General features: G+C 35.2%; 5 protein-coding genes across 9 annotated transcripts; 3 read left to right on the top strand and 2 right to left on the bottom strand.

Moving 5' to 3' along the window:
* The first annotated feature begins 24252 nt into the window (after window positions 1-24252).
* On the top strand, window positions 24253-26556 carry LOC25492573 (extensin-2). Its single transcript, XM_013600736.3, has one exon. It carries the CDS (start codon window positions 24313-24315, stop codon window positions 26338-26340), a length of 2028 nt encoding a protein of 675 aa, XP_013456190.2. The 5' UTR covers window positions 24253-24312; the 3' UTR covers window positions 26341-26556.
* An 8792-nt stretch (window positions 26557-35348) lies between these two features.
* On the top strand, window positions 35349-37700 carry LOC25492571 (uncharacterized). 2 transcript variants are annotated; one of them, XM_024781272.2, is made up of 5 exons: window positions 35349-35477; window positions 36581-36636; window positions 36730-36765; window positions 36845-37239; window positions 37320-37700. In XM_024781272.2, exons 2-5 carry the CDS (start codon window positions 36610-36612, stop codon window positions 37360-37362), a joined length of 501 nt encoding a protein of 166 aa, XP_024637040.1. In that variant the 5' UTR covers window positions 35349-35477; window positions 36581-36609; the 3' UTR covers window positions 37363-37700. The 2 variants fall into 2 exon arrangements, with proteins under 2 accessions (XP_024637040.1, XP_013456188.1); XM_013600734.3 differs by lacking the exon at window positions 36730-36765 and having other exon boundaries at window positions 37320-37567.
* Window positions 37701-39889: 2189 nt separating this feature from the next.
* Window positions 39890-40192, top strand: LOC25492570 (extensin). The gene has a single exon (XM_013600732.2). The coding sequence runs from the start codon at window positions 39890-39892 to the stop codon at window positions 40190-40192; it is 303 nt and encodes a 100-aa protein (XP_013456186.2).
* A 4463-nt stretch (window positions 40193-44655) lies between these two features.
* On the bottom strand, window positions 44656-50112 carry LOC25492569 (aldehyde dehydrogenase family 3 member F1). Its single transcript, XM_013600731.3, has 10 exons — window positions 49863-50112; window positions 47561-47629; window positions 47338-47434; window positions 46884-47090; window positions 46509-46633; window positions 45978-46082; window positions 45703-45875; window positions 45513-45603; window positions 45152-45301; window positions 44656-45062 (listed from the first exon to the last, which is right to left on the bottom strand). Exons 1-10 carry the CDS (start codon window positions 50052-50054, stop codon window positions 44799-44801), a joined length of 1473 nt encoding a protein of 490 aa, XP_013456185.1. The 5' UTR covers window positions 50055-50112; the 3' UTR covers window positions 44656-44798.
* Window positions 50113-59897: 9785 nt separating this feature from the next.
* LOC25492568 (GTPase Der) lies at window positions 59898-67494 on the bottom strand. 4 transcript variants are annotated; one of them, XR_003011025.2, is made up of 13 exons: window positions 67032-67494; window positions 66892-66959; window positions 66305-66388; window positions 65876-66169; window positions 65339-65478; window positions 64100-64187; window positions 63673-63855; window positions 62695-62856; window positions 62341-62534; window positions 60977-61127; window positions 60677-60842; window positions 60210-60524; window positions 59898-60122 (listed from the first exon to the last, which is right to left on the bottom strand). XR_003011025.2 is itself a non-coding variant. In XM_013600730.3 (12 exons), exons 1-12 carry the CDS (start codon window positions 67357-67359, stop codon window positions 60442-60444), a joined length of 1941 nt encoding a protein of 646 aa, XP_013456184.1. In that variant the 5' UTR covers window positions 67360-67494; the 3' UTR covers window positions 59901-60441. The 4 variants fall into 4 exon arrangements, 2 of the variants coding, with proteins under 2 accessions (XP_013456184.1, XP_024636905.1); XR_003011026.2 differs by having other exon boundaries at window positions 60329-60524; XM_013600730.3 differs by having other exon boundaries at window positions 59901-60524.
* Between the last annotated feature and the right edge of the window lie 4595 nt (window positions 67495-72089).

Here is a 72089-nt window from a genome sequence, read left to right as displayed (position 1 = left end):
ATATTGTGTTCAAAACTCAAAAGGCAATCAAAGGTAGCATTCTTGCCGATCATCTTGCTTACCAACCTCTTGATGATTATCAACCAATTGAGTTCGACTTCCCCGATGAAGAGATCATGTATTTGAAATCCAAAGACTGCGACGAACCGTTGATTGAGGAAGGTCCAGATCCCAATAGCAAGTGGGGTTTAGTCTTTGATGGTGCTGTCAATGCTTATGGAAAAGGAATTGGGGCAGTCATTGTATCCCCGCAGGGGCATCACATTCCTTTTACCGCCAGAATTCTGTTCGAATGTACCAACAACATGGCTGAGTATGAAGCATGTATTTTTGGGATCGAGGAAGCAATTGACATGAGAATCAAACACCTCGACATCTATGGAGATTCTGCGCTCGTCATCAATCAGATAAAGGGTGAGTGGGAGACCCACCATGCTAAGTTGATTCCTTATCGTGATTATGCGAGACGTTTGCTGACATATTTTACAAAGGTTGAGCTGCACCATATTCCTCGTGATGAGAACCAAATGGCTGATGCTCTTGCTACTCTATCTTCCATGTTTCGAGTAAACCATTGGAATGATGTGCCTTTAATCAAAGTGCAACGCCTTGAAAGACCGTCACATGTGTTTGCTATTGGAGATGTGATCGATCAGGCTAGCGAAAATATGGTTGACTATAAACCCTGGTATTACGACATTAAACAGTTCTTGCTGAGCCGTGAGTATCCGCCGGGTGCTTCCAAACAAGACAAGAAGACCCTGAGAAGATTGGCCAGCAGATTTCTGTTAGATGGAGATATTATGTACAAGAGAAACTATGACATGGTGTTGTTAAGATGTGTTGATGAGCATGAAGCGGAGCAGTTAATGCATGATGTACATGACGGTACCTTCGGGACCCATGCTACAGGGCATACTATGTCAAGGAAGTTGTTACGAGCAGGTTACTACTGGATGGCCATGGAGCATGATTGCTACCAGTACGCCAGAAAGTGCCACAAATGTCAAATCTATGCTGATAAGATTCATGTGCCTCCGCACGCTCTCAATGTTATCTCCTCCCCATGGCCGTTTTCAATGTGGGGCATCGACATGATTGGGAGAATTGAACCGAAGGCTTCAAATGGTCATCGTTTCATCTTAGTGGCAATTGACTACTTCACCAAGTGGGTTGAAGCAGCATCTTATACCAATGTGACCAAGCAAGTGGTAGCTAAGTTCATCAAGAACAACATCATCTGTCGATATGGTGTTCCCAGCAAGATTATTACCGACAATGGTACCAACCTGAACAACAATGTGGTGCAAGCTCTTTGTGAAGAATTCAAAATTGAGCATCATAACTCTTCTCCCTATAGACCTCAGATGAATGGTGCAGTTGAGGCCGCCAACAAGAATATCAAGAGAATTGTCCAGAAGATGGTAACCACTTACAAGGACTGGCATGAGATGTTACCCTATGCTCTGCATGGCTACCGTACTACCGTGCGCAGTTCAACCGGGGCAACCCCTTTCTCTCTTGTATATGGTATGGAAGCAGTTCTTCCTTTGGAAGTGGAGATCCCGTCTCTCCGTGTGATCATGGAAGCAAAGTTATCTGAGGCTGAATGGTGCCAAAGCCGGTATGATCAGTTAAATTTGATTGAAGAAAAACGCATGGATGCCATGGCTCGTGGACAGTCGTATCAAGCAAGAATGAAGACTGCTTTTGACAAGAAAGTCCATCCTCGAGAATTCAAGGTAGGGGAACTTGTATTGAAAAGGAGGATAGGCCAGCAACCCGACCCAAGGGGCAAGTGGACGCCTAACTATGAAGGTCCTTATGTTGTCAAGAAGGCCTTCTCCGGTGGTGCTTTAATCCTTACACACATGGATGGTGTAGAACTTCCAAATCCAGTGAATGCCGATATAGTCAAGAAATACTTTGCCTAGAAATGTGAAAAGAACAGCGTGGTAGGTCGAAAACCCGAAAGGGCGGCCTAGGCAAAAATGCGCTTCCCGGTGGATCGAAAACCCGAAAGGGCGGTCCAGGCAAAAATAAGGGACAAAAAGAAACAAATATGAAAAGCTCGCTGAGATTGTACACAACTCAGGCAAGAATGAGCGTCTCGATGAGCCGAAAACCCGGAAGGGCGGTTCATGCAAAAATGAGATTGAAACAAAAGGCAAGTAACTATATCTAGTCAACCACCGTCTCCCTTGGGGCATCTGCAGCTGTTAATGACCATCTTCATCTGAAGTTTCTGTACTTATGAATTCAAAGTTTTTTGGGAAATGTAATGATTACTGTGTTCAATGTACCACCAACCAATAAAATTACCATTTTCCAAGCTTTGTGAATCCATGAAGTCACGCCTTCGGCTGACCACCACTCTTATACATCAAATTGAGCCTGTGCTTTTGTTTAAAACTCTATTTTCTTCTATTTTCAAAGCTATATACAAAACATTTTCCTTCTATTTTGATAATGACAATGTTTGAAACAAACATTTTTGAAAATTGAAAACTTTTTGTCTATTTTGAAAAAGCAAACCTGAGCAACAGGGTACATTCAAATGAAACATGTATGAGCGAGAGTATGTTGATGTCTATTTCAATATATGTTACAAGCAGGTTCTCCTTCAGGATAGTCTGTGGTCAATGGCAAGAATGAAAAAAAACAGAATGAAAATGCATGAAAATAAATGAGCTCGCTAAGTTGAAAACCCGGAAGGGCGGCTTAGGCAAAAATGAGCACCCCGCTGGATTGACAACCCGAAAGGGCAGTTCAGGCAAAAATGGGGCATTGAAGAGAATTTATTTCCCCGGTGGATCGAAAACCCGAAAGGACGATCCAGGCAAAAATGGGATGCAAAAAATGAATGAATGAAATTAAGAATATAACATGCAAAAAGCATTGACCACAGATGCAATGTCTACAACATACCCAGCGCTGAAATGCCCAGCACAACGGCATTTTCCCCAGTCAGGTCTTCCAAGATTCTATCTCCAGCAAGTTGCATATCTACCTGCCCTCAGCTATGGTTCCGATACGTCTCCCAACGACGTCATCTCCAAAGAGGATTTCCAAGAATGTGTAATATAGCACGAGCCACTACGTGCCCAATACTCTAATGTCTTGTCTTCCCCGTGAAGTCGTGCTTACAAACTGCCAACAGTCATGCATTACAAGCATTCATACATGCATAATCATGCATATTACGTGCCCATGCATTTAATAAAACTGTTATATCATCCATGCATATCGCATTTCCAATAACAATATCAGTCTCAATTCAAAACTCATGTCAGGTTCTCTGTCAAAACCTTGTGAGCCAATAATATCGGTCAATTTCTACCTTTCAATTCAAATCGACGTCAAGTCAATCTCAATCTATATTTTGTCAAAACCAATCCCCAGTGAATATGTTTCTGTTTGGTCAAGTGGCTAGTTCAAGTCCAAGAACAGCTTGTACCTATCAATTTGCTTATGTTATCGGTCGAGTGCCCAGCTCAATCCAAGAGCAGCTTGTACCTGTCAATATGTTTCCGTTTGGTCAAGTGGCTAGCTCAATCCAAGAGCAGCTTGTACCTGTCTATCTGTTTCTGTCCGGTGGAGTAACTAGTTCGCATCCAAGAACACGCTCGCACCTGTCTATTTGCCTTGCTTTCAGTCGAGTAACCAGTTCGAATCCTTAAGAACAACTCGTACTTGCCAATTTTCTCTTTTTCCCAGTCGGGTCACCAGTTCGAATCCATAAGAACAACTCGCACTTTCCAATATCCCCAAATGAGTTACCAGTTCGAATCCATAAGAACAACTCATGTTTGTCCAGTAACCTCTATCCCCTGTGAAGTGACCAGTTCGAATCCATAAGAACAACTCGCAGTTGTCTGTTTGTTTCGTCCCCGGTCAAGTGGCTAGTTCGAATCCAAGAACAGCTTGTACCTGTCCAACTTGTTTCTAGTTTCCCGTTACTCTGCTATTCACTATCTTTGTCAATGTCTACCAATCCCGCAATGGATACGACACATTTTGTTAATTCCAATCTCCATGAGGTCTTGCATTCATAATCCAAATGATGCATAGCATGCATATTATTTGAAAATGGGTAGGCGTATTTTTACGTCCAAACACAGTGCAAATGTTAATATTTAAGTAATCTTCGTCCTGTCAAGCCAAAGACTCCGTCTCTTGACTCTCCAGACAAAGAAACTTAAATAGGGGCAGCTGTTATACCCTGTTTTTGGACCTAAAAATACTGGGCCCAATTTCATTTCAAACTTTGTCAATTGTCAAAATTCAACTGCACAGTTCAAATTGTCTCTGCCTCGCAGTATCTTCAATCGCAATTTTACCTATGTTTTTCTTGCATAAAATCTTTTGAAATGTCTTTACTTGTCTTGTAAGTCATTTAAAAGTGTCTCTGAATCATTACATTGCTTTTTCTACAGTTTATTTCAAAATTTGCAAAAAGTCATACGGAAGGGTATTTTGGTCATTTCCTGCAGTGGGACCCATTTTCATCCTTGTGACTGTCTCTGAGTCTTTTCAAATTCATTTTTTTACTTTCCAGTAAACCTTGCTAATTTCATTTCAAACTTGCATCTGAGTCAGTGTCGAGTCAATTTGGCTCTGTTTAGGTCATTTTTAGCCCTAGGGGCATTTTGGTCATTTCACATAAAATTTTGGCATGGGGAGGTTACTTTGAAGTACCTCATTTAGGCCATTGGTTCGTTTTAGTCCGTTTTGTCAATTTTATTTTTGTTTCGCTTTACGTTTGGTCAGATTACCAATTTTATTCCAATTTTATTTTTTTTATTATTATTTTATTTTTTGCATTTTGGTCCCCAGAGAAGTCCAAATTTGCTTTTTAACCCAGAACTTTTTTTTATTTCGCATTTCAGTCCTTTTGGTCATTTGCAGTTTAGTCCTTGAGTTTTTGTTTTTGCAGAAAAGTCCAATGCCACATGGCAGCTCCTCATTGGTCCAAAACTACACATGGCAGTCTATAAATAGCTTTATTCTGCACAGATCCAGAGGATAGTGACACATCACAAACAGATTTTTTTCTTCTCTCTCTATTCAGTTACAAATCAAAACAGAAAATCATCAAGAACACACACATAAACCCTAACCGAAAATCATCACAGATTCATCAAATTCATCCTTTTTTTGGGTGATTCTCAGAGATTCTTTGCGAATCTTCATCATCGAATCGCCTCTGCTCCACAATTCAAGTGCGAATCCGCCACCGGAAGCGGCGAATTCAAGCACGATCACAGAGAGAGGGGAAGAAGAAAAATCAACAAAGCAACAAACTCGTACCAAAATCCAGCAACAAATTCGTACCAAAAAGCAACAAATCCGTACCAAAAAGCCACAAAACCGAATCTGAACCAAATCCGTACCAAGAATCACAAAAATCCACAAATCCGCGCCAAGAACATCACCAAACAACAAGCACAAATTCGGTCAAAGAGCCACGTGAAAGAGAAGAGAAGGAAGGAAGGAATATTCCGGATTCGGAAGAAAGCAAAGCTCTCTCCCTTGCTCTACAACACACCACAAATAGGTAACAATTCCTCTTCCTCTTTCTTCCTCTTTAAAATTCAAATTTCCGAATCTTTGAAGTTAGATCTACTCCGATTGGGACTTTTTCTCAAAAAACTAAGTTTGGATTCATGAATAGCACGAAAAAGGATATCTAAAAATGTAAAAATTTTCAAAATCGGAGGAGTTTGCTCAACTCCGGCGGCGGCGCCGCCACCCTTGGGTGGCCGGCCACCACGCCGGAGGAACAAACTCCGCCGGAGAAGATGAAGATCATCTCCTGTTTTTCCAGAATCCGGCGCGGTGAGGAAGAGAGAAGTGAGAACTTCTCTCACTAGAATGAGAGAAGAGAGAGAAGGAGAAGAAGAATTATAAAAAAAACCGGTTTCCCCCCCTTATAAAGCCAGTGAACCGGACCGGTTCAGGACCGGTCCAACCCCCCTTGGTTCCTGGCCGTTTGATCTAGGGTTTCAGGACCCTGGATCAATCGTGTGGTTCCTGTGCAATCTGAGTTTTGGTGTTGGGCTTTGGGTTTGGGCTTAATTTTCTGCACATTTCTTGCTTTTTTCTTGCTGTTCACACCCCTATTTTTTGCTACCTGCACCTATGTCTTGATTAAAATTGTGATAAAATTCCTAGAAAAATTCATACTTGTTTCTTGATATTTTCTTAGTGTTTTATGACATTTTTGCACATTAAGGATCTATGAAATTTTTGTATAATTAATTCATAGCATTTTAATTCTCTTTGAATTATTTGTTATGGATTCTTCTTCACACATTTGTCCTTGATGTGAGAATATGTGATAAAAGCTACTTGATGTGTTAATATGAGAGATTTGTGCCTATAATTTCATGTTGATTTGCTGTTTTGATTTGGTTCATAAGTTCTTGATTTTATGAACAATATATGCATATTTTGAAAGATATAAAATGCCAAGTTTATTCTAGAAAATATGGCATGAAACCATGCTTGCATGTTTCCAATAATTCCATGCTATAACTTGAGATAAAGAAAACGCTTTCAAAATTTGTTAAAGCATGAGAATTAGAGGCCAAGAATGCTTTAGGTTTCATACCTAAGTTTTTAGGGTTTAATGTCATTTTGTTAACTTTTTGTGCCATCTTGCATGCTTTTATTTCTTAGTACTTGTTATGTTTTTTCTTTTCACTAACTATTTCATCTCATGTGACATACATTTCGTAGCATTCCACCACCTCCTTCACTTTCTTTAGCTTAGCATTTATTTTTTGCAAATCTTGATTCATTTAGTGATGTAATTCGTTATCATTGGTTTGTAGCTTGGCAAAGGGGCCATAGAATGTATTTAGGCAATTGTTGTAATATGGACTATGGACACTATGACGCACCGACACGCACACACCCACCTTAGATGTATGCATAGGATTGTATGGTTAGGCGAATGCTTAGGTTTTAAACACTTAGAGAGAATCCATCTTTTTTTCAAAAAAAAAACAATTGAACTTCACTTCAAAAATTTTCATAATAAATATGAAGTCAACACTTCATTTTTTTTTCCTTTCTTTTTTTCTTAAGAAAAATTCAATTCATCTTAATCATTTAGACTTTCTTTTTTAATCACTAATTAAACCTCACTTTTTTGCTAAATCTAATGCTCATGAAGCCTCCCAATCTCCTCCTTCAAAACCATTTTCAAAACTTAAAATCAAACAATTAAAACAAACAACAAGTCTTTTAGCAAGAACTACGAACGGTTTTGATCCCTTAAAAGGGTACGTAGGCAATGAGTCAAAACTCATCCAAGCCGAAATAAAATCAAATTCTACTTCTTCTCACCCCCATTCTTAACTAATCACACTTTCTTTTTTACAAATAATCAATAAAATTAAAGCGTAGAAATAAACTTAGGAAAGCGGTTCTTATGGAATACCATAATCGCTCCGGGTGCCTAACACCTTCCCGTAGCGAAAACGACCCCCGAACTTAGAATCTAAGGGTTTTTTCTCAATTTTTCCCTTCCCAAGAAAAAAGAGAGATATCAACGGTCAAAAGGTTCAAGTCCAATTAATGGCTTGGCACCCAAAAACCATGATAACAGAAATGGCGACTTCACTGGGGAATCTTTTTAGCGGGTCACGCCTAGTTTTCCTTAGTTTATTTACGCTTTGTTTTATTGCTTACATATGTGAATACTTGTTTACTTTCATCTGACGTGTGGGGTGAGAATATCAAAAGTCCTAACCCGGGCTGAGTGAACTTATGTTTAGGTAGAGATATAATCGACAATTCGATCCGGGGGTTGCCTCGTGTATTGGATTATGCGATCAATCTCACATAGCTGAGGCATTTTGAAGGTGATATTGTCGGCGTGTGTTGTCATGCTTAGGCACTTCACTTTTAATTGTTCAACGAAGCTATGAACCGTAGTTACCAAACCCATCCCAGCCTTTTTAGGACGTAGTGCGGTGGCTAAATTGAGTGTTGTCTCAAACTTTAGTCGTCACGCGATACTACACTCAAACTAGACCTTCTCACAAATAATCATGGAACGGGTGTCGTCCTGTACTACCATGATATATGTGAGAGAGGTTGCAGTTTGGGAACTGTGTTAGAACCTTGGTTACTACTATCCAAAGCCTTAGTTCACCGGACGCCGTGTCCATCCGTGGCCCTGTGTTACTTTGAATCTCAACCCACCTTGTTCTTTGTAACTAAACAAAACAACCATGCATACATGCATTCATGCATAAGTTTTTTTTCACGCATACATCGAAGATTTTTTTTAGACAGATCGAAACATTGTAAGACACCGCAGGTGTGAACTTGTATTCATAAGTTTACCATTGTAAAACCTTATTTTGCTTGTTTAACAGTGTTTACAATGTTTCGAATTTGTTTAAAAAGTCCTTCGATGACATTAAAAAGAGTCGTTTTTGCATTTGCATCTGCATATCATGCATCATATGCATCATACATCGGTCACAAAGGCTTCCAATTGCTCACTACTTCCTGGTTCCTCTGCCACAGTTTGAAAAGTGGCTCGTGCTCAGAAGGTCTACGAACCTGATAGAATCGATCGAACCAGAGAGTACAGAAGAAGGAAAAGGGCTATGGAAGAAGAGAACGCTCAGCTTCGCACCGAGTTAGCCACTCTAAGGGAGGAATTGGCTAAAGCTAATGATGTCATGACTGCTCTGCTAGCCGCTCAAGAACAATCAGCTATGGCTATCCCTATAGCCACAGCTGCACCGGTGACTACAAGCGTGCTCCCAACCACATCTGCAGACGCTCGCTTTGCTATGACAGCTGGGTTTCCGTATGGGCTTCCACCGTTCTTCACTCCCAGTACTGCAGCTGGCGTTTCTGGTACTGTCAATAATGGCCAGATTCCTGGGAAGAACCATGTCTCTGTCAATACCACCTTGCCTCAGACAACGGCCACTCTGGATCGATTGAGCTATCGGGGAACTCCCTTGGGAATGAGCACCTTTCTGGTTAAAGCCTTCGACGGATCCCGTAAGAACATTCTTGGGGAGATAGATCTGCCAATAACTATCTGTCCCGAAACCTTTCTGATCACGTTCCAGGTCATGGACATCAATGCTGCTCAGCTACCTCCGTCGTACACGTATGCGCAATACTCTCAGCATCCCTTCTTTCCACCATTCTATCATCAGTATTCTTTGCCATCGGGTCAACCTCAGGTACCCGTTAATGCCGTCGTCCAGCGAATGCAACAACAGCCTCCAGCTCAACAACGACAGCAGCAACAGGCTAGACCTACCTTTCCTCTGATACCAATGTTATATGCTGAATTACTCCCGACTCTACTTCTCAAAGGGCACTGCACAACCAGACAGGGCAAGCCTCCACCTGATCCATCGCCTCCCAAGTTCCGTTCGGACCTCAAGTGTGATTTCCATCAAGGTGCTATGGGTCATGATGTCGAAGGATGCTACGCGTTGAGGTACATTGTAAAAAAACTCATAGACCAAGGAAAATTGACCTTTGAGAATAACGTCCCTCATGTCGTCGACAATCCTCTTCCGAATCACGCTGCTGTAAACATGATTGAAGTATATGAGGAAGCTCCCAGATCGGACGTTTGTAACGTTGCAACTCCTCTGGTGCCACTACACATCGAGTTATGCCAAGCCTCTCTGTTTGACCATGATCATGCCAGTTGCCCAGAATGCTTCCATAATCCTTGGGGTTGCTACGTTGTTCAGAATGACATCCAGAAACTGATGAACGACAATTATCTGACTGTCAATGACATCCAAGAAGGACAAGCTGCTGGCTGGGGCAAGTTAATACAACTCCTTGAGAATAAGCATAAAGAGGGTCTCGGATATTCCCCAACTTCAGGAGTCTCCACATGAATCTTCTACAATGCTGAGTTTATCAATGCAATTACTGAAGAGGCGACTGGATGTAGTCCTAGGCCTATGTTTGTTATACCAGGAGGCATTGCGAGAAATTGGGATGCCATCATCATTCCTTCAATCATGCATGTTTCCGAGTAATGTGTCTTGTTGCTTAAGTGTTTTGTTTTTCAAAAATAACAATCCTCTCGCTCTGCCCGAAGCGACAGTGATATTTTCTGTAAGGGCATGTTTGTTTCGGCATCGCCGTTATTAACAAAAATCGTCGTTTCTTTCACGACTTTTATTTTTTAGTGATTTTTTTTTTTTTTTTTTTTTTCTTTTTTTCTTGGAAATAATGGTAATACCAGAAAAAACCAAAACATCTTTATTTTTCTTATCAATTTCAAAGAACTGCATAAAAGAAAAAAAAAAAAATCATTTTCTAAAATCATTCAACCATTCTATGCAGTTTGAACCATAATAAACCCGTTGAACACAGTAATCCTACGGTTCCTCCAAATTTTGAATTCCCTGTGTGTGAAGCCAAAGATGAAGAGGATGATGATATACCATATGAGATCTTCAAGCTACTCAGAAAGAATCAGCCTATTGTATGGAATGATGAATGCCAAGAAGCTTTTGATAGCATCAAGAATTATCTGCTGGAACCACCTATCCTTGTCCCACCCGTGGAAGGAAGGCCTTTGATTATGTATTTGGCAGTGTTTGATGAATCCATGGGATGTGTACTTGGTCAACAAGATGAAACTGGGAAGAAAGAGCATGCTATCTACTATCTGAGCAAGAAGTTCACCGATTGTGAAACTCGGTACACAATGCTTGAGAAGACTTGTTGTGCTTTAGCTTGGGCTGCCAAACGCCTGCGTCATTATTTGGTGAATCATACAACTTGGTTGATATCCAGAATGGATCCGATAAAGTATATCTTTGAGAAAGCTGCTGTTACTGGAAAGATTGCACGCTGGCAGATGCTTTTGTCTGAATATGATATTGTGTTCAAAACTCAAAAGGCAATCAAAGGTAGCATTCTTGCCGATCATCTTGCTTACCAACCTCTTGATGATTATCAACCAATTGAGTTCGACTTCCCCGATGAAGAGATCATGTATTTGAAATCCAAAGACTGCGACGAACCGTTGATTGAGGAAGGTCCAGATCCCAATAGCAAGTGGGGTTTAGTCTTTGATGGTGCTGTCAATGCTTATGGAAAAGGAATTGGGGCAGTCATTGTATCCCCGCAGGGGCATCACATTCCTTTTACCGCCAGAATTCTGTTCGAATGTACCAACAACATGGCTGAGTATGAAGCATGTATTTTTGGGATCGAGGAAGCAATTGACATGAGAATCAAACACCTCGACATCTATGGAGATTCTGCGCTCGTCATCAATCAGATAAAGGGTGAGTGGGAGACCCACCATGCTAAGTTGATTCCTTATCGTGATTATGCGAGACGTTTGCTGACATATTTTACAAAAGTTGAGCTGCACCATATTCCTCGTGATGAGAACCAAATGGCTGATGCTCTTGCTACTCTATCTTCCATGTTTCGAGTAAACCATTGGAATGATGTGCCTTTAATCAAAGTGCAACGCCTTGAAAGACCGTCACATGTGTTTGCTATTGGAGATGTGATCGATCAGGCTAGCGAAAATATGGTTGACTATAAACCCTGGTATTACGACATTAAACAGTTCTTGCTGAGCCGTGAGTATCCGCCGGGTGCTTCCAAACAAGACAAGAAGACCCTGAGAAGATTGGCCAGCAGATTTCTGTTAGATGGAGATATTATGTACAAGAGAAACTATGACATGGTGTTGTTAAGATGTGTTGATGAGCATGAAGCGGAGCAGTTAATGCATGATGTACATGACGGTACCTTCGGGACCCATGCTACAGGGCATACTATGTCAAGGAAGTTGTTACGAGCAGGTTACTACTGGATGGCCATGGAGCATGATTGCTACCAGTACGCCAGAAAGTGCCACAAATGTCAAATCTATGCTGATAAGATTCATGTGCCTCCGCACGCTCTCAATGTTATCTCCTCCCCATGGCCGTTTTCAATGTGGGGCATCGACATGATTGGGAGAATTGAACCGAAGGCTTCAAATGGTCATCGTTTCATCTTAGTGGCAATTGACTACTTCACCAAGTGGGTTGAAGCAGCATCTTATACCAATGTGACCAAGCAAGTGGTAGCTAAGTTCATCAAGAACAACATCATCTGTCGATATGGTGTTCCCAGCAAGATTATTACCGACAATGGTACCAACCTGAACAACAATGTGGTGCAAGCTCTTTGTGAAGAATTCAAAATTGAGCATCATAACTCTTCTCCCTATAGACCTCAGATGAATGGTGCAGTTGAGGCCGCCAACAAGAATATCAAGAGAATTGTCCAGAAGATGGTAACCACTTACAAGGACTGGCATGAGATGTTACCCTATGCTCTGCATGGCTACCGTACTACCGTGCGCAGTTCAACCGGGGCAACCCCTTTCTCTCTTGTATATGGTATGGAAGCAGTTCTTCCTTTGGAAGTGGAGATCCCGTCTCTCCGTGTGATCATGGAAGCAAAGTTATCTGAGGCTGAATGGTGCCAAAGCCGGTATGATCAGTTAAATTTGATTGAAGAAAAACGCATGGATGCCATGGCTCGTGGACAGTCGTATCAAGCAAGAATGAAGACTGCTTTTGACAAGAAAGTCCATCCTCGAGAATTCAAGGTAGGGGAACTTGTATTGAAAAGGAGGATAGGCCAGCAACCCGACCCAAGGGGCAAGTGGACGCCTAACTATGAAGGTCCTTATGTTGTCAAGAAGGCCTTCTCCGGTGGTGCTTTAATCCTTACACACATGGATGGTGTAGAACTTCCAAATCCAGTGAATGCCGATATAGTCAAGAAATACTTTGCCTAGAAATGTGAAAAGAACAGCGTGGTAGGTCGAAAACCCGAAAGGGCGGCCTAGGCAAAAATGCGCTTCCCGGTGGATCGAAAACCCGAAAGGGCGGTCCAGGCAAAAATAAGGGACAAAAAGAAACAAATATGAAAAGCTCGCTGAGATTGTACACAACTCAGGCAAGAATGAGCGTCTCGATGAGCCGAAAACCCGGAAGGGCGGTTCATGCAAAAATGAGATTGAAACAAAAGGCAAGTAACTATATCTAGTCAACCACCGTCTCCCTTGGGGCATCTGCAGCTGTTAATGACCATCTTCATCTGAAGTTTCTGTACTTATGAATTCAAAGTTTTTTGGGAAATGTAATGATTACTGTGTTCAATGTACCACCAACCAATAAAATTACCATTTTCCAAGCTTTGTGAATCCATGAAGTCACGCCTTCGGCTGACCACCACTCTTATACATCAAATTGAGCCTGTGCTTTTGTTTAAAACTCTATTTTCTTCTATTTTCAAAGCTATATACAAAACATTTTCCTTCTATTTTGATAATGACAATGTTTGAAACAAACATTTTTGAAAATTGAAAACTTTTTGTCTATTTTGAAAAAGCAAACCTGAGCAACAGGGTACATTCAAATGAAACATGTATGAGCGAGAGTATGTTGATGTCTATTTCAATATATGTTACAAGCAGGTTCTCCTTCAGGATAGTCTGTGGTCAATGGCAAGAATGAAAAAAAACAGAATGAAAATGCATGAAAATAAATGAGCTCGCTAAGTTGAAAACCCGGAAGGGCGGCTTAGGCAAAAATGAGCACCCCGCTGGATTGACAACCCGAAAGGGCAGTTCAGGCAAAAATGGGGCATTGAAGAGAATTTATTTCCCCGGTGGATCGAAAACCCGAAAGGACGATCCAGGCAAAAATGGGATGCAAAAAATGAATGAATGAAATTAAGAATATAACATGCAAAAAGCATTGACCACAGATGCAATGTCTACAACATACCCAGCGCTGAAATGCCCAGCACAACGGCATTTTCCCCAGTCAGGTCTTCCAAGATTCTATCTCCAGCAAGTTGCATATCTACCTGCCCTCAGCTATGGTTCCGATACGTCTCCCAACGACGTCATCTCCAAAGAGGATTTCCAAGAATGTGTAATATAGCACGAGCCACTACGTGCCCAATACTCTAATGTCTTGTCTTCCCCGTGAAGTCGTGCTTACAAACTGCCAACAGTCATGCATTACAAGCATTCATACATGCATAATCATGCATATTACGTGCCCATGCATTTAATAAAACTGTTATATCATCCATGCATATCGCATTTCCAATAACAATATCAGTCTCAATTCAAAACTCATGTCAGGTTCTCTGTCAAAACCTTGTGAGCCAATAATATCGGTCAATTTCTACCTTTCAATTCAAATCGACGTCAAGTCAATCTCAATCTATATTTTGTCAAAACCAATCCCCAGTGAATATGTTTCTGTTTGGTCAAGTGGCTAGTTCAAGTCCAAGAACAGCTTGTACCTATCAATTTGCTTATGTTATCGGTCGAGTGCCCAGCTCAATCCAAGAGCAGCTTGTACCTGTCAATATGTTTCCGTTTGGTCAAGTGGCTAGCTCAATCCAAGAGCAGCTTGTACCTGTCTATCTGTTTCTGTCCGGTGGAGTAACTAGTTCGCATCCAAGAACAAGCTCGCACCTGTCTATTTGCCTTGCTTTCAGTCGAGTAACCAGTTCGAATCCTTAAGAACAACTCGTACTTGCCAATTTTCTCTTTTTCCCAGTCGGGTCACCAGTTCGAATCCATAAGAACAACTCGCACTTTCCAATATCCCCAAATGAGTTACCAGTTCGAATCCATAAGAACAACTCATGTTTGTCCAGTAACCTCTATCCCCTGTGAAGTGACCAGTTCGAATCCATAAGAACAACTCGCAGTTGTCTGTTTGTTTCGTCCCCGGTCAAGTGGCTAGTTCGAATCCAAGAACAGCTTGTACCTGTCCAACTTGTTTCTAGTTTCCCGTTACTCTGCTATTCACTATCTTTGTCAATGTCTACCAATCCCGCAATGGATACGACACATTTTGTTAATTCCAATCTCCATGAGGTCTTGCATTCATAATCCAAATGATGCATAGCATGCATATTATTTGAAAATGGGTAGGCGTATTTTTACGTCCAAACACAGTGCAAATGTTAATATTTAAGTAATCTTCGTCCTGTCAAGCCAAAGACTCCGTCTCTTGACTCTCCAGACAAAGAAACTTAAATAGGGGCAGCTGTTATACCCTGTTTTTGGACCTAAAAATACTGGGCCCAATTTCATTTCAAACTTTGTCAATTGTCAAAATTCAACTGCACAGTTCAAATTGTCTCTGCCTCGCAGTATCTTCAATCGCAATTTTACCTATGTTTTTCTTGCATAAAATCTTTTGAAATGTCTTTACTTGTCTTGTAAGTCATTTAAAAGTGTCTCTGAATCATTACATTGCTTTTTCTACAGTTTATTTCAAAATTTGCAAAAAGTCATACGGAAGGGTATTTTGGTCATTTCCTGCAGTGGGACCCATTTTCATCCTTGTGACTGTCTCTGAGTCTTTTCAAATTCATTTTTTTACTTTCCAGTAAACCTTGCTAATTTCATTTCAAACTTGCATCTGAGTCAGTGTCGAGTCAATTTGGCTCTGTTTAGGTCATTTTTAGCCCTAGGGGCATTTTGGTCATTTCACATAAAATTTTGGCATGGGGAGGTTACTTTGAAGTACCTCATTTAGGCCATTGGTTCGTTTTAGTCCGTTTTGTCAATTTTATTTTTGTTTCGCTTTACGTTTGGTCAGATTACCAATTTTATTCCAATTTTATTTTTTTTATTATTATTTTATTTTTTGCATTTTGGTCCCCAGAGAAGTCCAAATTTGCTTTTTAACCCAGAACTTTTTTTTATTTCGCATTTCAGTCCTTTTGGTCATTTGCAGTTTAGTCCTTGAGTTTTTGTTTTTGCAGAAAAGTCCAATGCCACATGGCAGCTCCTCATTGGTCCAAAACTACACATGGCAGTCTATAAATAGCTTTATTCTGCACAGATCCAGAGGATAGTGACACATCACAAACAGATTTTTTTCTTCTCTCTCTATTCAGTTACAAATCAAAACAGAAAATCATCAAGAACACACACATAAACCCTAACCGAAAATCATCACAGATTCATCAAATTCATCCTTTTTTTGGGTGATTCTCAGAGATTCTTTGCGAATCTTCATCATCGAATCGCCTCTGCTCCACAATTCAAGTGCGAATCCGCCACCGGAAGCGGCGAATTCAAGCACGATCACAGAGAGAGGGGAAGAAGAAAAATCAACAAAGCAACAAACTCGTACCAAAATCCAGCAACAAATTCGTACCAAAAAGCAACAAATCCGTACCAAAAAGCCACAAAACCGAATCTGAACCAAATCCGTACCAAGAATCACAAAAATCCACAAATCCGCGCCAAGAACATCACCAAACAACAAGCACAAATTCGGTCAAAGAGCCACGTGAAAGAGAAGAGAAGGAAGGAAGGAATATTCCGGATTCGGAAGAAAGCAAAGCTCTCTCCCTTGCTCTACAACACACCACAAATAGGTAACAATTCCTCTTCCTCTTTCTTCCTCTTTAAAATTCAAATTTCCGAATCTTTGAAGTTAGATCTACTCCGATTGGGACTTTTTCTCAAAAAACTAAGTTTGGATTCATGAATAGCACGAAAAAGGATATCTAAAAATGTAAAAATTTTCAAAATCGGAGGAGTTTGCTCAACTCCGGCGGCGGCGCCGCCACCCTTGGGTGGCCGGCCACCACGCCGGAGGAACAAACTCCGCCGGAGAAGATGAAGATCATCTCCTGTTTTTCCAGAATCCGGCGCGGTGAGGAAGAGAGAAGTGAGAACTTCTCTCACTAGAATGAGAGAAGAGAGAGAAGGAGAAGAAGAATTATAAAAAAAACCGGTTTCCCCCCCTTATAAAGCCAGTGAACCGGACCGGTTCAGGACCGGTCCAACCCCCCTTGGTTCCTGGCCGTTTGATCTAGGGTTTCAGGACCCTGGATCAATCGTGTGGTTCCTGTGCAATCTGAGTTTTGGTGTTGGGCTTTGGGTTTGGGCTTAATTTTCTGCACATTTCTTGCTTTTTTCTTGCTGTTCACACCCCTATTTTTTGCTACCTGCACCTATGTCTTGATTAAAATTGTGATAAAATTCCTAGAAAAATTCATACTTGTTTCTTGATATTTTCTTAGTGTTTTATGACATTTTTGCACATTAAGGATCTATGAAATTTTTGTATAATTAATTCATAGCATTTTAATTCTCTTTGAATTATTTGTTATGGATTCTTCTTCACACATTTGTCCTTGATGTGAGAATATGTGATAAAAGCTACTTGATGTGTTAATATGAGAGATTTGTGCCTATAATTTCATGTTGATTTGCTGTTTTGATTTGGTTCATAAGTTCTTGATTTTATGAACAATATATGCATATTTTGAAAGATATAAAATGCCAAGTTTATTCTAGAAAATATGGCATGAAACCATGCTTGCATGTTTCCAATAATTCCATGCTATAACTTGAGATAAAGAAAACGCTTTCAAAATTTGTTAAAGCATGAGAATTAGAGGCCAAGAATGCTTTAGGTTTCATACCTAAGTTTTTAGGGTTTAATGTCATTTTGTTAACTTTTTGTGCCATCTTGCATGCTTTTATTTCTTAGTACTTGTTATGTTTTTTCTTTTCACTAACTATTTCATCTCATGTGACATACATTTCGTAGCATTCCACCACCTCCTTCACTTTCTTTAGCTTAGCATTTATTTTTTGCAAATCTTGATTCATTTAGTGATGTAATTCGTTATCATTGGTTTGTAGCTTGGCAAAGGGGCCATAGAATGTATTTAGGCAATTGTTGTAATATGGACTATGGACACTATGACGCACCGACACGCACACACCCACCTTAGATGTATGCATAGGATTGTATGGTTAGGCGAATGCTTAGGTTTTAAACACTTAGAGAGAATCCATCTTTTTTTCAAAAAAAAAACAATTGAACTTCACTTCAAAAATTTTCATAATAAATATGAAGTCAACACTTCATTTTTTTTTCCTTTCTTTTTTTCTTAAGAAAAATTCAATTCATCTTAATCATTTAGACTTTCTTTTTTAATCACTAATTAAACCTCACTTTTTTGCTAAATCTAATGCTCATGAAGCCTCCCAATCTCCTCCTTCAAAACCATTTTCAAAACTTAAAATCAAACAATTAAAACAAACAACAAGTCTTTTAGCAAGAACTACGAACGGTTTTGATCCCTTAAAAGGGTACGTAGGCAATGAGTCAAAACTCATCCAAGCCGAAATAAAATCAAATTCTACTTCTTCTCACCCCCATTCTTAACTAATCACACTTTCTTTTTTACAAATAATCAATAAAATTAAAGCGTAGAAATAAACTTAGGAAAGCGGTTCTTATGGAATACCATAATCGCTCCGGGTGCCTAACACCTTCCCGTAGCGAAAACGACCCCCGAACTTAGAATCTAAGGGTTTTTTCTCAATTTTTCCCTTCCCAAGAAAAAAGAGAGATATCAACGGTCAAAAGGTTCAAGTCCAATTAATGGCTTGGCACCCAAAAACCATGATAACAAGTAAGGTTATTTATAAAATGTTGTATGAAAAATAGAGAACATGAAGAAAAAAAAAATATGAAATACAATTATACAAAATTGTATGAAATATTTTTTGAGAATATGTTTTTTTTTAATTGTATTTTTTAACAAATCGATCAACTGAACCAATCCAAACCGAACCAAACCGATTATCGGTTTGGTTTCTTTTTTGAAAAACAGTGGAAACTGAACCAAACCGAACCGATGAATGTTTCATCGGTTCAGACATTTTTTTTGACTGAAAACCAAACCAAACTGAACCGTTACACCCCTAACCATGAATATCTATTTCAATGGCACCAACAACAATCTTTAGTATAGAAAAAGTTGTTTAAGAGTATAATTGGGATAATGAAAACACAACATCTACTCTATCACAATCAAACTATTTTAAATATATATGACTCCATGACCCACTAATCTTGTAGATCAGTATCGTCACTAACACCAGGCAAACACCAAAACATGCTAATCCAAAAATCAATGACTTCTTCAACCATGACCTTGTTTTCTCCAATTCATGCTTCAACTTGGCATTTTTCTTCTGCAGCTTTGCAATCAACAAATCCCTCTCATCAGTAAGCTCTTCATCCAGTAACTTAAAAAAACTACAACCTTTATCAAAGTGATTCTTGTAGTTTTTGCATCCCCAAAATCTTTTCCCACAATTTGGATCAGTGTTATCAGTGACAGTACGAGTCACTGTTTCTTCACCACACCTACATTCAATCACTGCTCTTCTTCTCATACTCAAACCAACAGACCTAGCGGATTTGACCCATTTGCTTTGACATGTTTTGGATTTGGATTCGAATTTTAAAGAAAATGGAAGATTTTTGCATAAATTCGAATCTAGGAAGATGAAGAAGAATGAATACAAAAATAAGGGTTAGGAATTCGAAGGAATGGAAGAGGAGAGGAGTAGAGATCTTGGAGAAAGGGAAGAAGATGAGGAAGTGAGAGGAACCCTAATTCTGGGGTTGGAATTTTTTTTTCCGTTTTTATACTAACCATGTAGGACGCGCCACATGGCTCAAACTAACAGGAAAGCAATTTTTTGATGGATGAAATTTTTTTGGCAAACGGAGGAAAAAGTGAGGGACCAAAAGGTACGTTTTATTAATTGTGAGACCAAAATGAAAACTTGAAATTATTTGAGGGACCATTGGATCAAATAAGCCTATTTTATTTCATGAAGAGAAGATTTTTATTTAAGTAATGCGATAATTGTATAAATTTACCAACAACTACGGATTTATGCGAGTCTGAATACTTCAAAAATATTTATTTTATTTTATATGAGTTGATAATTTTACAAAATCCCATTAATTTCATCCGCGTAGGCACCTATTAATCTTCTATGAGTATTTAAAATATAGTTTATTTTATTATATTTGTGTGTATCCATTAAAATATTCTTCCCATACCAGTCCATGGTGAATTTTATTTGTTGCTACCAACCATACATGCAAAATTTTGGTCATACTTAATTATATATCTAACCCAGGCAACGCCGGATAAATACACTAATATATACTCATATCGTGTTTGTTACATATTTTTTAATATTTAAATTTATTCTTATTTATTTGTAACATGTGTGTTATTTGTATTGAAAATTAAGGGCATTTTTGGAAAGAGAAAGAGTCAGCTTAAAAGTGCTGAAAGAGATTATTTTCTTTATTCTATACTATATATACTATATATATAAAGAAAACCACCTCGTTCAACATTTTTGGGTTGGATTTTTCTTTCCAAAAATACTCTTAATTTAATATAGTGCTAACAAAATCTTTTTCTAAAATATTTTGAATCCTAATCTTTTTCTTAGAGGATTTAAAATTCAATTTTTAACATTATTTTTTGTCCATGTTTACTATATAGTACTAACAAATTTTTTTCTAAAACATTTTAAGTCCTAATCATTTTTCAGAGTGTGGGACACAAATGTGAATATTTAGGAAATGAATGGAGGCCATTTCTCAAAATTCTGATTAGCATTTTTTCAACACGATGTAAAATGAAGTCTTCAATGGTGAGTTGGGTACAGGGCACCAGGAGCAACTAATTGTCAAACAAATTAATTAAGCTTTGAACTCATCTTGAATAATATGTTGAACCTTGTGGCAACCGTGTAGTGAGGATAACACTTGGATGATATTGATGACATTAGTCAACCATAATGTAATAAGTGACTTTCTTCTTTCTCTTTCATAAGGATATTTTATTTTTTGTACACCTATGACATTATGGTTGATCAATGTCACCAATATCACCAACCTCAATCACCCAAGTACTACCTTGTTAGCCTGAAAACCTTCGTCCAAATTTGATCATGAGACTTTACAATTGTGTGTAAGTTTTACGATCCTCTTTGTCGCACACCAATGATAAATAAGTCAAACTTTATGTATATGTATATGTTAAACCAGACAATATGATATTATTGTCGATATATCTGATCGAAGGTAGTCCAATATCCGACGCATATTGATGTTTGATATCATTCATGGTCATGTTTGTGCTTCAAGCTTCATATATTGTCAACTTTTTGGCAAATGAGAACGGAGACATTGCCGAGTCTGAGGAAGCCGCAAGGAAAATAATAATATATGCAATCTTCTGTACAATTATGTATATATAATATGCATTTATTTATTTTTGACAAACATATAATATAATATGCATGTTGAATTTCTGATAGTTACTATTTAACAGAATGCGTTGAAAAACCGTGAATAATATGTTGCAACTAACCTCCTTTCAAGAAAGAAATATATGTCTTGCAACTAACTTGGTACAATTAGGGACACAATTTTTAAATTGAAAGTATATAACTAAAAGCAAATATTTGTTCATCCAAAATCCAAATACCGATTAATTGAAGTATATAACTTTTTTTTTTTTTTAGGGAATTGAAGTATATAACTAAAAGCTAGAAGAATGACTCTCCAAATTATTTGTCTACTAATGTGTGTGACTTCCATATATAGCTAATTTTACGCTTAAATTGAGAAATACTAATAAAAAAAAATTATAATATACTCAATTATGGAAATTCAAATAAGTTTGATCAAATTTATGAAAAATCCACATATATATGTGTTTTATTTTTAAAATAGTAAAACTTATTTAAATTTCAACGAAGAAAAGTAATGTGCCTTGCTAACATTCATCTTTCAAACCCCGATTGTGGAATCCCGTCTAACAGTATTGACATTTTTACCGTTTGAGTTAAGACATATAGACACAATACCATAGTTAATGTCTGCGTCAACATTGCATTTTAACAAACCAACCCTGGGAGGTTGCCACACAGCGGCATGTGTTTGTTGTTGAGTCATGGTGTGAGTCTGATGTACTCTTCTAGCACATCCCCAAGCGTTAAGCACTGCTTGTGCACGCTGCAAAATCTGATTTGGTGATTCAATTTTGTTTTCCCACAATTGCAAATTTTGTCTTTTCCATATACTCCAAGAAGTCATAGAAAAACTCACCAATGTTTCACTGACAATCGCTGCCACATGCGAGTGAAGACATCACCAAAGCTTTTAGCCCCATCCATCAATTCTTTCAACAAAGGCCAAAGATTTACTTTCCGCCAACATGTTATACTATCCACACAAACAAGAAATAGGTGCCAATTATACTCTGTGTAAGATTGACAAAATATGAGGTACAATCCACTCCTTTACAATTCAACCTTTGTCTATTCGGTAGACAGTCCCTTCCAAGGCGCCACATAAAATGCTTAACCTTCGGAGGAATCGGTAGAGACCACAACTTATTCCAATCACCTTCTACTTTCCATTCATCTCTATTAATCAACACATCTACACAAACACGATATGCACTTTTAACTGAATAAACACCTTTCTTATCAAACCTCCAAATAATTGCATCATTTTGCTCACGGAGAAGTAAAGGTATTTTAAGAATTTCATCAACATCCCTCAAATTAAAATTATTCCTAATCAGCGGTTCATTCCAAGATCTAGTTTGAGGATTAATTAAATGACTTACGGTGGCGGTTGCAACGGGTTGAATTGTTGGAGTTGATATAATAGGATTCGCTGTTGGATTAATTATTTAACTAATCAATTATGGATTGACAATAATCAATTATTATAAGTTAATGTTATTATATAAATTATGGTATATTGTGTTAAGCACTAATTAATGATGAATATGTGTGATTGGACTATTCTTTCTAAATGGATCGTAATGGGTTGGACCATTTAACTAAGCCCAATGAGAGGTCCCTTCCCTCAGTCGTTTAGCTATTTAAATGTCATCTCATCAGACGGTTAAAACTATTCTGAACATTCTGGTGCTAAACGGAATGAGGGTAGTTATTCCTCTCATAACTTGATGGCGGTCGCTCATAACCTTAAACATACAAGGTACACAGTTTCTTCTTCTTTTGTATAGATGATATGTTATAACTTGTATCTATTGATTCATGGCTAAATATTAAAACTTTTATCATTCGCCTCATTTTGGAGCCAAGGCGAATGCCAAATCGAAATACTTGAACCATCACCAATTCTCCACCACTAACCTATTTTCAGCAATATTCAAGAAGACCATATGCTACGCCAAACATAACTAGGATTATCATACACAATTTAACGTGATAACTAACGTATTTGTTTTGTCTTCTTAAATCAAATAAACAATATAAAAAACATCATATCATATTACTAGTATACCACCAAATTAAACAAGAAATGATTAATATTTCAAACCTTTCCACCGTCGAACTCTTGGTGGAACTGATCAAAGATTTATTATAAGAACTTATGGTTGTTTTAAAGAAGAGGCTAAAATGTGCACATACAATGACCGATTACAAGAATTATAAAAATATTATATGAAGGTAGGTCGACTGAGATAGACAGTAATTATATATACACCAAGTCAATTACATTGTTTAAATCAAAACGAAATATTCCTACAATACATATAACCATTTCTCATTAAATAAGTACCATATCGACAAGACAAGTAATTAGATTGTAGTTTATTAATTCATTGACAAAAGATAATTTTGATTTTTTATAAGAAATATGGTTTTCTGGACCAATAAATTAAATCCAAATAACGATCAAATACACAACATTCTGTAAATTAAAAATGATGCATCACTCCATATTACATGTATTATATTATAAGCAAATTTGTATATGTATTTAGTCCAAATTTGGATTAAATGTACTACTTACTTCTTTTACATATATTTTATTCCATTTGAACATTAGAGAATTCTGGCAAATTTGGAATTAATTTGACTTTATCATATGTTTCACACTTGGGCTCTCAATCATGCTTGCCAATTCTTCTATCTAAAAGACAAAGGATATACTAATTTGAAATACACCTTCTTTGACGCGTTTTCACAAATATTTGTTGTTCATATCTCTCAAAAATAACTCATTCAGCGTTACTTTGTATTCATCACCTACTCATTCCATTGACCTTGCTCATGCTTGTTTATGGAAAACATTAACTCATTCAATTAAAAACCACAATGCATCAAGTTTTAATATACAAAATGACATGAACAAAAACCAAAAGGTATAGAAAACACACCATCCACGAAATAAGAATATAATTTAAAACTTTAAGCCAGGCTGTCTTAATGCATTTGAGAAATTAAGAAATCTTATAATTCAAGCTTGGGCAACACTATATAAAGAGTTGGAATGCAAACATAAGCAATCACAGTAACTAGCTATCACTCTTCCAAGGAACTGAGTACAGAAATACACATTCTTAAAAAAGATGGGAACCTCATTTGGGTTGAGGCATTTGCCTCAACTCATCTACGCAATAGCATTTTGCGTAATTGCAAGCAGTGTCGCTGCTGATGATTATAAGCCTTACTATGGCGGCCAACCAAACAACAACTATCCGCAACCAACACCACCAAGTCATGGACAACAGCCACCATATTATTTCAAATCACCTCCATATTACTACAAATCCCCACCTCCACCTTCTCCATCGCCACCACCTCCATATGTCCACAAATACCCACCTTATTACTACAAATCTCCACCTCCACCATCTCCCTCACCACCTCCTCCGTATGTGTACAAGTCCCCACCACCTCCATCTCCCTCTCCTCCTCCTCCATATGTCTACAAGTCACCACCTCCTCCATCACCTTCACCTCCCCCACCATATGTCTATAAGAGTCCACCACCACCCTCTCCATCACCACCACCTCCATATGTCTACAAGTCTCCTCCTCCACCAACACCCTCACCTCCCCCGCCCTATGTTTACAAGTCACCACCACCTCCTTCCCCTTCACCTCCTCCTCCATATGTCTACAAGTCACCACCTCCTCCATCTCCTTCACCTCCCCCACCATATGTCTATAAGAGTCCACCACCACCCTCTCCATCACCACCACCTCCATATGTCTACAAGTCTCCTCCTGCACCAACACCCTCACCTCCCCCGCCCTATGTTTACAAGTCACCACCACCTCCTTCCCCTTCACCTCCTCCTCCATATGTCTACAAGTCACCACCTCCTCCATCTCCTTCACCTCCCCCACCATATGTCTATAAGAGTCCACCACCACCCTCTCCATCACCACCACCTCCATATGTCTACAAGTCTCCGCCTCCACCATCACCCTCACTTCCCCCACCCTATGTTTACAAGTCACCACCACCTCCTTCCCCTTCACCTCCTCCTCCATACGTCTACAAGTCACCACCTCCTCCATCTCCTTCACCTCCCCCGCCATATGTCTATAAGAGTCCACCACCACCCTCTCCATCACCACCACCTCCATATGTCTACAAGTCTCCTCCTCCACCATCACCCTCACCTCCCCCACCCTATGTTTACATGTCACCACCACCTCCGTCCCCTTCACCTCCTCCTCCATATGTCTACAAGTCACCACCTCCACCATCCCCATCTCCACCACCTCCATATATTTACAAGTCCCCACCACCACCGTCACCATCACCCCCTCCACCATATATATACAAGTCTCCTCCTCCACCATCACCCTCCCCTCCCCCACCATATGTATATAAGTCACCACCACCCCCATCTCCATCCCCCCCTCCACCATATGTCTACAAGTCACCACCTCCACCATCCCCATCTCCACCACCTCCATATGTCTACAAATCTCCACCCCCACCATCACCTTCACCCCCTCCACCATATGTATATAAGTCACCACCACCTCCTTCCCCTTCCCCTCCTCCTCCATATGTTTACAAGTCCCCACCCCCACCATCACCTTCTCCTCCTCCACCCTATATTTATAAGTCGCCACCACCTCCATCTCCCTCTCCTCCCCCACCATATGTTTACAAGTCACCACCTCCACCGTCTCCATCCCCACCACCTCCATACGTTTATAAATCTCCTCCTCCACCATCTCCTTCACCACCGCCTCCATATATCTACAAGTCACCACCACCACCATCCCCTTCACCACCACCTCCATATGTCTATAAGTCCCCTCCTCCTCCTTCTCCTTCACCCCCTCCTCCATATGTTTACAAATCTCCTCCCCCACCATCTCCTTCACCCCCTCCACCCTATGTCTATAAGTCACCTCCACCTCCTTCAGCTTCACCACCTCCTCCATACTACTACAAATCTCCACCTCCACCTTCTCCATCACCTCCTCCACCATATGGCTATAAGTCACCGCCACCTCCTTCGCCTTCACCACCGCCTCCTTATATTTACAAGTCTCCACCTCCACCATCTCCATCACCTCCTCCATATCATCCCTACCTCTACAACTCACCCCCGCCTCCCATCTATTAAGCTTCCGGCTATTATTTGAAAAAATTTCAATGAATTATATTCAGCATTGTTGTGGTTAATTTGTATTCAATCTTTTGTTAATAAAAAAGTCTATGCTTTACAGTGAATTAAGAGCCTTATTTTGATTCAAATGCATCTGTGCATGCATGGTGTTAATTCATAAGTTTGTATTTATTTTTCTCCTTTAGTTGTTTTTAAGAAAATATTTTTTTTGTTCGTTTTTACCTTCTTATCACTAAAATCGGCTCAAAATTAGATACCAAATAATATTATTTGATTATTTGAATCTAGTGAATGCACAAGATAATATACATTGATGAATCCAAATAAATAGCAGTATAGCAGACCAAATGAATAGACCACCAGTAGTATGATTAATGAAATTTTAAGGAATTAATTAAACCTACATACGACAATTGTACCAGTATTACATACCAATAAAATGATGAGTTTAGTATTCTCTCCTTGGATGCTATGTTCTCAAGAATTACACAGTTTTGATTGAATAATGAGTAACATATTAGTTTGTTTGCTATGACTAAAAACAATAGAACTTCTACTATATGCATACAGTGTATGAGTGTGAACGATCATGAATATAATTGAAATCACAAGAATCAAGCACAAACTATGCGAATAAAGATGGATACAAACATAGTTAAATGTCAAAATTTGCTTATACTTATCACTAACTAATGCAATTTGAATCATTGATTTGATCAGGTTTTGTTTTGCAAGAACAAAAGGGAGTATATTAATAATGAGCAAAAGTGTGCATAAAAGTTTACAACCAAAATCATCACCCATAATGACACCAACCAAGACGAGATCAAATTGCATTACACAATTTCCTAACGTATTTTCCACAACAGCCAGCATCATTATTATGCAGTGTATCTTCATTTTACCACTTTAGTTAAAATAAATAAATGAAATTATAGCATTTAGATCATTCAATAAGAGAGGCATGTAATCTGAATTCTACCCTTAGAACCAGAACAAAATATTACAAGTCTCACAAATCAAATCAGACATGTAAAAATGGAGGTTTGTTTTGCAAATAATGGCAATTTTAGTAGCGTTTTTTTACGAGTGGTTGTTTACCAGAATGCCACAAACCCTGCTGCCGTTAATTATAAGCGACGGGCAGTTTACTATAGAGCGCCACAATACATATGGTATAAAATGGTGGTTATAATCTCCGCCATTATACTATTGAAAAATAAGTGCAACATTCTATAATACAACAAACCCTAGCCATTATCTAGCAACTGTACAGTGTCCAAGGATCCAATAAACATATTAGACTCTGTATGGAAGGACTTTGGGAAAAGGGAAGGGGAAAGAGGATATTCCACACACTTGAATATGAGGTTTACTTCTCTTCATAATACAAATTCCCCCTAATATTGGAGAACTCAAAAAATGTACTGCAAGAGGACTTTAAAGAGCTTAAAAAATATTCAAATCACTTCCATCTTTTTATAATACTCTCAAAAATAAAACTAAATAAAATACATTAAACATAAGCATTTCCTTTTCAAATAAACTGTGAGATTTTTCTCTTTCCCTCCCCTCCCCACCCCAAAGCCCTCTCATTTCCTCCTCTCGAGACTGTCAAACGGAACATAATGAACTTGGAAATTTTAAGATAACCCTACTTTTCTCATCTACTTTGATTTGGGTTCTGATAGTGTTAGTATTCTAGAGTTCTAGTATCAATGTGATGTGATTATTACAAGCCTTGAGCTCATGATGCTACTAGGACTCTCATGACCATACCTGACCGTTAAATCATGAACTCGAGGCTTTCCTACCATTTTATTTTTCTAGTAAATTTAAATATCAAGGATAAGTTAACAATTGTTATGTGAATGTTTGGTAAAACATAAAATTGAGCTTATGGCTTATACCTTATCAGCTCATATGATTAAAAGAGACCTGTTTGCTAATTGTCATTTTTACACAAGCTTATATCTTATTTTCTTGAGCTTATAGCGGTTTTTGATAAGCTAATTCAAGTAGCTTATAGCTTATCATTTTTTATCTTTATTTTACCCCTGCAATCTTAATTTAAAAAATAAATATTAATTAAATGCTTACTTTTTTATGTCATTTCATATTTATAAGCTACTTGAACAACTAATTTACCAAACACTACAAATTCAATTGCTAACTTATAAATCATCTGCTATAAGCTAGTGTATCAACTATCGGCTATTTTTTTACCAAACAAACCTAGATTGTCATAATAATAGTCATAGTGAACAAGTAATTCTTTACCAATGTAATGTATCATTAAATGATGAAATTGCAAGGCACGACGTCGTGACCCGGGTTCGAATCCGAGACCTCACAGTTGTGGATGAGTTTAATTTTAGTGGATTACCACTTCTTCCAAGACAAAAAAAAAATAAAAAATGCAGAGAAGTTACGAGTAACAAAAATATAAAATCAGTTACATTGACAAACATAAGTTCAAATTTATTCAAGTAGCCTAAGATGGGATGTAAGAAGAAAGAGAATACGGAGAACCTGGTAAGGGATTAAGGCACTGGAAGCGCATCGACTTCCCCCGTCGCTTGAGCACTGACTGTGCGTGGTTGTTCCTCAAAGCACACCTCCCCTTACACATTGGAAAGCTAGGTAGTCTACGATTCGGTTGAAAGAAAGATTAAGATAACTATTATCATCAGTTTTTTTATTTTACAAGGAACTACTCAATTCGAAAATTGTTGTTGACACATATCATAACGCTGAGACACACGAGTAAAATACGAAACTGCACATTGGTAGTTAACTGTCGAGAAATTCAAAAACCGGCTGCAGTTAACTGTCCAGGTTTTCTTGGCAGCTAACTGTCGAGAAAAATGTTTCATCAGATGAAACAGCCACTTGCTCCCCTACACACTTTTCATCATCAACTTCCATACCACTTCCATCTAATCCCCAAATCCAATATTTTTTACCTTCAAATCTTAGCTCCAAAATCATTGAAGCATCAAACATAGGAGATATCAACACACTTTTGACGTAAAAAAAAGAACAGTATTAAGCATTTTAATCGGTTGATTTTTAGCTGTTTTTGTAGTTTTTTACGTGAGTTTACGTTCTCACTATCATGGGAATCCTCGACAGTTTAGTGCCGAGTTATAGGAACTTCGGCAAAAGGAAAAATTACATCAACTAGTCAAATACCTTCTTCGTGGGAGGTTGTTGATTCCAAAACTCCGGATAGTCAACCGTCATCATCACCAACAGCTTCATCATATAAAAGAAAAAAATGTGCTCGTCTTAGTAAAACATCACTTTCCCCACTTCCACCACCTTCTCGGTATCCAAAGCCTAAGGCTATTCCGGTTACGAGGCTTATTGATTATATGCCACGGTTCATGCTTCCATTTATTGAAAAAGTGGTGGATGTTATTGGCGATGGACATTGTGGATTTCGGGCTATAGCCGAGTTCATGGGATTGACTGGACAAAGTCATATCATGATCCGTACACATCTTATTCAAGAGTTGAAAGATCATAGAGATGATTAATTATGTTGAAGTATTTGCGGGTGAGGATCGTTATAACTACATTTTAGATGGCTTACATCCTCCCGCAAATATGAAAGGTTGTGCACATCTTGTTGATAAGTGGTTGACTTTTTCGGACATGAGACACATTGTTGCTAATTATTACAAAAGGTGTGTGGTTATGTTGACAAATCTTGAAGTTGGAAAATCAGAATCTTTTTTCCCACTAAGAGGGCCACCACCGTCGGGAAAGCGAAAAATTCACATCATGTGCCTTGGGGTAATTCCGAATCATTTCATGCTTATTTATTTGAAGAATGGTTGTTCACTACCTCCATCATCAACGGAGTGGCACAATCACAAGAAAGAAGATGCGGTGACTTGGGAAGATGAGTATTTGGATCAACATGAGTTGTTCCGAAAACTCATGATTATTGAAAGTGGAAACAAACCGCCGCAACCACAAAATGAGTCAAACAAAGCGACACCTATTTTGTTGGACACTCCCGAAAAACCAAAGCAACAATTTGAAGTTATTGCGGAAGATGAGGAAGATTCTATTTCATTTGATCTTCCCCAATCACTTGGTCTTTAATGAGGGATTTTTTTGTCGGTGTTAGTCCTTTTTTTTGGTAGAAATTACACCGACATATATTTTGGGGTCGAAATTGTAACGCTAATTTTTTGTGCCCAGTATATAAGTAACATTATGTAATTTATATAAATATATGATAATATGACTTTTATGTTGTGAAACTAGTGCATACATAATGTTTACGCATTTATGTTTGCGCATTTTATGTACATTTTATTGATTATTACGTTTCGTTTAATTACATCATAATGTATGATTTTATTTCATAAAGCTTTTGTGAAGTGAATCACGTCCGAGGTTGAAAAAATTGAAGGCCGTGTTAGATACTCCACTTTTAAAAAGACGGTTAAGGTTATAATAACGTCGACCGACTCTCTTGATGATTTGAAGGCACAACTTAACACTTATTTTCAGCATCTTTGTGAAATCAATATACATGTCACTTGTTTGGTCAAATGCCATGCATAGACCTAGGAGAAGATAGAGATGAATACACATGGAAAACGACAAGCTATATATGCCTTGACTTATTGAAGACGATAGCGACGTTGCATTTATGTTTCGGAATATGATGGAAAATAATATATTATATATGTATGTTCGTTCCATATGCAATTGTGTTGAATGTAAGTAGGGATTTAATTTAATGATATGTAATGAGTTGTAATGTGTTGTTTAATTATGGACACTATGTAACGTTTTGATGAATTTCAAACTTTTGTGTATTTTGAACCAAATGTCGGTTTGATTTAATTATGGACAATTGTAAAAAATAGGCTTAATTGCACTTTTGGACCCCTATCTTTCCAAAAGTTGCGGTTATGGACCCCTAACTAATTTAAATACAAAACAGCCCCTTATGTTTTGATTCTTTGGCAGTTTTGGACCCCCAAGGCAAAAAATAAATAAAAAATTTGACACATGACACCTCACTTAGGGTGCCACGTCAGCGTTGACCGAGTCAACAATGGACTGGGGGTCCAAAACTGTCAAAGAATCAAAACATAGGGGGCTGTTTTGTATTTAAATTAGTTAGGGATCCATAACTGCAACTTTTGGAAAGATAGGGGTCCAAAAGTGCAATTAAGCCTAAAAAATATTGTATTTTTCTTGCTTATGATTGAGTTTAAATGTTTTCTGAGTTATATTATCTTTGGAAATGTTCTGGTTTAATTACAGGTAAAAACTGTCCGATAAATGGCTTGGAAATGCTTTAGAATTATGCAGAACCCACTGTCTGCATAATTGTTTTCCCCAACCGTTAACTACCGAGGTTTTACTCAGCAGTTAACTGCAACCGATTTTTGAATTCCTCGGCAGTTAATTGTCGATGGGCAATTTCATCTTTTACATGTGTTTCTCAGCCTAACAAGATGTGTATACAACAATTTTCATTAGATTCTACGATTCTAGGATAAATTAAAAACATTTGGGTCAACAAAAATTAATTTATCATGACCAAATTTTAAACTAGAAAAATAAATTTTTGTTAACTAAAATGTCTTTTTTGGTGGTCGGGGTTTTGAACCCCAGACCTTGCATATATTATGTATTTAAAAATATGATTGGAGGGAGGAGAAATGTTACGAACACTCTATTTCTAGCACTTTCTCTAAGAGTCACTTTTCTACTCGGTAAAATTTATATGAGTCTCACCACTTTATGTGGAATCCATATTTTCAATGTGTGGAACTCATGTGAAATAAAAGGGTGATCGTTAGAGAAAGTGATGTAGGTAAATTGGTGGTGCGTATAGAAGATGAAGTGGCGCGCAAGAAATGCTCACTTGGAATAGTGTAGATTTGATATCTGATGTCGGATTGACTCGAATTTAGCCGTTCGAAGTCATCTGAAGTTCCAAAACTACAATTTTATTAGATTCCAGCAAATTTTGTGTTCTAAAAACCAATTCATTAAGGACGTGGAAATCAAATCAACGAATTTTTAAAAAAAAAAAATATAGAAATCAGACTATAATTAAAAAGAATCAAAATAATCAACATAGAATATAGAAATCTGACACAATCTAATGGAATCAAAATAATCGATTAGAAAGTATGAAAATCCAACTTTACTGAAAATGAATTACAATGATAGTGATATATGGAAAAACCTAGAGAACAACTATTGTTCATCACCTTCAACATTAAGCAAAGATCATCCACCGTCTTGCCTTTTCCTTCATTGATCATCATGATTGCCTTCAATATCCCATGGAAATGTTTAGATCCTTCACCTATTGCATCCAATTTAGAAGAGAAAAAATAAAAACTTTGTGCAATCCCTTCGCAGCTACCTAGTGTATTACAAACATCAAAGCAAATATGCGGTGGTGTATTAAGAAAATTCAACATGATGGAGCATAACTTAGCAAAAACTCCTAGTGAAATTGGTGCAAATCTTGGGAAAGATAGAATTGAAGATGAAGTAGATGCTACAATGTATAGAGGTATGGTAGGATCATCGAGGTAGCTTTGCAGCACAAGGCCAGACTTAGCATTCTCAGTTGGAATGATAAGCAGATATATGCAAAATCCTAAGGTTTCTCATCTATTAGCTACAAAAAGGGTAATGAGATATGTGAAAGGAAAACTAAGTTGGGGCATACTACTTCCAACTCTGAAAGATGATTCAGTTGCTAAGTTGGTTGGATACCCAGATGCAGACTGGTGTGGTGATAAAGATGATAAGAAGAGTACTGCAGGATATTAGTGGTTGCTCTATCTACTTGTGAGTCTGAATACATTGTCGTTGCAATGAGTGCTTGTCGGGCTGCTTAGCTAGATGCATTGATGACTGACTAAGCATCAATGAAGAAGGAAAGGAAGAAGCAGTGACACTAAAGGTTGATAACCAATCTACAATAAAGTTAGGAAAGCACCTTGTGTCACATGGAATAAGTAAACACATAGAAGCAAGGTTTCACTTCCTCAGGGATCAAGTTACCAAAGGAAAGCTGATTCTGGAGCATTGCAAGACTGAGATGCAGATTGCAGATGCAATGACTAAGCCATTGAAGATAGTGACATTTGAAAGACTTAGAAGAATGATGGGCATGGTGGATTCAGCAAACATGAATTAAGGAAGAGTGTTGGAATGCGTTAATTCAAGTTTGTATTAGACTATATACCCGTTGGGGCATAAAAGTTTGTTACAAGTTAGTTAGGTAATCTAGCTAAGTTTGTTACGTTTGGTTAGATAGTTTGCTAAGCAAGCAATGTGAATAAGCCTCTTATATAAGGCATGTAGTAATCACTTGGGGTATAAAAGTTTGTTACAAGTAAGTTATGTAATCTAACTAAGTTTGTTATGTTTGTTTAGATAGTTTACTAAGCAAGCAATGTGAATAAGCCTCTTATATAAGGCACGTTGTAATCACTTTTCATCAGTTTACAACAATAATTCTCTACTTCTTCTCTTTCTCTCTTTTCATTCTCTCAAAATCAACACAAAATATAGTTACTTTGTTCCACCACTTTTCAAACACAAAGCATTAGATCTACGCTAAAACTGGAAAATCTCATCTTTCTAGCGCCAATTTATTTATAATGATTTTTGGTAATACAAACAATATAATCAAAAAATAGTTAAGGACTGAATTGAAGTCCTTTTTGGAGTTCTTTGGGTTTAGCGATTTATGATCTCTTTTCTTATGTGTTTGTTGAGAACAAATCAAATTGTTCTTATTAATGTTAGAATTGCTTCCAACAACTTTAATAAAACAAACTATCAAATGACAACTTAAAAGAAATAACACTCAAATGAGCATTCAAAAGAAAGAAGAAGAATGAAAATGAAAGGAAAAGTGCATAATGCAGTAAAGAAAAATGGAAAATAAACCAATAATAAAGTAATTAAATTGTGGGGAATATAATGATGGCTGAAATTTGTCAATTTGTCCACCACTCCTTAACCCGTTTGCTCCCACGACGTGGGTGTTACAGAGCTTTCAGAAATCAAGGATTTCGCCTCTTATTCATATATATATATATATATATATATATATATATATATATATATATATATATATATATATATATATATATATATATATACACGATCTAAATTAAAAGTAGAAATAACTTCCTACACTTGACATAATTACAAGGCATTGGAAAATAATTTCCATCCATTCCAATTGTAACTTCATATTATTTCTCCTTATCTTTGGTCAAAAACCATATGCATGCAACACATTAAATCACTTGATCGAAATTGCGGTATGTCGAAGTCTTGATCGAAATTTCTTTGCACTTTGCAGCATGTCGAAATATTTTATTTTTGGTATTAACACGTACCAACTGAGTTATACTCATGGGACACACTTCATTATTTTTTTAACTGTACTATTATATATTTTTTTGTACATCATTTCCCTTTATTATTTAGGCTTAAATATGTATTTCATCCTTGCAATTAAGGGTCGTTTAAAAATTGATCCCTGTATTCGCTAATCCTTGCAAACTAACCTTGCAATCATTAATTTCGTCCTTTGACCAACTTAATCACTACCACGTCACTAATTTGATGATGTGGCAATCACTGCCACCCATGAAATTCCAATTTTGCCCTTAAGAAGATGACAAAATATTGAAGAAAGAATTGGAAATTCAGGGGTAAAATTGGAATTTCATGTGTGACAGTGATTGCCACGTCATCAAATTAGTGACGTGGGAGTGATTAAGTGGGAAGAGGGACGAATCTTTAAATGATTAAACAATGCAAGGGTAAATTGTCAGGGTTAGCGATTACAGGGACCAATTTTTAAACTACCCCTAATTGCTAGGATGAAATACATATTTAAGTCTATTATTTATAATTTTTTTGTTTATTTTTTTAAAATATTATGGTATTGAACTATTGACAAAAAAATAAAATAAAAATAATTCATTCCAAAAAGCAAAAACAAAAACCCAACCCTAACAACAAAACTCAGTAGCTCGGCCTCTGAACAACAAGTAGCAGATACAACAAGTTGGAGTTGTGCGAAAATCATCATCATCATCATCATCATCCAGGTTTGTTTCGCCTTCTCTCTTTTTCTGTTCGGAATTTCCTTCCGCTTTCTCGATACGGCGTTGCGCGAGTATGCGATTCCATCGCTGGCTGCCGTATCCGCCCCTTCAATGCGGCGCGATTTCAGGAAAGTTAAACGGTTGAGTAGATTGACGACTGTTTGGGAGAACTTACAACTTATGAAATTGTTCATAAGCTATTTTCAACTTATTTTCATGAATTCTTTATGTTGGAAATATAGAGGATAATGTTGATGCTACCGAAAATGATCATTTAGATGATATTGTTGCTGAAAATGTTGATTTTGTTGATGATACTGAAGATGTGATTGCCATAATTTAAATAGAAGATTTGATCTTTTACAAAATTTTGTGTTGTTATTTTATTTGGGGCATATCAATTTGATAGAGACGACTCTATTTTGAAGGAGGTAGCTTCCTTGCTGCCTCTCTTTGTTTAAAAATTATATATATATTCAAAAATTTACATTGTACTTGAATTACTTTATTATTTGATAAACTGTAAATTTTAGTATGTATCACTTTTAAAAATCAGTAGATGAAGTATTATCAATGATTCAATGTTAAGCAATTAATCATAGTTGATCCCTGATTGTATACTCTGCTGTCATATTTAGATTTAATTAGTGCAAAGACATCCATAAATGTCTCTTTTATTAATCATTTTGGTCATCAAATCACTATTTAGATTTAGGATAATGGGTGTAAATTTAAAAGTTGAGGGGGTTCAACTGAATCCCCTGGTTAGTAGCTGGCTCTGCCAATGACTGCTATTGATTAATTCCCTCTGTATTGAAGTAGTCACTTGTTTATACAAGCCTATGCTCCCGGGATCTTGTTTAACATAAACTAATTCATATGTTAGTGATATTAGGTTATTAGACTTAGACCTAATTGAATTGTTCTAATAAACATGGTTAGTCACTTGTTGAATAGGTTATTAAGTATAAGCATGCAGTGTTTTTAGTTTCATTAGTCTGTGGATGTTCTTGTGGATGATTATAAAAATCACGATTCATGAACTGATATCCAATAGATTGTGCATAAATCAGATTATTCTAAATATTTTTATTTAATGGGTGCAGGAACATAATTGTGGTAGACTTTACTCTAAATGAAGTCCAAGATGTCCAAGAAAAAGGTGTGACATACATATATATGTTTTATTTATATGTTTATGATCATTTTTATCTGCTTATGAAAAAAATGTTTCTTGCTGTGGGCTAAATTGAAGGAAAATGATAAATGTGTAGAAGAGAATAAGCAAACGGTAATCTTGAATTTGGCTGTAAATGGATGGGTTTTTCTTACTTTGTTAACTGCTTACTAGAAACTGTTTGTGGCTGCAGCAAAATGATGAATTGATTGCAGCCAAATTGGAAGACGATATGGCTCTTCAGGATTCATTGAGAAAGGTTAATGACTTGTTTATAATTACCCTAATAGAGAACGAGATTCGCGCTACTTTTTTGAAAGAGGAGATGGATGCATTAACTGCGAAAATACCGGAGCATTTTGCAGCTGCATTCTGTTTAAAGGTTAGTAAAGTGTACATGAAAATGAGTAAAGAGGTCAGTGAATTTTTCAATATTGATGACTTAATTGAGGAACAATTGGAGCGTGTTCCAGTTGCATTGACAATACAGTCCATTAAAACGAACATGAAATTGCGAAAATTTATCGATGAATTGTACATGGATGGACAAGTAAGGTATGCTGCTTTGTATGTGGAGAAGTCTAGTAGGTAAGTTATACACTGGATTTGTGTTTTGAGTAATTCTAGTTTTCCTTTTTAACTTCTTACAGTTTTTCTTGTCACTGTAGGTTAATCAAAGACAAAACAGAAAAGCAAGACAGAAAGCCATAGATTGCGGTCAAATTGTGGACTTGACTGTATTTGACAATCCACTGAAGATATGTAAGGGGGTAAAAAAAAAAAACCTGGTCATGAGATGTATGAAATAGCTACTTATTTAGAAAGTAACTGTGAAACAAGAACATATTCTTTAGAAGGTTCTCAGATATTGTTTGGAAAGAGGATGTGCCTAAATCACACGTCCTCTCATGTTTAATTTGATACTATCTGCTATGTTCTTTGTTTAGATAATTATCATATATTTCAAATATACATGCTGAGATAGAGGTAGCAAAATGGGCCTGACTCGTTGGATTGGCCCGTTTAGCCCTCTATTTTTTACAGACTGAGTCGAAGTGTTGGACTTGATTATTTAAATTGATTCAGTTCATTTCGTCTCGTTATTTTGCCCAGCTTAAGTGTGGCTGACGGTCCACTTTACTATCCTAATAGAAAAACTAGAATTATTTTATACACTGAATTTTAATCCTTAAAAAAGCTAAATTATTTAATCCTTAAAAAAAGTGTGGAGAAGTCTAGTAGGTAAGTTATACACTGGATTTGTGTGGCTGACGGTCCACTTTACTATCCTAATAAAAGCTAAATTATTTTATTATTTCTGAAAAAAATGATTTTTATCATGATAAAAATAAAGACAAAATAGATTATGATCTTTTTAAAAAAATGTCAAAAGCTAATCTCTAAATTATTGAACGTCAAAATCATTGATATTTTAATCCTTATGAGACCCTTTTTTTCATAACTAATTGCTTTTTTAATCACTTATTTTTCTTTTCTAGATAATTACCAATAAAAACACAATAATGTCACGTTCTAATCTTTTGACGCCTCAACGTTTTTTTTACCTTTTATATTTATTTTAACAAAAAATTCATTTTAAAGGATATAGAAAATAAGTGTCAAGATTGAGGTGATATTTAAATTGAGTTCAATTTTTAAGTCGGGTATCATTCAATATTTATCCCATCATGAAGGAATTCTTAACCAAACTTTACCCGATCGAACTCAAAGTTATTAGGCTCTCGATCCTTTCATGCTGGTATAAATCCTGAATGGTATAATTCCACTATGCGCTTGATAAGAATTATTCTATCATGCCAATTTCCATACTAGGCGAGTGTGAGAAGCAAATGTGGATGTATGGGAAAATGTCTCAAAATTCTGATTAGCCTTTTTCTCTCTTTCTCTCGGACGATGTAAAATGAAGTCTTCAATGGTGAACTAACTCTGACAAAAGAAAATGGTGAGTTGGGTACAGGGCACAAAAGCAATTGTAAGAACATTCTCTTTCTAATACTATCTTTGACATACTCTTTTACTAGTGTGTATACCCGTGCGGGGAAAATATTTATACTTTTTATATCAAATTGTATTAAATTTAACAGAAGGTTCCAAGAGTATACTATAAACGCGAAAAAAGAACACATAAAAATTAGAGAATTTGTAAGCTTCATGGTGTATATAAAATAAATTTCAATAATCATAGCATAAGATGTGCTAATAATAAGAGCAATAAAAACCGGTTTAAATACAATGTCATGCTCTTGAACGTTAGTGACATAGATTCAATACTCTGACACACATTAAATATACAATGTCACATCAGTTCAAAACTTTTTTTTTTTTGGTAGATAGACGAAATGACAGAGCCATTATAAATTCACACACACAAGTGAAGGTACCGGGGTTCGAATCCCGGTCATGGCATCCGACCTAACAATTTCGACATTTTGCCAGTTGAGCTAGGACTTTTAGATACATCAGTTCAAAACTTACATGTGCAATTTGTGAATAGAATCTAAATCATTTTTAACGTCGCAATATTTGACACATTTGAGGTTTACCAAAAATTGCCTCTAAAACAAATTGTGGAACAAAATGAAGCATTAGAGAGGAATCACCGTCTTTTACAACATACATAATAAACGCTAAATAAAAGAGGTTAAAATTAACAAATCATATATTATAATAAACAAAAATAACTTAGATTTCAATCAGAGAGAAAATAAGGAAGCTAATAATAATTAAGGAACAAAACTGAACAGAAGAAAACACACCTAGCAGCAGCAAGATGTGAAGAGACAACATCGTGATAATTAGTAGCATTGTGAAAAGAGTTTACTACAATGACAATAACATTTGTCATCTTCTAAGAGCATCCTTCCTTAATACTCTTCTTCAAAGTATTGTTTCTCATATATATCACATCGCATAAGCAAAATGTACATGAAGTTTGTATACAATACTTTTTAATTATATTTCATTCCATTGGAATTGGAATATTATATAGTTGTGGCAAGTTTTGAATTAATTTGACTTTATCAATTGTTTCACACTTGATGTTCTCAATCATGCTTGCCAGTTCTCTCTAAAAGCCAAAGGATAAAAACAGAACAACCTCAGCTCTAACACGTTTTCACAAGAATACGCACATTTAGAGAAGATGGGAACTTCAGTAGGGTTGAGGCACTATGCGTAATTGCAAGTATTGTTGTTGCTGATGATTATAAGCCTTACTATGCCAAACAACAACTATCCACAACTAACACCACCAAGTCATGGCCAGCAGCCACCATATTATTTCAAACCACCTCCATATTACTACAAGACCCCACCTCCACCATCTCCATCACCACCACCACCACCACCGTATGTTTACAAATCTCCACCCCCACCATCTCCTTCACCTCCTCCACCTTATGTCTTTAAGTCACCACCACCTCCTTCGCCTTCACCGCCACCTCCTTATATCTACAAGACTCCACCTCCACCTCCACCATCTCCTTCACCTCCTCCATATCATCCCTACCGCTATAACTAACCCCCACCTCCCGCGTATTAAGCTTTCGGATATAACAACTTGAAATTTTTTCAATGAATTATGTTCAACATTGTTGTGGTTAATTTGTATTTAAGCTTTTGTAGTTCAATTGTGAATGTATGGTGTTCATCCATAAGTCTATAGTATTTCTTTTAGTAGTTTTTTATATTTTTTATTCACTTTCATATCACTAACATCAACACACAAAATTACGTACCAAAAAATTCTTGTACGCCATGAATTGTTATTTGATTATTGGATTCTAGTAAATACTTATCACTTTTCATAATCATACAAAAAAAAATATGTAGAATCCAAATAAATAAAAGTATAACAAAACAAATTAAGAATCCACCGGTAGATAATATGACTAACACAACTTTCACGCAATTAAGCAAACCTACATGCAACAAGTGCACATATTGTAACCGTTTAATTAGTTGTTACAATATGTGCACTTGTTGATCGAAAGATGACGAAAAGTAATAGAATTTCTAATCTATATGCAGCTTTATGCAATGTATTAATGTGAAAAATATAATGTGCAATTGATGTAATGAATGAACACACAGTATACATATCTGAAATCACAAGATCCACTACCATAATCTCTCGATTTCCTGCAGAATTACCAGCGGAATTTGGTGATAATTCCGCATGAAACCCGTTTCCTGCGGATTTTGCAAAGAAATTAGGTTCCTGTGTAATACCTTCGTGCCTGATTTTAGGATCTGCAGGAAACAATCGATCAAGGTTTGAGGAGTTTTCCTGCCTGGTAACACTTTCCTGTGAACATTCTCGCAGGTAATATATAAGATTGGAAAAATAATGTGGATTTAAAAACATAAAATCGCTGATAGTGACATAATAAATTTCTTCATTGTGACTACTTATTAAAACAATCTATTTGCAGCAAAATTCTCAAAATACATTAATAAATATATATAAAAAAAGTTAGGTTAATGGTTTATATAAAAGATTTCTAATGTTATGTTAATTCTCAAAATATTTTAACATTGAATATAAACAAAAAATATATATTAATTACAATCGAGTTTGACATTTTATTTGGATATATGTTTATTTAGACTTAAATTTAAAACTATAGGTCTATATTTAATATTTAAAATTAATAAATTCAAAATCTTAAAAATTTCAACAAAATAAACAAACTGCAGGAAAATCCACAGGAACAAATATATTAAAATCGCAGGAAAATCCGTATTAATACCTGCGGAATTTCATAAGGAAAGGGAGAAATAATATTTGATAATAATTCCGCAGGAAAATAATAGTTACCTGCGGATGTCCCAGCGGCATCTGAATCCGCAGGAAACCTCGTCTGACTAAGGGCAGCAAAATCCTCAGGTATTCATGCGGATCATTTCCACATGAAAATCTGCAGGAAAATTGAGAGTTTCTAGTAGTAATCGACTTCCTAGGTCCAGGGCCGTCCCTGAGTAATTGGAGGCTCGACTCTCATGTGAAAATATGCCCCTAATAAAATAAAAAATATAATTTTTTTAAAAGAGCAATTATCTATTGAAATTGAAAATAAGATCCATAAAGATTGAAAAAAGTGTTTATTGTAACTAATACATAAAAGATCAATATTTTAATCAATAATATAAATACAATTTAAGTGAATATCTTTATCAATCTTTTGGGTTATATTTTTCCTTAGTTTGTACAAAGCCAAAAATAAATGGTCTATAATATTTGTTCTTTCAAGTAAAACAATTATAATATTTGTTGTTAGAGTGTAACTATCTTATACAAAATAATGTATAAATCAAATCCATATAAAATAATGTATAAATCAAAGCCCTCATATTAATTAAAGAAGCAAAAAGCAAAAAAAAAAAAAAAAAAAAAAAAAAAAAGGAAAAGAATATCATAAAACAATGAAATGGGGGTTTTGAACCCATAACCTTGGTTGGCATTACCAACTTGCAACAGTGTCACTGAGCCGCTTCAGCAAATACAAAGAATAACTCACGTTACATTTATTATTACTTATTTACTAGGCTATAAATTTTTTTATGAGGCCCATACCTTGGGGAGGCCCAGCTCCATTGAGCTGTTTGCACCCCCAAGGACCGGGTTTGCCTAGGTCACCTGAGAACTGAATTAATGCGCTTCTCCTCGACATTCCTTTTGCGCTTCTCCCCGACATTCCTTCAAACATCCATCTTAAATTTCTCCAACTCTATCAGATCCTATCTGTCTGGAAAGGATTCACTCCAGCGAGTTTCATTCATTTTCTATCATGTGATCAATCTTCAGCCTTCAAACACCACACAACTCAGAAACGACAATTAAACTGAGACGGGGGGAGTATAGTTAATTTGCATATTGTTTCTCTAAATTGTATTTGTCGTAATCGATTTAGTGTAGGTGATTAAAACACTTGACATCATTTGGGAGTCATGATCATGATTGGGCGTTGAATTGAATATCTGTAAGACTGAAATCTTTTGACATTCGTGTGATCGAAATAAGCATCATGGGGGTTGTGCCTTTCAAATATTGGGAGACCAGTAAAGGACGATAAAGAGAGTTGTCAGGGCTTTTGACTTAATGAATCTTCTTCCACCGGTAAAGGATCCTCAAAATGGGTTTTTTCTACTTCGATCATGCATGAGTATCACCAAACTATTTTTTGGCCTAAGGACATGTTAACTGATTCACATGGAGGAGGCAACTATGTTATTTAATAAAGAGATGTGAGGAGCAATTGAAGAGATTGTGGTTAGTGGAGGTCCTTTCTTTGGGGACCTTTAATGGAGGGTGGCTTCTTTGCCTATTAGGGATAGGGGGTTGGATGTTTACTCATCAATAGAGGCTTCATCACACGCTTTTTAGATGTAGGGCCTAATCTTGGATGCTACAAGATCATATATTAAGTGACAGTGGGACATATGGCTAGGTTGTCAAAATCGTGAGTTAACACATAAAATTGCCTGATTTTACGTATATAGGTGTGAAATTTGTGTTCAATTGGATGTAAAATCAGTTTTGGGTGAAATTAGAGTTCAAAGCAATTTTATAGCAAGTTAACCCGTGTTAAATCAGTTAAAATCGAGTAGAATTGGAAGAAATTTACTTGATTTTACCCGAGTTTACTCAAATTTGAAGATATTAACTCTCTTTTTTCAATAGTTTTATGTTTTAACTTTTAACAACTTTAGAAGCTTTAGTTTTGACATCTAACATTAGAGGTTGTGGATCTCCTAAAATAGTTCAAAGGGTCATGCATACTAGATATCTAAATGTAGTTTTTAAGATGATTTATTTTGTCATCCAAAAAGAGTTAATGGCACAGCTTTTGGCCCGCTTTCCTTTCATTCTTGTGTGTATATATATATGGTATAAAAAAACCTACGGCTTTAGTCAAAATAGCCCCATATATCATTAGAGACTATGATGTAACACGTATTTGATTATGTGTCTATATATTTTGATACTACATAAATGCCACCATTTCATAGAATGATGGCGATTGTTTTTTACTCACTCTTGCGGAATGATGGCGGTTCCATTTCTTTAATATTTTATAGGAAAGGAAAACTACATTCATGCAAATTTATGAGTGATATATTTGTGATATATAGCATCGCTCATACACCTAATCCTTGAAGATTAGGTGTTCAACTCACTCGAATGACTGCTCTTGGTCCAATATGGATAATTGTTGGACTCTTCTCATGAATTAGGCGTATGAATCGTCTCTCTTATATATCAAATATTTATTCATTCATAAGTGATGTGCAACTTAAACACTAACTTTACCATCCAATGTCTACCAACATTTGACATTAAAAAAAATGTTATCATCCATATCCGATATGAATAGATATCAACATTAATCTCTCTCATAAAACCCCACATTGGTTAGAAAAATGAGCATTCAAGTCTTACCTCGACTATAGATAGATAAAATGTTGGATATTTTAAAGTGAGATGTATGTTTTAGATGGGGATGGTGTCAACTCATTATTTCAGGCAATTTCTTCCTGTTTCATGATTTTTGTTACTAAACGAGTCAAAAGATCCTCGTAACATGTCTCAACTAGTATGTTATTTAAATAAATGTTGCAACTTGCAAGATTGTTGGTAGAATCGTTTTCGCTTGGCAATTGTCCTTTTACTTTCTTTCTTCTCAAGAACGATCTATTTATTCTAATACATATGAATCTATATATTTTGTGATTTGTCTTGCAGATGATTTACACTCTGTCAATCTTTTGTTTGCATTTTTCTATTTTGATGCTACTTGTACATGACATACGCTTTTAATTAGCCCACAACGAACATGTGCAATCTCAAAAATCAGTTGGAATTTTCCTTGCAATTGTTTTTTAACTCACTTCTCATTTAAGAAAATTGAGGATAATCAAGAAAGAAAGAAAACTAGTCATTGATCAGTTCGAACATAGAGGCTTTGTACATTTGGCGAACAATAGTATAAAATCTCTAAAATTTCTTATTATATAAAGGATAAATCAAGTTAAACACATAATTAGTCTGCATAGTTGCACACAGAACACCAAATCTATAACATAAATATTAAGATTTTAAGATATATAATAATACTAACAGCTGATTAACAAGGTATGATCTGGCGTTTTGATGGTCTCTTTAATCCAAGAATAACAAGGACCAATCCCAAATAATCATAATTGTAAGAGACCTCAAGTAGTTGAAACTTATTTGCTGTCCATGGTGGATATCTATACCAAAAATCAGTTAAGAAACTTCTTCTAACAATTGCTTTTTGGTGACTGAATGTGTCAAAGGAGAATTTCCCATGGTACATGCCAAATCCACTTCCACCTACTCCTCCAAATGGTAGACTATCTGCTGCATACTGCAAACAACAAATTATGCACATTATGTTATGTATTTGAACATTAATATAAAGTGGTATGTGAAAAATTGAAGTGTGTAGAGTAATACTTGCAGAATTGCATCATTGAAAGTAACACTGCCTGATGATGTTTCAGATATCATTCTGTTCTGCAGTGTTTTGTTTTTGGTGAAAACATAAAGGGCAAGAGGCTTAGGCCTAGAGCTTATGAATTCAATACTGTCCTCAATCTTATCCACCTGCAAATTATGCAAAAAATAAAATAAAATAAAATAAAGGGAACTTAAGTTAGAAAAAAAAGATAGATAAAAGCATGTGGTAAAACTAAGTCGTAAGAGTTTGATTTTGTAACGTCAAGATTCGTACCAGACATTTGTAAAATAGTCACTAGTGTCGTCATTTAAAAATCATGTGGTAAGTCTAGAGGCTATTTTATGCAATGAAACTTACAGTAATAATTGGAAGTAATGGGCCAAAAACTTCATCTAACATTATTGCTGCATCAAGTGGGGGATCCACCAAGATTGTTGGCTCAATAAATCTGCACATATTTGAGCACATGTTGTTTTTTGTTGTTCTTTTTTTGGCAATAGGAATTTAGGAATATTAGTTTGTGAAAGGTAGGGTGTTAAATATTTACAAGTTTTCTTCGTCAATTGAGCCACCATAAACCACAGATTCTTGAACCTTTTGATCATCAAGAAGTTTCATTAATCTAGTTAAGTGTTGTTTATTAACTATCCTTGCTATAGTGTTGGAATGTTGTGGGTTGTCTCCAAACATTTTCTTGATCCACACCTTCATCAATTCCACCTTATAGAAATAAAATAAAACAAGAGTAAGTTTAATGAATTAAATGTAATATCAAAAACTTACAGAACAGTGAACCTGAATACTTGAATTTAAGAGATGTACCAATTTTGAACAGCATCTCTTTTCCACAATGACATAGTCAATTGCTATGCATGCTTGACCGGCACAAGTTCCGTATTTTCCCACAAGAATCCGCTTCACAGCCACCTTATAATCACCAGAAAGTGTTACGTTGATAATTAAAATAAACAACTTAGTAAAATGTAACTTGTGGGACAATTAATTGTGCATACATCTCCAACAAGTTTGTTACTGTCGTTTTCTTTTATCCGATGAATTAAGGTAATATATGTTAACAATATAGAGAATCAAATAGAAGAGAGAATAACACAACAAAAATGACGGTTAGGGTATCATAAGACTACAATGGTTGGCATGACATAATAAAACCTGATGGACTAGACTACTAACTTAGAAATCTAAAGGGCCCCACAACAGATTTTATTTAAATATTACGATTCAGTTTACAAGTTTACGCTTGAAGTGCATGCTCTTGCGCTTTTTGCCATACTCGAGTGTGTTATCAAGGATCGGGACGCTACTATAGTGAAAAATGAAAATGAATCAACTCACCTCTAAATCCCAAGAAGATGAAAGTGAGTCCACAACAGCAGGGCATTTTCCACCCAACTCCAGTGTTACAGGGGTCAGGTGCTTCGCAGCTGCTGACATCACAATGCTCCCCACTCGTGCACTACCTGATATTAGTTTTTACAATAAGAAAAAAAATTCATCAAAATTGTGTCAAGAGACTCATAACTAGGTTTTAAATAAAGGTCCGCGACCATAATTTTCACTGCTACATAATAATTTTTTATTTTTGCCAAAACTAAAACATGTTGCAACTGAGGCCACATTAAAACGTGAATGTCACTGTTATCGTGACTGCAATTTAAAACCTGCTCAAAATCTAAAAGTCGCGATGAAAAATATTTCGGTAATGTTGACCTGTAAAGAAGATTTTGTCCCATTTTTGACGTAATAATTGGTCGGATTCCTGTGGTCCCCCTTGGATAACCTTAATGGCTTTATTGTCCAAGTAAGTGGCAATGCCAGAAGCAAGTAGAGAAGAACATGCAGGAGACAACTCTGAAGGTTTTAACACTGCTGCATTTCCAGCAGCTATAGCTCCTATCAGTGGCTCCAAAGACACTCCTGTGTTTTTTTATAGGTTACAAAATATTATGTTACGAGCTCAAATCTATGAAGACTCTAACAAAATAACGAAAAAAATTAAAGTTGGTCGGTAAATTTCGCATCTCTAACACTTAACTACGAAATTAGAATCAGATTTCCAATTTTCCGTCTCTAAATTTTTGTCGTTGTTTCAACTTTATCTAGTAATTGAATGACTGTGATTTTGGTTCAAAGCAAGAAGTATTGTAGTATATAACTAACTCACCAAAGGGCAAATTCCAAGATGAAATAATGAGGACGAGACCCAAAGGCTCATGAACAATTTCTGCACTTGAAAGCAATGCTATTGCAGGCAGTGGAGCCTATATCAAAGTAAATTATTTCGTTATTAGTTGCTTCACATGTACATATTTTCTTCACATTAGTTTTACATGCTAGAAATTTTTATGACAATTTGGTATTTTGTAGGAACAGAACATAGATCATACCTTCTTGCTTGACATCCAATCTTTCAGACACTTTAATGCAAGATTTAAGGTCTTCACTAACGTTCCTATCTGTGAATGGATTTAGTAATTAGAAAATATATAATGAAAACAATAGATTAGTAACTTTTGTTCGTCGTTGTGCAGCGGCGTTGTTTTTCTTTTCCGTCTTATAACGGTGTTCATTTGATTCAGACTGTTCGATCACTTAAATTTAGTGCAGATTCAGGCAATGATTTTAATGTCGTCAACGTTACAAATTTAGAGTCATGATTATTTCAGATATATGAATATAATCATATTTGTAGGCTTATGTATTTTGTCGTTTTATGTTATAACATGAATATTGTGAGTTTGTTCGCAGATTTATCGCTATTGTTTTTAGCAAATTTGTTTTATATTTATATATTTTATCTTCTTTGGTCAAGTAGTCTAGTGGCTATAAATTTAGCTCTAAACATATAAGTGGAGAATCTGAATTCAAACCCCAACTCCTACGGATATACTCTATAAAATGAATATTGTTTATTTTTTGTGGAAAAATATTTATTATGCTTTTACATTTTTTGTAAGATCCTTCAATGGAGTTAATCTTATTCAACTAGCCAACATTTATTACTAAATTTTACTTCTTCAAATCAATAAAATATATATTTGTTTTTATATCTTAATAAACTATGAATTGTTTAACTTTCCTTAAAAAAATTATATAACTTTTCCACTAAATACCGTTTATTTTTAGGAGATATACTCTTTTTTGTAAAATGATGTCACTAATAAACTATATATTTTTTCTACTAAAATCGTTTTGTTTGGTTGTATGGTTTATAGCATGAGGAATAATATTTATACGACTATTTCTTAACAACTTTTGTAATAATCTTCTTTTCACTCTTCTTATTAGACAAAAATAATAGAGAGAAAAAGAAAAAAGAAAGAAAAACAATATATATAGAGAGAGAGGGGGTTTGTCTCAAAAGTTATAAAAAAAAAAAAAATTGTTATACAAATATCATTTCTTAAATTTTATTTAGGGGGACGAGGTGGATAGTGTGATATTGGTGGATCACATAAACTTTATTTCGTAAAAGATATATTTATTTCATAAATTTTTATTTAATATTACTCCGCTCATATAAAAAAATAGAAAAATTGGTGTGTTCTGTATAAAATTTAAACATCACAAATGGTAAAAGACAGCAGAGATATTTGACAAATCATGAAGTGTGTATATATCTGACAAATCTTGAAGTGCGGATTTGAACACCACACTTCTCAGTCATTTAGTGTGTGTGGATTTTGCCGTTAGATACATTAGAAAATAAAAGAAAAAAACTTATTTTAAAGTACTTATTTAAAAAGACTAATAGATCATATTTTAAACTTAATACCAAAAATAAAAAACTTTAAAAAATTAATAAGTTAGGGATAAACAAAGGCCAAGACTTTAAACTTTTTTAGTGATACAATATTCTATTCAAGCAAAGTTATGTGGGCCCTAGCCTATTCTGGTGTAAATGCTAGATGAGAAAGTCTCATGTGGTCTATGTTATATCAATGCTTCAAAATCGTTCAAAATTTACTGAAGATCCCGACAAGTTCAATTCATGAGCCATTTGCTATGTCCATAAATTAAGACACAGACTTAATTGGTGTCGCTTTAACAAAAATAATAGAAAACAAATATGAGTTGAATTCATGTAGTATTTATTTTTCTTATCTTTTAAAAAATTAATATCAATTATTGTCTCATGGACAAATAAATGAGCTTTAAATTTAACGTTGTTATATTGTTCGAGTTTTAAACCATTTTTAAGGAGGGTCGTACTTACAAATCCAGAGGCTCAGCTCTGTAAGTGAAAAGAGACATGTAATAAAATAAAAACGTATTTTTTTTTAAAAGAACAATATTTTATTTAAATTTTTTAAAAGATAAATATAAGGTGCAGTATATATGTGATACACTCAAAGGTGAAAATCACTATCGTATACATGAGGAACCTCAAACTACCCTCCAAAAAAAAATCCATCTAACACCAAAAGCAAGAGAACTCAATTCTAATATGCTTAAAACAAGACAACAAAAGAGGAAAAGGAAATCAAATTGGAAGAAGAAAAGAAAAGTATGAGAGAGTGATGGTGATGGAACGCTTAGTATCAGAGAGAAAGAGAATAAGTAAATTTTTATTTTTTTAGTGGGGTAGTACTATTGGAAACCTAACAAACAAAAAAAATGCATTCCTTGGATTCGAAAATATGTCTACATAACTTGAAGAAATTATATATATGTAGGGTTTAGAAATACCTCATCTCTAAAAGCTTCAAGACGGTGTTTCCCTAAATCTTGCATGAGGGCCATGAAGATATCATTCTCTTTTTCCACTAGGAAACGACGCAACCCTTTTAGTTGTGATTCTCTCCAAGATGCTTCCTTTGTTATACCACTCCTAAAATATTCTCTCATATTCTTTAGATGATCCATCTCCAAAGTTCTCATGATTTTGATACCTCTTTGGAGTTAATATTTTGGTTATAGCCACGACTACACCTTGCAATCATATTTATATCTCTCTCAGCTAACTACCCTAAGAGATTGGTTTGGCTTTCATAAAAGTGAAATGTTAACCGATGTCTTCGTGACACTCTTTAAGTACTTTAAATGGTAAGTTTTATATGAAAAGTTATGTAATGAAGAAATTGTAATAATTACCTTTTTAAAAGAATAATTTTCAAATTTAAAATGCTTAAAAAGTGTCCCGGAAACACTGATTAACAAGATTCTTTTCTATTTTGTCGTATTACATATGATTTTAACCATCGAGCAAGTTGCATTGTATTAATTTATCACTCACATCTTCTTATATTGATACGTACAACCAACATTAAATACCAAACAAGAACCACCTTCTATCCAATTCAGATCTGTGTTTGTGTTTGGTTAGAAATTTTGCACTTTATGACCGTAGATAATTGATTTTGTGTAGTATACTATTTAGCTAGAATTTTTCTTCTTTTAGGGTGGGATTCGTTGAATTCTTTATGTTTACAAGAGTGTAGTCAATTTTACTATTCAAATAAAATTATTTATTTAAAGATTAATGTTGAATGTTATGGGGAATATATAGTATAGGAAGATACAAAATTATCTACAGTAAAATGATAATTACCTTTTTATACATTAATTATTTTTGTATTTACCACTTCACTCATAAATGATTAGCTTACGGAAATTGGATAACTTGACTAGTTTGAGTTACAAGTTAAAGAATTTGATGACTTAAAAAAAGTTAAATAAAAAAAAATCTTATCTTTATTATGTGGTCGACGAATCCCTTACTCAACTTAATTTCCAAAAGTTCCTTCAAAAACAAAACTAAATTTCCAAAAGACAAATCAATTTTAGCAACTACAACCTTTTTTTCTTCAAAAATAATAGCAACTACAACCTTTTTAAACTCAATTCGTTTAATATCAATCTTTTAAAAACTAATTCTACCAAAACCTAAATTAAACAAATTATATATGCAAGCAAATGTGAATGGAAAAACCATTTATCATCCTTATTATATTATTCAAGTCAAATTTACATTATTGTTCTTTATTTTATAGATCTTGTTAACGAGTGTCCCGGGGCACTCTTTAAGGATTCTAAAAGAAGAAATTAATTTATAAAAAAGGTCAAATATTTCGATTTCTAAGACATTGATTACACATATTTTCATACAAAGTTACTATATAAAGGTCTTAAAGAGTGCCCCGAAAATACTCGTTAACATTTCCCTTATTTTATTTGAGGACGTCTAACATAGTTTGCGTTCAAAGATTATAATATCTCAAATAATGATAGTTACAATTTTATTTTATTTTTGAGAATAAAGTTAACTTTCTTCCTTATTCAAGTTCAGCCATTTACCAATACCAGCTTCAAGAAATATGAATTAGCAAAAAAGCTTTCAACAATATGAGCAAGATATTGCGTTCAATGTGAGTTTTTTCCCTAAAGGAAACAAATAAGAAATCTTTTAACCATAGTTTTAAAACCCGGCTCGGATCGACCGGTTGAACCGGGAATCGGACATCTGACCGATTCGAGCCAAGTATTGGATCGGGTATGCTATTAAACCGGTGTGAACCGGAAAGAACTGATCAAACTTGGTAAAAACCAGTGACCCGACGGTTTTTGAAAATCAGTCGGGTCAGTGAACCGCACTTCTGATATTTTAATAAAAAAATCTTAAAATTGGCATGGGCAGGAGAACACGCAACAACCAAGGCAGGAACCTTAACCATTACACCACATGCTTTTTTGTGATAACTGTTGCTTTTTATTTATTATATTTTAATGTTCCCTAGACAAAGCAACACCTTGGCCATTGCTCCCATGATTCAAGTAGTTGTTAATTTAACTCATAAAAAAACTTAATTTAACTCTATTTTAAATTATAATAAACCGTTAATGTTCCTAGTTTATCATATTTATAAGTAAAATACATACTTTTTTAATATTGTTGTTTCTCTCTTTATTAAAAAAAAAATGTTGTTTCTCTCTAAATATATATTTTTAATATGGTATGCATTTGTGTAGGTATGAAACGTGCATATAAAGTGATTAATTTTGATGATTTTGATAATTGATAGGTTTTATGATTTTTTTATATTTATTTTTGAGATTGAGTGATTAGTTTAATCTGATCCATCTCAGTTTAATTCAAGTACACATTTTTCATATAGACCGAGGTATACATCCGAGTTATCCGATTTAATCTGGTTCAGTTATGTGATTCGACCAATAACTCACTGGTTCGACCATTGACCCAGTGACCCAGTACCCCCGCCGAGTCGATGACCGAGCCGAGTTTTAAAATTATGTTTTTAACCAATTTGAGACGCGTATATTGTACATAAAGCGTATTATCGTATTTTTTTTAAATATAGTATTTAAAAATGTATTGTATTTAAAGTGATAGATAGTATTGTGTGGTTATTGTTTATACTCCCTCCGGTCATATTCATAAGAAACATTTGGGTCAACAAAAAATTGATGTATTTGGTTCAAATCTTAACGAGATACGTCACTTTTTGTTTACCTAAATATTTCTTATAAACAAGACTGCGGAAAGTAGTATTTAGAGAGATAGTAAGTCGTTTAGGAACGTGTAGTCCGCAATCCACGTTAAATGAAACTCGAGTAGTATACTTAGAGTTCATATTTAAACCAGGAGAATTGCTCTTCTCCCATATGTTTTTGCTCATTCCCACTTATAAATACGATTAACTCACGCTCAACTATTTTGATGGGAATGAGCAAAAACAGATGGGAGAAGAGCGGTACTCTTAAACCAGGTTTCGATTGGTCCAACCGGATAAAGCTCGAGGTCCTTAAGGGCCGACCCATTTAAGATCCAATAGTCTGTTTTTGCTGCTCTAATTCCATTCAAAAATTAAAACTCTTGATGTAGTCATCATCTCCGTGTCGTGCAACAATGATTTGTCAGTCAAGTATCAGTGGTACGGGTGAAATTGATGGTGCCACAACCAACTACAGTAAAACTTTTGTCTGATAAATGTTGCAGTGGAAGGTACTACATATGGCTGGAAAACTAGTAATCTCATTAAATTTTTCAACAGCTTTTGAAGGATGTTTGATGTTAAAAAGTACAAGTTGACCTAAAAAGCAATTTCAAACGTGAAAATTAAAAAATTTGAATTATTGGAGGATGTAGATGAGTATTTTTAGAAGTAATAAAAAATAAAATAACAAATTATCAAAGATCCTAAATTACCAGTTGGGATTAAAGATCCTAAATTTGGAAAATGGTTGTTAAATTGGGAATGATCCTTTTATTTAGTAAGGCTTATGATGGAGGAGTCTATCAGCTAGTGGTTTGAAATCCTAAAAATGTTCCATAAAGATCAAGATAAGGAAGAATGAAGATTGAAGTGAGAAAGGGGTAATAGAAGTGATAGAAGTGAAGACCATCTCAACCATTTGAGAAAGAAAAATGCTAGATATCAAGAATGATTTATCAAGAAATATTTAAGAATGACATAGCACAATAATCATCCTTAGATTTCAGTCTCATTTATTCCTTTCATAAAAAAAATAAAAAAAAAATACATAACACCCATCACCCCATGATTTCCGGCCCGACAGAGATTTTATTGACTAACATTAATTTCAGTACAATTTCTTGATAAAATTTAAGGGTGATTATTCTGCCATGTCATTCTTGAATTTTTCTTGAGAAAATCTTTCTTGATATATAGCATTGCTCTTTGAGAAAATCAAGATTATAGGATGGGCATTTGAATTGAAAAGAATTAAATATGTTTTGACCATTTGCAAGTCGAAGTATGGTTTCTAAGAGTTAGTTTTAATAATGTGGCACAATGGTAATTTGTGTGTGCTCGACGATTTTAGTTTATGTCTCATCATCTCACATCATCCAAAGTTAATCGACAATGCAACTCAAGAAGACATTTTTTACACCTAAACATAATCATCAATGTTAGTCAAAATCGAAAGATAGATGATTTAAGGTTAGGTAAAATTCCCTTGATCAACATGTTAAGAGAGCGCTGACATAGTCGAACATGGATTATCTGAATCAGTGAATCTTTTTCGAGTCTATTGAAGTATATAAGTGTCATCAAGACATCATACTTAGTCGAAAAGTCATTGGAATTGGCCAATAAGCATTTTAACCCGTGTTATATATTTATTGCACAACTATTTGTAGGAAGTGATGAGCACACAAAGACATTATGTGGAAGATTGCGCAGATGTGAACTTTGTCAATGGATCACACGATAAAGTGGAAGGTTGTAAGTCAAACATTGGGCGCCACATAACTCCTCAACAAGGGAAAACTCACTCATTGAATAGCCTAGCCAAGTTAGTCTTTGTAGGCCATATCATTTTGGTCATTAGTTATAGTGTTTGTCCAACCGGATGCAAAAGGGTTATACCGGCGAATCCCCTTCAAGATACAATGGAATCCTTGGTGTGACTTGCACATCACACCAAACGTATCGACAATGATAGTTTACAGAATAAAGTTATGTCAATTTCTCTCATGCACTAGAGAAAAGAAAGAATGATTTAGTATAATGTTTAACAAGAATGTGATGTTCTATCTCTTTTCATGGACATATGCCAACTTACAATAATCCAAAATGTATCCATGTTAGTTGTAATATCAAGATAAACAAAAAATTAATAGTTACTTTTCATGTTACCATACATATATAATATAAGATCATCACTCTTAAATTTAGTAACTTCCGCACAAACAATAATATCACACTAAAACATGCATTTGATATTTATGATACATGCTACTATTGTAATAGTAGGAAAAAAACGTTCAATCTAAAGACCAAACATTGCCATGGTTTAATGAACCTTTTCGTTTCAATCCCAACATAGGACCACGTTGTTTCATGAAAGGAACAACCATTAGAATTTAGACCCCTGAAACCTTTTGCAATACGTTTAGACACATTTATACTTTCAAACCATATGCCTATTTGATTTTTCGATTACGGTATGTATTCTATCCCTTAAATATTTATTTGAAATAATTTTTTATTTTTTTTTGGTACAAATTTGAAATAAAATTTAAAGTAGTTACTACAGGATAAATGAATTTCCAAAACTTATAAAAACAAAAGGAGGTAATACTTGCGTTGGTTTGTATATTAACGTTGGTATACCACATACCACCACTGGACCAACATGATTTATTGACCAAACTACAACAAACTATTCAAGCATTAATCATATATTTCTAACCATCAATCTTGTCAAACATTTTTTTTTTAAGGAAAATCAATCTTGTCAAACATAATTCTTTAAATATTCATGTGCATAAAAATTGTTTATGTTCAAGCATGTACAATGAACCATACGTATTAGGGATAGGAATAGGTCAGACCAGACTTTGATAGACCTGAGTCTAGCCTACGAATTGTTTTGCAAGTTTGAGTCTGGTCTATAGCCTTTCATAGGCCTGTTTTTTTTTGTCTGATCTGGTCTATTTAAAAGTCTAGTCTAGCCTAAAAGCCTATTTACATGCCTACTATATATTAAAGTCATTAAATATTTAATTTTGTCTACTTTTAAATAGGTTAAATTGGCCTTAAAGCCTATTTCATCGTAACACTTGTCTATTGCTATAAGACTTTAAAAGTCTGTTTTATTATAAGGCTTCAAAGCCTATATAAAAAGTTCATTATTTGATTTTTTTTCTCTTAATTTTTATGTTTAATATAAATTATATTTTAATATAAATAAAAAATAAATTTTAATAATATACTTAAATAGGCCGGCCTATCAGGCTTCGTAGGCTTTTTTGATAGCCTAAGCCTATTTATTTAAATAGGCTTTTCAATTGCCCAAACCTAACATTTTTCATAAACAGACCAGGTCAGACTTAAACATACCAGGCCGTATGCCACTGTAGGCCAGCCTAACCTATTCGCAACACTAACAATTATCAAAACTCGTCACATAATTTACTAAATTCATTCTAAATCATGCATTTATGCATCTCATGCCATATAGCCATCCAAATTAATTACATTTTAGACACATCTATATCAACAAAATAATTTGGTTCTTCAAAAACAATTATCCACCATTTTTTTAATTTTATTTCTTTTAAAATATCAACCCAATGTTAATGTAAATATGGCGTAAATCAAGATAGCTTTGAGATATCACACGTGAATTTAGAAACCAAATATCTCTTATTCCTTAAAGTTAATCCAAATGCTAATTGTTCTCTGGATTTAACCTAACCTTAATTTTATTGTATTACTTGTATTCTCTTATCCTTAAAGTTAACCCGAACGCTAATTGTTGCCCTAGAATTAACATAACCCTAATGATTAATTTTACTCTATTACCCTTATTTAATTAACATTTTTTAATTTAATCAAAATAAAAACAACTCTATCCTAAAATTTTGGCTCTAAATTTGCGTCATATATGTTTTTCATTTCTCTCTCTAATAACCTGAATATTTTTCAAAGCAAAAATTTAATAGATATCTTAATCCTTATCCTTATTATTTATTAATTATATTAGGTTTGCAACAACTTAACATATTGTTTCTGTATTTTTTTTTTTTTTGACAAGTTGGTGTACACTTATTTAATATGTTTACAAACAGAATACCCTAATTTTCATGCAAACTCGGCTACGTAAATAATTTGTTAGGAACCATGAACTGCATTAATTTTTTATGTTTAACTATAAAAGTAATAAATAAAATTGACTCCTGCAACAATATAATTTTGTATTCTTTTTATCTTTTTTCTTTATAATTTTTTTTATTATCATTTGATTGTAATATTGTATCTCTAATAATCTAATTTGCGTTTATTGATCGACCCATGATCTTACGGGTTAAAAATTATTTATCGGTCTCTATTATAGTCGAGAAGATCCGTGCGTCGCACCGGTCAAAAGTCTAATATCATATAAAAGAATCGTGTACCTTTCACCATAGTAGAACGTTACCATATATTATCTTTAGTTAATAATCTCTTTCACCATAGTGAACTTTTTGTTGTATATTTCATCAATTTTAAAATTAAAAACAAATATTGAAATGTAGGTCGGGCCGGCTCACCAGGCTGCATGGCCCTACTCGAGTTGTGCTCAATTTTTGCGACCCATATATTTCATCAGACGAGCCGGTCCAACCCATTTATATATGTTGGTCCACCAGACTAGTTCAAACTAGGTCAGGCCAGCTATTTGACACTTGTTCACAGAACATGTCTAACATACGAAAATTTTAAACTATGATAACAAACATTAAAATTAATACAATCTCCAATAATAGATCCAACATAGGTGTGAGATTGTTGATGAGCTTCCAACGTCAAAACCAAATTAGAAACATTTGGTTTTGCTGTAAGATTTTGAAAAGCATATCTTTTGCAAAGTCCAAACTCTTACACATAGCTAAAGTTTTTTTTTTTTAACAAGCCATGGATAAAGCTTATGTTACCTATAAATCTAGTAATGAAAAGAATCGCCTACAACTAGCACCAGCAACAACATCGCCGGTTGCGAGATTTTCTTTGTGTTCTTGAAAAAGAACGCCATCCACATAGCTTTCCAACGTGGAAGTGAGAACACGAATGTCGTGATCCTACAAAATCTACACCATTAAACGGAGTTTGGCATCGGTGCAAGAAATTCCTACGATGGTGTTGTTAAAACGTGTTGAACGAGAAGGAACTTTGGTCATTGGAAAGTGTAGCAAAAAATGGTTACAGACTTACAATGGTGAACTCGGGGAAATTCAAATGAATCAGTTAAAGGATCCACCTCCTTCTAGCGTCAATGATCTGGAGTAGACCAAACGATGAATAATCGATAGAAGTACTCGTGTAAGACGATCTCTGATGTTGCGGAAGTAGTTCTCTGGTGTGATGGAGGAGATTCTCCTATGAGGGTAGGGGAAAGGAACCTGCAAAAGAGGTTAGCACTCCGACGCTAAAGTTAGTGAGGGAAATAAGGAAGTAAAAGTGTGAAAGAGTGGTAAAAATGCAGTCGTACCTCAAATGTGTTGTGGAGCTACACTCACGTCTGTAACTAACTTCGTGAAACCTAGTGAGATGTGCAGGAGACCGTTAGAGATTAGCTAATGGTTCAGATTGAACGAGATGTGCTCATGTGTGGTAAGCTGCACATGAGGTCTTCTATGTTGCCCTGAGCCGCAAGGATTATGGGTTAATAGGTTGTCACGCATTGGATTGTGGCTCGGTCTGAAAAAGGTTCCACAAAATATCCTCACTAGTTTCAACATTTTAGATTGACTATGAGATTAGTATTTATTCAGTTGCTCATGTCATAATTTTAAAGCTTTTATCCCCTCCTAAAAACTTTTTTTTTTTTTTTTGCATGGATCAACCCTTAGTTTTTCACTACAAGTTCATATATGTTCAATAGAGGAGGGAATAAGTCATGTCGGTCTACAAGAGCCTATAACCTAGCCTACGCCAGCTTTTCTTTAATTAGAGAAGGCTTAGACTTTTTCAGAAACCTATTTACTTAAAAGGCGAGGCAGTGTGCCATAAGAAAAGCCTACCAGATCGACCTACTTAATTAAAATATAAATAATATTATTATTAATATTATTATATTAAATTTTGTACTTTGAATTAAATTATAAATGTGTTAGCCTTTTCAATAATTTAAGCTTATAAGTCTACATTATGTTTCACACATTTAGTTGTATTATTATAAATTATATAATTGAAATATGATATCATACATATAGTCAAATTCTTTAAAAAGCCATGTTATTATAAATTATAATTTAATCTCATTGATTTATTAGTTGTCTCATATTTTTAACATAAATCAAATTATTTATTTAAATATGTTCATATAAAATATGTTTCCAAACAACAGATTTTCAAAAGCTAAATTCAGACCTAAAAGTAAGTTTATGAGTGACACACCACAAGTTAGATTTAGGCCATAATTTTTTTCTACAAGTAAGACGTAATCTTACAAAACCTAACTCGACTTGCTCTATTCTCACCTTAATGCTAAACCAGTTGAATTACCTTGAAGGATATTTTTTTTTCACAAAAGAGTTGCTATTGAAGTAGTTACTTTTTCCAACCATAAAAAAGTAGTTACTACTTACTACTTAAATACTACTAGTGCACAAAAGTATTATTAAATTTCTTACACCACTTCTGTTACCTGCTCGGTGTAAATGGCGATTCAATTTGACCACAAAAAGGACTGAACATAAACTGTCATTCCAACCATACCCATGATGGTCGGTTTCTGAAATAAAGATCTTAGCTTCAGCAATGCAAGTTTTGAAGGGAAATTACACTAAATTTGCCTTGTCGGTGTATAAAGCGTGAATTATCAGTTATGGGGAATGCCTGGTGTATTTTAGGCAACAATAACTCCTCCAAATATGAAATAGTACGGGAGAGAGATGCTAAAAAAGCCAAGATGAAGATGCTACACACATTTAATATGCTTACAGTTGTTGTGAGAAATGTCAAATACACTCTGATTATAGGCCAGATGGATTATTTGGTCTCTTAAATCACATGTGTTGTAGGTAACAACTAACAAATGATGAGCTGAGAAAAGTAGGTCACTTTTGTTTATTTTATTTTTGTCCAGTAATCTAACTAAAAATTCATCTTTTAAGATGAATAAGTGAGAATCTGAGGTTCGAACACCGGTCTCTTCTGCATATCCGGGGAGCTATGTTCAAGAGGACAAAGTAGGCCACTTATATTTCATACAGCATGCGTAATAGTATAAGAATTTAATAACTATCTACTAAAATACACAAAATAATTGTGATATTATTTTCTAAAATACTTTCATGAATATTAAATGTGATTAGACGGCTACTTAAAAGAATCCTTAATATTCTTTTCTTTCTCCAAATGATGAACATGATATATTTACAAGATAATATTTTCATTTCTCCACCCATAAAAAATTACTTGCAATTGCTGAGCAAAAGTTTCAGCATCATTCCGAAGAGTAACGACCGTGTAATCCCTAGAAAATATCCGAAAAAACAGAATTAAAAACCCAACTACTTCTAAAGATAAAGTTACTAGTTATTGAGGATGAATGTGATAATACCTCAAACTACAAACTTTGAAATGCCCACTAAAATTACCAAAAGGATCACAATCACTGTAAATGAAAGATTATCATCCAAACTTCTGGCACTCGTTCGTACTTGTGGAGCTTTTACTAACCTTGGTTAATTATAGGGAGCAGAATCATTTGAGTAGTCCCTGAAAATACGGCCTTCGCGTTTCAATACAAACAGAACCACAGCCAGCTATTCTATACAATAAAATGCTTGCTCCTACTGTGTAGCTGTAGCTGTAGCTGATATCAATTTTCGACGGTGTGACGCAAAATTTTCTTTAGGCCTTGTCGCCTTTTTTCCTGTAAACAAATCATATATACATGCATCATTAGCAATAGTCCTGGTTGAGGAGTCAGAAACTTTTTTAAAAAAATGAAAACAAAAAACAGAGGATGTAGTAGTAGTAATAGTAAAATTATTGATATTACCAACACTTAAAATAAATACTGACCTTCATCTTTTTCCATTTTTCTTCTGCTGCGCCACAAAAGCCGAATGGGGGTACCAGGAAATCCCGCATTTGAACGTAGCTGCTTCTCCATAAAGCGCCGGTAAGTTTCAGGAAAAAGTTTTGCATCATTGACAAAGAACACAAATGTAGGCGGCCTTATAGCAGCCTGCAAGAAGAGATCTAGTAAGGAACTAAGAACATACAAGATACCAAGTAATTATATATTATATAATTCATAAGAGCATAAAGCTCAACCAAAGGAACTCATGCGTAAGCACTACCGTCGAATGGTATAAATACCTGAGTGCAATAGTAAACACGCCCTCTTTTTCCACCTCGTGTTCTGGGAGGAGGCTTAAAAGTTACTGCTTCCCGCACTACTTGATTCAATATAGAAGTACCAAGTCTTCTTGATCTCTCCTTTTCGACTTCAATAGCGGCAACAATGATCCTTTTGTTCAAAACAATAATAATAACTAATCAGCTACTCACTTAGGGGATTAGCAACAATAAAAAATATCAGACCTGGATAAGTCGTAATTTTAACATTTATAAATTATAATACAAAGTTATTGTCTAAATCCAAGAAAACCTATCAACCACAGACTAGTTACATGATACAGCCAGAAGAAGAAGAAAAAAACAAAGTTTGCCCAAACCCAAATAGAAAAGATCCCAAAAACAGCGAAGTTCTTAAGTTCATTTCCATGTGTATCACTTGATCCCCAGAAATGACAAAGGAAATTTCTTTTACCATATATCAAGAAATACTAGTATATAAAAAAGAATAAACTCTTAATTTGATCCTCTGGAAAGTAGGGTGTCGCCATTTTAGTCCTTCAAAAAAATTGTTACCAGATTAGTCCTTCAAAGACTATAATGTCATCATATTAGTCCAACAAAGATACAAATTGTCACCAAATTCACATCTTTAAAGACTAATTTAGAGACAAATCATTTGAGGGCTACATTCTCATATCAAATGTCATAACACCCTAATCTTTGGAGAACTAAATTAAAGATTTATGATAGGATACTAGATTTGGGCTTTATCCCAATTGATGTGGAGAATGGGGATAGTAGTGACATGACAATATTTTGTTAGGAGGGGATTTTTTGTTATAAAAGAGAGGATAGGGGAGTTAGTAAAGCACTGAGAAAGTTGTTAACATGTGTTAGGAGAATTTATTCTCTGGTTAGGAGCATTAGCTCTGGTTAGGAGTACTAGTAACTTTGGTTTATCCTTTTCTTTTGCATTTTCACCATTGTAGAGCTCCTGAGCTCGTCTTTACCATTCAATAAAATACAGATTCGCTACCTTGAATTTATGGGTTCTATCAATTTACTCTCCACAAAATTCTGCAGAGACGATGATTTGACTAGAACATAAAGTCTACTATGACCACTACTTGCAATTGCTAATGTCAATTGAATATACAAATTTAGGAATCATTCAACATGTGTGTTCAAATTTGTATTTGCTGTATTTGTTTACAAATATGTATGCCTAAGAAGGGAGAAATTGTTTTCAAGGCAAAATTGGGAGATTTCAAAGAAAGCATGAAATTAACATACTATGCAATACTTTTTCAACAAAAAAACAAATATATATACTAAGCAGTGTGCACCTTCAATGAATCAAAGATTTTCCAGCCAAAACTTACTTGTCAACATTTTGCCCAGCTAGAGCAGTAGAATAAACTACTGGAGCCCAATCAAGTAAGCGAAGCTTCTCTCTGACATCTTGCTCATAGTATAAAGCAGTCTGCTGATTTTTATTTGGTATTGTGTCCCACTTGTTTACAACGATCACACAACCTTTCCCTTCTTTTTCTATCCTTTCAGCTATCTTGTAGTCCTTTAAGATATATGAAATAGTTTCATAAAAAAAAAATCTGAATGATTATAAACAATATTAATTATTAAACAACTGGCACCCCGTTTACATCAGTAATGCCGTATTGTAACCAAAATTAAAAACAGATCTGTGTTCATTTACAATAGCATTTATTGGGAACCTGTTCAGTGATACAAGCCATGGCCTCAATGACAAGAGCAACAACATCAGAACGCCTAATAGCACGAAATGCACGATTCACTGACAGAGCCTCTGTTGTACTTCCAGCTGAGGCTACAGTTGTCCTTTTCCTGATTCCAGCAGTATCAATAAGATGGAACTTCTAGAGAAAGAAAATAAAAAATAATAATTATCCTGCTGAACCAAATTCTAAAAGCTTACCAATTAACTATTACAATCTGGTAAGTTCAAAAGTATACAGCCGTAAACCACCAAGGTTTGGATGGGGAAAACATTATAACTAACTAATCACTTTTCAAAGTTTCTTTCTTGCAAAACATGCTAAACATCATAAGTAGTCACTGGATTTTTCTGTGGCACTAGAGACCAAATAGTTGCTAGATAATTTGGTTAAATGCGGTGTCTTTAAGGTGGAGGGAACCACCATGCCCTTGGTGGCCAGGAGTGAGGGAGTCGAAGGAACATTTCTTTGCAAAATGCCTGTTCTATAGCTTTATATGGTATAAGGCTTTTAATTGGTTAGGGGCTTCAATGGTTATTTATGCCTGGGGATCTTTTTGTGCTGCTAAAGAGCTGTTGTTTTCATCTCAAAACCAGGATATCAGAGTTAAGGGGCTATTGCTGATTTGGCACTCGACACTTTGGTTGATTTGGAAGGCACGTAATGAGTTTATTTTTTCTGCAAAGGTCAAAACATTTCTTGGCAATGGCTCTTGGCTAAAAAAAATGGGACAACCCTATTTGTATTATGAGTGGTTTGTTAATCCCTTCGACTGTACGATTAGATAGGTTTTTGTGCCTTTATTTTCTGTGTCCTTAGTTTGTGAATCAGTGCCACTTGTACTCATTCCCATTCTTTGGGTTCAGTACCACATGTACTCGTTTCCATTATCATTATATTGAATTTTTTGGCATTCAAAGAAAAAAAGTTACTGGTTAGTCATCAAAAGAAACAAACCTGGCCATCTGGTCCAGTAAATTCAGTATCAATAGCATCACGTGTAGTGCCACTGATGGGGCTGACTATTGTTCTATCCTCACCAACCAGTGCATTCAAAATGCTACTTTTGCCAACATTTGGTCTACCAACAATTGAAATTGCTGGAACATAATCTTCTTCTTCAACAAGATTCTGTGGCTCCTATTGTATAGCATAAAATGAAGTGTAAGTAAGAAAATCAAGGGTTTCAAAATCAGATTAAAACAAATTGATCCCTGGTTGTATGGTGATGAAAAATGCTTCCAAATGAATCAACAATTTATCATTGGTAGGTGAATGTATAATATAGTCAAATCAACTTGCTACACAATAAAAAATATCACCTAAAGTTACCCATTTTCAATGATACATGCAGAAGATAATTCAATATTTATGGAAAACAAACCTCAACTTTCTGTAATCCTGAACAAACAAGGTCAAGAAGATCTCCAGTTCCAGTCCCTGATATAGCTGATATTGGAATTGGTTCTAACCTGATATATCATTAACCATATCAAAGAACTTGTTGATCAGAACATATGACACTTGGGGAAGCATCAATAGACAACATGATGCTAGAGCTTTGCACTATATGTTTGCATTAACAGTATAACCACTCAACCATGGTTTTGAAAGCATAAAATAAGGTTTTGCGGGAAGAAGAAAAAATATTATTTGATGTTTTATATCAAAATCAAGTGTGTCCTCAAAAGTCAAAACCATTCTTGTTTAGAACTGGAAAAAAATTTGTTTGTGTGTTGAGTTGAGAATTTCGGACCAATTTTTACTACAAAATTACTTTATAAATCGTTTAAAAAATATATCACTTCACCTCAAACATAATATTAACCAAAATCGACTATCAAAAACAAATGTTAACCAAAACCAATACTGTAAAACAAGATCATTCAAAATGAAGTTTTACAGTTGCACTTCAAATAACACTCAATTGTCGGGCACAATGTGAGACAATTATATTACTTCTAAAACGTCCAAATCAGCCAGAAAAATAAAGTTTCTTTATTAAAAATGCAATAGCTGTAATATCTAGTATCTACATCACATGAATATATAACATGACAACCAGGATCTTATGCCTGAGCATAGTTGTACCCTACATACAACTACTCAAGCAAACTATTAAGAGGAAACATGAGGATGCACCTAATAAAATATGAGGTAAATTTTAACGGAAAAGGGTGATTCCATAGTTTTTTTAATTTACCAAAATGCAGGTGAATTAACCAAACTTAGTCTATCATTAACCACATCATAATTAAATTAACCACTCGAACTAACTAGTTTTTAAAAAGAATTAACCGTCATGCCAACATAGTATATAATTTGATATCTCTGAAGAATTAGTTTAGATGTTAACAAAGGTGAGGTAAGTGTGTTCAACACCATCTTTGACATCGACGGTCAATTGAAACCGACACGCAAACAATTCACGCTTGTTGAGGCACATTGAAAAACCATATCCATGAACTTGACAGTTGACAACGAAATAAAAAATAACAATTTACCATGTCAAGAAAACATCAGAATACAACATGCATTTTTTTATTGAAGTAGTTAAGTGTCAAGACCAAGTTCTACGGTGTTGTCACACCTCTAGCATGCATCCTCCACCGATATAGCTTACCCGAGGGACCAAAATTCAGACACCTGCATAATTCTTTTCCGTGGAGATTCGCACTTGTTAACTGCAAGAATGATACTTTTATTTGAGTAGTTTTTACGTAGCCAATCAGCAATCTCCACATCAGCTGCTGTTAGACCTGCCTGTTGAGCATAATTATCATTACTGTCTTCAGGTTATGGTTATTGGTAGATTCAAGAAAAAGTTTATCATATCATGCACTTAACAAGTATGAACAACAAAAGTCATCTCATTTTGATACTGAACATCTATGACCATATTGGTATCACAAATAATTCAATGGAGAAAATCAACTTAAAGCTTCGAAGATTCAACCGGAATGCAGAATTACCTAAATGGTTGTGCACAGGGAGGAACCGCCAGTAATTGATAACCATCAAAACAAGTAAAAATCGCTTTTTAAATATCTTGTTATCCTTTTTATATACTCAATATATTAAAATAAGAATCAAGATAAAGTAGGTACATACATGGAAGAGAAGGAAAAACATAAGATTTTATATGAAAACGAACAATTACCTGACCGTCAACAAGGAAAATAATAACAGGTGATTCTTCCACAGCTGCAATCGCCTGTCTCTCAATCATTGATGGCATCCTGGCAACAGCTGCCTCTCTAGAGGCAAGCGGAATACCATCCATACCGATGGTTGTACTAATATCCAGATCTTCCATAACGGTAGTTTGTGATTTTGAAACAGTGAGAACACCACCAGTGTCCACCACCATGAATTCATTATCTCCCCAATACGATCGGCCATATAAACGGTCCCTCGTAACTCCAGGCTCATCCACCACAATTGCCTTGTTTCCCTACAGAAAAGAAACAACTACCTTAAGGAATCACTTCCACCATTCAGATTCCAAAACGTCAAAGTTTCCAAAAGTTAATTCCCCTAAAACAGGACAGAATCAATAACAAAAAAGCTATTAAAAAACATTCAATACCCCAACGAGACGATTAAATAATGCTGACTTGCCAACGTTCGGTCTTCCAACAATAGCAATCCTTGGTAGAAGATTGTCAGGGATCTACCATTGAAAATAGACAAAAGTTCAGCAAATAACCCTAATTTATTTCAATCTCTTCAAAAATAAAATATATAATTCAAGTTCTAACTAGTTACAAACAAAATTTGGCTGCCTCAATTTTTATGGTAACTTATGACATCAGTCTATATATCAATCTATGTAGCACCCACACTTCTCGTCAAAAGCGTGTCTAGTGTCCGATATCTGACATGTGTCGATATCCAACACTGACACATGTGATTACATACATCCAATTAATTCATTTTCTCAGATTATTACCAATATCAACGTGTCAGTGAGTGTCTTTCTGAAGTCTGCGTTTGTTATTCGTAGATATTAATCACATTGTCGCATTTTGCCAATTAGCACTTAGCACATGAAATTTATAAGTATCCTAAATTCTTTTACTTAGTAGGCACATTGTGGCGTGTTCAATGTCCTTGTCAGTGCTTCATAGTTCTTAAACATTGAATAGAGAGTATAAGTTGGAAGAATATACTAACAATTTTTCTCTTCGGTTTACTCCTCTTGGAGTTTTTACCTGTTTCCTTGACATCACTCCTCTCATCTTCTGAAATAATCAAACACACGAATGTTAGAAAGGAAAAATTCAACTAATTGCGAATGAAGCAAAGACTCTCACCAATAGTCAAAACGCGAGATAAAGAGCTTGAATACTCTAGTGCAACTTCCTTTGCTTCTCGCTCGAGGGCAATAACATCAACATCATCGTCATCGGAATAATCATCAATCTGATTTTCTAACTCCTCTGGTAATTCATCGTCGTTGTCCGTGGCGGAGCGGGAGAGACTCCGGCGAGGGAGGGAGATTGATTTTGGTTGAGAAAGTGAGCGAAGAATTGAAGTGGGAAAGGGGAGAATGTTGTGAAATGAGAAAATGGTGTTTGGGGTTTTGGGGGTGGTGTAGTAAGAGATGGGGGTGGGGAAGTGTAAGTGGGAAAGATATGCCATTGATGAAGAAAGTGGAGTGAAACTATGTGTTAAATTGTGAGGATTGAGTTGAAGATTTGGCGAGGTTTATGTTTATCTTCTTCGTTCTCAATTCTCATCCTCCACACTGCATGTTTAACCGGCTTTCGTGAAAATAAATACATATCCTCTTCTTTCTTACCACCAAAAAAATTCTTAGTATCATATCATAAATAAATAAACTAACGGTAAAATTTAATCTGATAAAAAAAATCATATCGTATAATTATTTTAAAAAAATAAAAATTCTTCCATTTTCTCTTTTTTCTGTGTTCAAACCTTTGTGTTAAAGTAACCAAAAGAAGAAAAAAAAACCTTTGTGTTGGAATTATTCGTACTGGTATGCACGACTAACTAAAGTATCAATTTTCACAAACTAGTATTAAAAATGTTATAAGAATCTATCTCACAAATAATTATAATTAAATATCAATTTTCAAATGTCAAAAACTTAAAAATTCATATGTAATATTTCTTTTGTTAAAAAATTTTAACCTTTAGTCAAGAAGATTTTTATAAATGTATCAAACATGCAAAAAATAAATTGAAAGGTACACAAGAGTTAGATTTAAAACAGAGACAAAAAATATTGATAGAAAATATTTGAATTGTTTGAATAAAAAATTAAAAAAGAAAGAAAAACGAAAATGAAACAAAACTTTATTTAACTCTTCTTTTACTTACGATAGAAGGTCTATTCATGGTCCTCGTGAGTTTAGCTCAGTTGGTTGGAATAATGAATAAAATATACAAGGTTCAGAGTTTAAATCTCAGCCACTATCAATATAAAAAAAAGTTTATTCATGGACGCGATATCCAAACTACACTTTTTCTTTTCAAACTAATGATTGAGAGGACACATCTAAGAGATTCAACCTCCAACCTACTTTTATTTTCAAATTTGTGATTAACGGGTCACATCTTAGGGATTCAACCTCTAATCTACACTAGCTTTTATTTTTTAAACAAAATGAAATTGATTAAAAGAAGGAAAAGAAAAACATTCTAAAAAATATAGCCATTTTGGAAAGTCGCATCCCCCTAATGTGAAGGTGAAAAAATGTCATTACATGAGTATGTTCTTTTATTTTATTTAGATTTATATATTACATATATGGAATAGGATCAGATGACATTAAGGTGTCAAATAAAATTTAACATCAAATCTTATTCATTAATATAGTTTTAATCTAACAGCTCTAATCAATTCGTTAAGTGATCACATGCTTGATAAATGAACCACCTTTTAATTTTAGAAACAATCTATTCTTTCTTCTCTTAGTTAATTACTTTCTAAAAACTCTCAGTTCCTATATCTCTCTTTAAGGATTCTATATCTCTTATTATTATGGCTTCGTGCACAAGCTTCATTCTTATTTCATTACTCCAATTAACATTTATCTATTGCTGGTCAACGCTAGCATGATGTGAAATACATAGACATATAATTGTTTGAGCTTTTTATTATCGGTAATATAGATGTTTGAATGAATTGCCTCAAAAAGAAAATAGTTTGATCAATTGATTTCAATTTTTGTGAATTGAAGGACAACACTTGATGAAGGTTTTTGAGAACTTATCGAGCTATGGTGAGAGGGATATCCCATTAGTTACAAAGAGAGGACGTGGTCCCCGACTATTCAATATATCTTCAGCAATAAAGGAAAAATTAAGTACAAAAATAAAAAACATAGTTAACAATTAAGGATGGAAATCACCCTTCAAAAAAAATAAGGAAGGAAATCATGTGAACACCGGTGATTAATTTTAATCGTTTGATTAAATCAAAATGGAGGGATAAGATTTGGTGTTAAATAAAATTTGACACCTTAATGTCAATTGATCATATCCATATATGAGGCAGGATCCGTTGACACCATATATAAGTCTAAAGACTTACACCGAATTTCATCCGTTTAATTTAATTCATCTAATGGTGTATATTTTTGTTCACTTGATGTTCTAGCATGAGTATCCTTTCTTTCCTAATTTATTCATCGTAAAATCTCTCGTATTGCTTGCTGTGCTTAATGGAATATGTCCATGTCTTGCATCACTTTTTTTATTTTATTTTTATTTTTATTTTTATATTTCTTTGCTTATTGAGCACAAAATTAAGGAGGAGCTATATTTAACACAAAGGCTTATTATTGATTGGAATTATCATGTTACTGTCCTTATTGTTGATTCAAATTATTAATATTTTTGTTGAACCAAACTATCATGCCATTGTCCTTCTTATCGTTGAAAATCAAGAAGGCTCAAAATCTTTATTTAAAGAAGTAAAAAGACCTTCATGTAATCGACTTTTCATGTGGTTTGGTTGTACTCCATCTAGAAAGAGAAAACGAGGGAGAGAAGAAGGATGAGAGAGGTGGCTCCAAGTCCAAGCCAGGGTGGGATAATGAAATTAAGCGGATGATGAGATGTTATGCCGGCCAATCATTGAAAGAGTGAAAAAATAACAAATAAGGGAGATAGGTAAATAAATTAGGAAAGAAAAGATATCCACAGTAAACAATCAAGTGAACAAATAAATACCGCTAGATTAATTAAATTAAACGGTTGAGATTTGGTGTAATTCTAAAAGATTTACATCTGATGTTAACAAATAAATATGTCTGCTTTTATTACTAAAATTAATGTTCTAAATCATCACGCAAGATAGTTTTTCGTCATTTTTTTTTTTTTACAGTAAAACAACTTCATTCAATAGATAAAGCAACAAGCATTACAAACAGATTGAGACATTTGAATTGGGGCATTCCCCATCCATTGTCGAATATCAAAGTTGAGAGAAAAACTAACACAAACATAGTTGATCATACACATAGATCCTTCAAAAGTCAAAAGGACATAACCAAACCAAGAACAACAAACTAGCATCAGTTCATACAACCTCTTACAAATCCGAAACCTGGCAATATAAGAATGAGAATCCACAGTCTTTTTTCCAATCCAGTTACGGATAATATCTTTGACTTCTGTTCGCACATTTCGACTATCATCGGTCTCAACATTGTCCAAATTTTCCAGATGTTTGATAGTTGGTGGATGAGTAAAGAAGTTGTTGCAATGGGAGTCAGCCTCGTAAGCTTCCTTAGTCACTATGGATTGCCAACATGCACTGGCTACTTTGTTCCAAAAGACATAACCCTTTTGGGGCTTTTTGTCAAACAACAAGAGTGCAGCCTTAAACCAGACAAAACAAAGACATAAACTAGAAAATAAACAAACAACAGAAGCCAGGTCTGAAGGGCCCAAGGACAACAAACCATGGACACTCCATGGTGGCTTTGGAAGTGGTCGAATGAGTGCCAAGAGAGAAGGTGTAGCAGCAGTAATGAATTCATCAATTCTATCAAGCTTCTCATAGTTCGGTTGCGGTGGCTCGGGTGGAGTCGTGTAGTCAGGAGAAGATCACGTCCTGGGGTCGACACCACCAACAGATCTGGACTTTTGTTGTGGTTGTCGCAAGCAGGAAAGATGGAGGTCGTGGATGATTTTGGTGGAAGGGTCATGGTGGTATGTGATGGTATACAGTTGAGGCATGATGGCAGTGAGGTGGTTATTGAGCAAATCGGCCTTGAAAGCAGAGGGGAGGGACTGGGAACACCTAGGTGCGGCGACCCATATGGTCGGGAAAGGCAGATCACGAAGATCTGGGTTGATTTGCCGCCGCTGAACCAAGGTGAAACCCTAGTTTGGGTGACTGAAAGCATGTTAAGTTTAGAGAGCGAAGGTCTGCCTTCTCTCTAAAAACACATGGGTCTAAAGAGAGACGTAGTTTTTCATCATCTTCATTCCCCGTTTGTGAATACAGGGGTATCTTCTTGATGGGTTTGCTTCCATTGGTGGGATTTTAGGAGTGAGAATTGATTTTTGTTATTTCGATGATCATGGCATAGTTAAATACTCTCACTAAAAGCCAAGAGCATATAAACATGATCTATGGATGTATAATATCAGTCGAAATTATAATTTAATAAAATTGAAAACCCTTTAGATCTAATTGAGTTAGCATCCAATTCTATTGTCTAACAAAAATCATGAGGATCAACCGTGTAATTTGAAATCGGTGAGCAGAAACAAGATTTGACTGAATAATATATGATTAATAAAGAGCGAAATTCATTTGACGAAAATGAAAATAGAGAGTGAGATTCAATACACCAATAAATTGAAAATAGAGAGTGAGATTCAATACACCAATAAATTTGGCAATTTCTAGAGGCCAGTAATTGAGAATTATAAGCCTTTGATCAAACTTAAATGGAAGGTTGAGATTTGGTGTCAACGAATTCGTTGACAGCTGGTGTCAACGGATCCTGACTCTTTATGTTAAATTTGATAAGTAATTAAAAACAATAAAGTATGCGATCAAGGTTTGGTTACTTGCTACTCTAGTTGGTTATTATAGAACGTTAATCTTAGCCTTTGATTATAGACGGTTGAAATTTGGTGTCAACCGATCCTGACTCTATATATATATGAAATCAATCTGTCAAAATTTTCCGTTCAAAAACCAAGTCGCAAATATACCTTTAAAATTCAGTCTAATGGTAAAAAGAAAAGACAATCATTAGACTCGAAGGTTCAAAGTTCAAACCTCGCAAGTAATACCTTTAGAAGTTCGTATAAATTAGACGTTAAATAATGAATTTGGATCCTTTTTAATCAACATATCAATTATCAAAAAGTAATGTATAATC

The sequence above is a fragment of the Medicago truncatula genome, chromosome 4 (genome assembly GCF_003473485.1).
Source record: "Medicago truncatula cultivar Jemalong A17 chromosome 4, MtrunA17r5.0-ANR, whole genome shotgun sequence".
Lineage (NCBI taxonomy): Eukaryota > Viridiplantae > Streptophyta > Magnoliopsida > Fabales > Fabaceae > Medicago > Medicago truncatula.
This window is presented reverse-complemented; position numbering and strand designations above follow the sequence as displayed.

Excerpts from the sequence above, each read along its gene's own strand:
- LOC25492573 (XM_013600736.3), top strand. The coding sequence starts at position 24,313 with ATGGGAACCTCATTTGGGTTGAGGCATTTGCCTCAACTCATCTACGCA.
- LOC25492571 (XM_024781272.2), top strand. The coding sequence starts at position 36,610 with ATGAAGTCCAAGATGTCCAAGAAAAAG. Across the intron at positions 36,637-36,729 it reads CCAAGATGTCCAAGAAAAAG|GAAAATGATAAATGTGTAGA; the intron begins GTGTGACATACA and ends GCTAAATTGAAG. Across the intron at positions 36,766-36,844 it reads TAGAAGAGAATAAGCAAACG|CAAAATGATGAATTGATTGC; the intron begins GTAATCTTGAAT and ends TTGTGGCTGCAG.
- LOC25492570 (XM_013600732.2), top strand. The coding sequence starts at position 39,890 with ATGCCAAACAACAACTATCCACAACTAACACCACCAAGTCATGGCCAG.
- LOC25492569 (XM_013600731.3), bottom strand. The coding sequence starts at position 50,054 with ATGAGAACTTTGGAGATGGATCATCTAAAGAATATGAGAGAATATTTT. Across the intron at positions 47,091-47,337 it reads ATCTTGGAATTTGCCCTTTG|GAGTGTCTTTGGAGCCACTG; the intron begins GTGAGTTAGTTA and ends AAAAAAACACAG. Across the intron at positions 45,063-45,151 it reads TCAATGATGCAATTCTGCAA|TATGCAGCAGATAGTCTACC; the intron begins GTATTACTCTAC and ends TGTTGTTTGCAG.
- LOC25492568 (XM_013600730.3), bottom strand. The coding sequence starts at position 67,359 with ATGGCATATCTTTCCCACTTACACTTCCCCACCCCCATCTCTTACTAC. Across the intron at positions 66,389-66,891 it reads GTAAACCGAAGAGAAAAATT|ATCCCTGACAATCTTCTACC; the intron begins GTTAGTATATTC and ends TTTCAATGGTAG. Across the intron at positions 60,525-60,676 it reads AAAAATGGAAAAAGATGAAG|GAAAAAAGGCGACAAGGCCT; the intron begins GTCAGTATTTAT and ends ATTTGTTTACAG.